The sequence below is a fragment of the Ictidomys tridecemlineatus genome, chromosome 5, assembly GCF_052094955.1.
Source record: "Ictidomys tridecemlineatus isolate mIctTri1 chromosome 5, mIctTri1.hap1, whole genome shotgun sequence".
NCBI classification, from domain to species: domain Eukaryota; kingdom Metazoa; phylum Chordata; class Mammalia; order Rodentia; family Sciuridae; genus Ictidomys; species Ictidomys tridecemlineatus.
Window position 1 is genome coordinate 138,097 of NC_135481.1, and position 72,089 is coordinate 210,185.

The following is a 72,089-nucleotide window of genomic DNA, read 5'->3' on the forward strand; positions in this document are numbered from 1 at the left end:
ACATTTTTTTTACCCAATCTTGATGACAGTGTCAGGTAATGATCAGTACACCAATCCCACTTGTCTCACCAAATTTCATTCTTTTAGGTTAAACCGTTCGTTTGCAGTAACCGTTTTAATTTTGAGGTTTCACTCTGTTTTCTCCTATATGAATACATGTAGTTGGAACTCGGAATCAAACACGGTTTGTGCTAGTTCTTTGAAAGTTGACACAATAAAGTAGTTCCAAGTTCTATCTCTATGGTTTGTTTCCCTTTGATGTAGATCTAAGCAGAGAATGACGAAAATCACTTTCATTGAGAGGGGTTGCCAAGATTTCAAAAAACAATGAGTTTCCAGAAAACTCTGCAAATATGTTTTCACCCCATCTTGATGACACTTACAGGTAACGATCAGTACACCAATCACAATTGGCTCACCAAATTTAGTTCTTCTAGGTTAAACAGTTAGTTTGCAGTAATCATTTCCATTTTGATCTTTCACTGTGTTTTCTTCTATATAAATACATGGTTTTTTTTTTAACTCTAAATCAAACAAGGTTTGTGCTAGGTCTTTCAAAAAACGATGAGTTTCCAGAAAACTCTGCAAATATGTTTTCACCTCATCTTGATGACACTTACAGGTAACGATCAGTACACAAATCCCAATTGCCTCACCAAATTTTGTTCTTCTAGGTTAAATCGTTGTTTTGCAGTAACCGTTTTCATTTTGAGGTTTCACTGTGTTTTCTCCTATATGGATACATGTATTTGGAACTCTAAATCAAACACGGTTTGTGCTAGCTCTTTGAAACTTGACACAATAAAGCAGTTCCAAGTTCTATCTCTATGGATTGTTTCCCATTGATGTAGCTCTAAGCATAGACTGGCTAAAAACTCTTTTATTGAGAGGGGTTGCCAGCTTTGAAAAAACTACGAGTTTCCAGAAATCTCTGCAAACATTTTATCACCCAATCTTGATGACACTTTCAGGTAATGATCAGTACACCACTCTCATTTGGCTCACCAAATTTCGTTTTTCTAGGTTAAACTGTTCGTTTGCAGTAACCATTTTAATTTTGAGATTTCACTCTGTTTTCTCCTATATGGATACATGTAGTTGGAACTGGAAATCAATCACGGTTTGTGGTAGCTCTTTGAAACTTGACACAACAAAATAGTTCTAAGTCCTATCACTATGGTTTGTTTCTCATTGATGTAGCCCTTAGCAGAGACTCACGAAAATCACTTTCATGTTGAGGGGTTGCCAAGTTTCCAAAAAATTACGAGTTTGCTGAAATCTCAGAAAACATTTTTTTCACCCAATCTTGGTGACACTTTCATGTAATGATCAGTACACCAATCAACTTGGCTCCCCAAACTTTGTTCTTCTAGGTTAAACTGTTCGTTTGCAGTAACCGTTTTCATTTTTAGGTTTCACTTTGTTTTCTCCTATATGGATACATGTAGTTGGAACTCTAAATCAAACACGGTTTGTGCTAGCTCTTTGAAACTTGACCCTATAATGTAGTTCCAACTTCTATCTCTCTGGTTTTTTTCCTTTTGATGTAGGCACAGCAGAGACTGGCGAAAATCACTTTCATTAAAAGGGGTTGCCAAGCTTCAAAAAAACTAGGAGTTTCCTGAAATCTCAGCAAATATTTTTTCACCCAATACTCATTATTCTTACAGGTAATCATCATTACACCAATCCCATTTCACTCATCAAATTTCGTTCTTCTACGTTAAACTTTTCGTTGGCAGTAACCGTTTTTATTTTTAGGTTTCACTCTGTTTTCGTCTATATGGAATCATGTAATTGGAACTTTAAATCAAACATGGTTTGTGCTAGCTCTTTGAAACTTGGCACAATAAAATAGTTCCAAGTTCTATCTCTATGGTTTGTTTCCTATTGATGTAGCCCTAAGCAGAGACTGGCGAAAATCACTTACATTAAAAGGTGTTGCCAAGCTTCCTAAAAACTAAGTGTTTCCTGAAATCTCAGCAAACATTTTTTCACCCAATCTAGATGATACTTTCAGGTAATGATCAGTACAGCATTCCCACTTGACTCACCAAATTTCGGTCTTCTAGGTTAAATTGTTCATTTGCAGTAACCGTTTTCATTTTTAGGTTTCACTCTGTTTACTCCTATATGGATACATGTAGTTGGAACTCTAAATCAAACAAGCTTTGTGCTAGCTCTTTGAATCTTCACCCAATAAAGGAGTTCACACTTCTATCTTTATAGTTTGTTTCCTATTGATTTAGCTCCTAGCAGATACTGACGAAAATCACTTTCATTGAAACGGGTTGACAAGCTTCCAAAATACTACGAGTTTCTTGAAATCTCAGCAAACATTTTTTCACCCAATCTTGTTGATACTTTCAAGAAAGGATCAGTAAACCAATCTCACTAGGCTAACCAAAGTTCGTTCTTCTTGGTTATTCCGTTTGTTTGCAGTAACCGTTTTCATTTTTAGGTTTCACTCTGTTTTCTCCTGTATGGATACATGTAGTTGGAACTCTAAATAAAACACTGTTTGTGCTAGCTCTTTGAAACTTGGCACAATAAAAGAGGTCCAAGTTCTATTTCTACGGATTGTTTCCTATTGATGTAGCCCTTAGCAGAGAATGGCGAAAATCACTTACATTGAAAAAGGTTGCCAAGCGTCCAAAAAACTAGGAGTTTCATGAAATCGCAGCAAACATTTTTTCACCCAATCTTGTTGATACTTTCAGGTAATGATCAGTCCCCTAATCCCACTAGTTTTATCAAATTTTGTTCTTCTAGGTTAAACCGTTCGTTTGCAGTAACCGTTTTCACTTTTAGGTTTCACTCTGTTTTCTTTTATATGGATACGTGTACTTGGAACTCTAAATCAAACACGGTTTGTGCTAGCTCTTTGAAACTTGGTACAATAAAGGAGTTTCAAATTCTATCTCTATGGTTTGTTTAATATTGATGTAGCACTAAGCAGAGACTGGCTAAAATCACTTTCATTGAAAAATGTTGCCAAGCTTCCAGAAAATTACAGGTTTCCTGATATCTCAGCAAACATTTTTTCACCCAATCTTGTTGATAAATTCAGGTAATGATGAGTACAAGAATCCCACTTGGCTCATTAAATTTCATACTTCTACTTTTATCCATTCCTTTGCAGTAACCGTTTTCATTTTTAGGTTTCACTCTGTTTTCTCCTATATAAATACATGTAGTTGGAACTCTAAATCAAACACTGTTTGTGCTAGCTCTGTGAAACTTGGCAAAATAAAAGGTTCCAAGTTCTATTTCTATTGTTTGTTTCCTATTGATGTAGCCCTAAGCAGAGAATGGCGAAAATCACTTTCATTGAAAAAGATTGCCAAGCTTCCAAAAAACTAGGAGTTTCATGAAATCTCAGCAAATATTTTTTCACCCAATCTTGATGATACTTACAGGTAATTATCACTGCACTAATCCAACTTGACTCACCAAATTTCATTCTTCTAGGTGAAACCCTTCGTTTGCAGTAATAGTTTTCATTTTTTAGGTTTCACTCTGTTTTCTCCATATAAATACATGTATTAAGAACTCTATATCAAAGACGGTTTGTGCTAGCTCTTTGAAACTTGGCACAATAAAGTAGTTCCAAGTTCTATCTTGATGGTTTGTTTCCTATTGATGTAGCCCCAAGCAGAGACTGAGGAAAATCACTTTAACTGAAAGGGGTTGCCAGTCTTCTAAAAAACTACGAGTTTTCTGAAATCTCAGCAAAAATTTTTTCAACCAATTTGATGATACTTTCAGGTAATGATCAGTATTCAAATTTCAGTTGGCTCACCAAATTACATTCTTCTAGGTTAAACCGTTCGATTGCAGTAACCGTTTTCATTTTTAGGTTTCACTCTGTTTTCTTTTATATGGATAAGTGTAGTTGGAACTCTAAATAAACACGGATTGTGCTAGCTCTTTGAAACTTGACCTAATAAAGTAGGTCAAACTTCTCTCTCTATGGTTTGTTTCCTATTGATGTAGCCCCAAGCAGAGATTGACCAAAATCACTTTCATTGAAAAGGGTTTCCAAGCTTGCCAAAAAGTACGAGTTTTCTGAAATCTCAGCAAATATTTTTTCACCCATTTTGTTGATACTTTCAGGTAATGATCAATACACCAATCCCTCTTGGCTCACCAAACTTCGTTCTTCTAGTTTCATCCGTTCATTTGCAGTAACCATTTTTATTTTTAGGTTTCACTCTGTTTTCTACTATATGTATACATGTAGTTGGAACTCTAAATCAAATATGGTTTGTGCTAGCTCTTTGAATCTTTGCACAATAAAGGAGTTCCAAGTTCTATCTCTATGGTTTGTTTCATATTGATGTAGCCCTAAGCAGAAACTGGCTAAAATCACTTTCATTGGACAAGTTTGCCAAGCTTCGAGAAAACTACCAGTCTCCTAAAATCTCAGAAAACATTTTTTCACCCAATCTTGTTGATACTTTCAGGTAATGATTAGTACACGTATCCCACTTGGCTCAATAAATTTGGTACTTGAACTTTATTTCGTTCGTTCGCAGTAACTGTTTCCATTTTTAGGTTTCACTCTGTTTTCTCCTACATGGATACATGTATTTGGAACTCTAAATCAAACACGGTTTTTGCTAGATCTTTGAAAGTTGGCAAAATAAAGTTATTCCGAAGTCTATCTTTATGGACTGTTTCCTATTGATGTAGCCCTAAGCAGAGATTGGTGAAAATCACTTTCCCTGAAAGGGGATGCCAAGTTTCCAAAAAACTATGAGTTTCCTGAAATTTCAGAAATCGTTTTTTCACCCAATCTTGTTGATAATTTCAGGTAATGATCAGTACACCAATCCCACTTGGCTCACCAAATTTCGTTCTTCTAGGTTAATTCGTTCGTTTACAGTAACCGTTTTCATTTTTAGGTTTCACTCTGTTTTCTCCTATTTGGATATATGAAATTGGAACTCTATATCCAACACGGTTTTTACTACCTCTATGAACCATGGCAAAATAAAGTAGTTCCAACTTCTATACCTATGGTTTGTTTCCTATTGATGTAGCCCTAAACACAAACTGATGAATATCACTTTCATTGAAAGGGGTTGCCAAGCTTCCAAAAAACTAAGATTTTCCTGAAATCTCAGCAAACATTTTTTCACTCAATCTTGATCATACTTTCAGGTAATGATCAGTACACCATTCCTACTTGGCTCACCAAATTTCGTTCTTCTAGGTTTAACCCATCATTTGCAGTAACTGTTTTCATTTTTAGGTTTCACTCTGTTTTCTCCTATATGGAATCATGTAATTGGAACTCTAAATGAAACGAGGTTTGTGCTAGCTCTATGAAACTTGGCACAATAAAGTAGTTCCAAGTTCTATCTCTATGTTTGTTTCCTATTGATGTAGCCCTAAGCAGAGACTGGCGAAAATCACTTACTTTAAATGGATTGACAAGTTTTCAAAAAACTATGAGTTTCCTGAAAGTTCAGCAAACATTTTTTCACCAAATCTTGATAATAATTTCAGGTAATGATCAGTACAGCAATCTCACTTGGCTCACCAAATTTCGTTCTTCTAGGTTAAACCGTCCGTTTGCAGTAACCGTTTTTAATTTTAGGTTTCACTCTGTTTTCTCCTATATGGAATCATGTAATTGGAACTCTAATGAAACAAGGTTTGTTCTAGCTCTATGAAACTTGGCACAATAAAGTAGTTCCAAGTTTTATTTCTATGTTTGTTTCCTATTGATGTAGCCCTAAACAGAGACTGGCGAAAATCACTTACTTTAAATGGATTGACAAATTTTCAAAAAACTATGAGTTTCCTGAAAGTTCAAAAAACATTTTTTCACCAAATCTTGATAATAATTTCAGGTAATGATCAGTACAGCAATCTCACTTGGCTCACCAAATTTCGTTCTTCTAGGTTAAACCGTCTGTTTGCAGTAACTGTTTTTAATTTTAGGTTTCACTCTGTTTTCTCGTATATGGATACATGTAGTTGAATTCTAAATCAAACACTGTTTTTGCTAGGTCTTTGAAACTTGGCATAATAAAGTAATTCCATGTCCTATCTCTATGGTTTCTTTCCTACTGATGTAGCCCAAAGAAGATACTGGCGAAAATCACTTTCGTTGAAAGGGGTTGCCAAGCTTCTAAAAAACTACGAGTTCTATCTTTATGGTTTGTTTCCTATTGATGTATCCCCAAGAAGAGACCTAGGAAAATCCCTTTCATTGAAAGGGGTTCCCAGGCTTCCAAAAACTACGAGTTTCCAGAAATCTCAGCAAACATTTTTTAACCCACACTTGATGACACTTTCAGGTAAGGATCAGTACACCAATCCCACTTGGCTCACCAAATTTCATTTTTCTAGGTTAAACTGTCCCTTTGCAGAAACCATTTTTATTTTTAGGTTTGACTCTGTTTTCTCCTATATGGATACATGTATTTGGAAGTCTAATTCAAACACGGTTTGTGCTAGCTCATTGAAACTTGGCAAAATAAAGTAGTTCAATGTTCTATGTCTATGGTTTGTTTACTATTGTGTAACCCCAACAGAGAATGAGAAAAATCACATTCATTAAAAGGGGTTTCCAAGATTCCAAAAAACGATGAATTTTATAAAATATTACAAACGTTATTTCACCCAATCTTGATGATAGTTTCAGGTAATGATCAGTACACCGATCCCACTTGGCTCACCAAATTTCGTTTTTCTAGGTTTAACCGTTGTTTAGCAGTAACCGTTTTTATTTTAGTTTTCACTCTATTTTTTTTTCTTATATGGATACACGTATTTGGAACTCTAAATCAAACACAGTTTTTGCTAGCTCTTTGAAATTTGGCACAATAAAGTATTTCCAAGTTCTGTCTCTATGAGTCGTATCTTATTGATGTAGCCCAAAGCAGAGAGTGAGAAAAATCACTTTCATTGAAAGGGGTTGCCAACCTTCCAAAAAACTATGATTTTCTTGAAATATCAGCAAGCATTTTTTCACCCAAACTTGATGATACTTTCAGGTAATGATTAGTACACCAATCCCACTTTGTTAACCTAATTTCGTTCTTCTAGGTTAAACCATTCATTGGAAATAACTTTTTTTATTTATAGGTTTCATACTTTTTTCTCCTATATAGATACATATATTTGGATGTCTAAATCAAACACAGTTTTTGCTAGCATTTGAAACTTGGCAAAATAAAGTAGTTTCATGTTCTATCTCTATGGTTTGTTTTCTATTGATGTAGCCCCAAGCAGAGACTAGCAAAAATCACTTTCTTTGAAAGGGGTTTCCAATATTGAAAAAAACTACGAGTTTCCTAAAAAATCAGCAAACATTTTTTCACCCAATCTTGATGATACTTTCAGGTAATGATCAGTACACCATTCTAACTTAGCTCACCAAATTTCGTTCAGTAGGTAAAACTGTTTGCAGTAACCGTTTTTATTTTTAGGTTTCACAATCTTTTCTCCTATATGGATACCTCCAGTTGGAACTCTAAATCAAACACGGTTTGTGCTAGCTCTTTGAAAACTGACACAATAAAGTAATTCCAAGTTCTATTTCTCTTGTTTGTTTCTTGTTGATGTTGCCCCAACAGAGACTGAAAAACATCACTTTCATTAAAAGGGGTTGCCAAGTTTCAAAAAAACTACGAGTTTCCTGAAATTTCAGCAAACATTTTTTTACCTAATCTTGATGACACTTTCAGGTAATGATCACTACACCAATCTCACTTGGCTCACCAAATTTCGTTCTTCACAAATAAACCATTCCTTTGCAGTAACCGTTTTCATTTTTAGGTTTCACTTTATTATCTCCGATATGGATATAGGTATTTGGAACTCTAAATCAAACATGGTTTGTGCTACCTATTTGAAACTTGGAACAATGATGTAGTTTCAAGTACTATCTCTTTGGTTTGTTTCCTATTGTTGTGGCCCTCAGCAGAGACTGGCGAAAAGACTTTATTTAAAATGGGTTTTCAAGCTTCAAAAAAAACTACGAGTTTCCTGAAATCTCAGCAAACATTTTTTCACCCAATCTTGATGATACTTTCAGGTAATGATCAGTACACCAATCCCACTTGGCTCACCAAATTTCGTTCTTCAAGTTTAAACAGTTCGTTTGCAGTAACACTTTTCATTTTTCGGTTTCCCTCTGTTTTCTCCTATATGGATACATGTAATCGGAACTCTAAATCAAACACCGTTTGTGCTACCTCTTTGAAACTTGGCACCTTAAAGTAGCTCCAAATTCTGTTTCTATGGTTTGTTTCCTATTAAGTTAGACCCAGCAGAGACTGAGAAAAATCACTTTCATTGAAAGAGATTGCCAACCTTCCCTAAAACTAGGAGTTTCCTGAGATCTCAGCTAACATTTTTCCCCCAAACTTGATGATACTTTCAGGTAATGATCAATACACGCATCCCACTTGGCTCACCAAATTTCGTTCTCCTAGGTTAATCCGTTTATTTGCAGTAACCGTTTTCATTATTAGGTTTCACTCTGTTTTCTCTTATATGGATACATATAGTTTGAATGTTAAATCAAACCCAGTTTGTGCTAGCTCTTTGAAACTTGACAGAATAAAGTAGTTACCACTTCTATCTCTATGGTTTTTTAGTATTAATGTAGCCCCAAACAGAGACTGAGGAAAATCACTTTCATTGAAAGGGGTTGCCAAGCTTCCCAACAACTACGAGTTTCCTGAAATCTCAGAAAAATTTATTCACTCATTCTTGATGATACATTCAGGTAATGATCAGAAAACCAATCCCACTTATCTCACCAAATTTCGTTCTTCTAGGTTAAACCGTTCGTTTGCAGTACTGTTTTCATTTTTAGGTTTCACTCTGTTTTCTCCTATATGGATACATATAGTGGGGACTCTAAATCTAACACGGTTTGTCCTAGCTCTTTGAAACATGTCACAATAAATTAGTTCCAAGTTCTATTTCTATGGTGGTTTCATATTGATGTAGTTCTAAGCAGAGACTGGCAAAAATTACTTTCATTTAAAGGGGTTGCCAAGCTTCCCATCAACTACGAGTTTCCTGAAATCTCAGAAAATATTTTTCACTCAATCTTAATGATACATTCAGGTAATGATCAGAACAACAATCCCACTTGGCTCCCCAAATATCTTTCTTCTAGGTTAACCTGTTCGTTTGCAGTAACCATTTTCATTCTTAGGTTTCACTCTGTTTTCTCCTATATGGATACATGTAGTTTGAACTTTAAATCAAACACGGTTTGAGCTAGCTCTTTCAAACTTGGCACAATTAAGGAGTTCCAAGTTCTCTATCTATGGTTTGTTTCCTATTGATGTAGCCCTAAGCAGAGACTGGCAAAAATTACTTACATGAAAGGAGTTACCAAGCTTTCAAAAAACTACGAGTTTCCTGAAATTTCAGCAAACCTTTTTCACCCAATCTTGATGATATTTTCAGATAATGATCAGTGCACCATTCCCACTTGGCTCACCAAATTTGTTCTTCTAGGTTAAATTGTTTTGTTTGCATTAACCGTTTTCATTTTTAGGTTTCACTCTGTTTTCTTCTATATGGATACATGTAGTGGGGTCTTTAAATCAAACACGGTTTCTGCTAGCTCTTTCTAACATGGCACAATAATGTAGTTCCAAGTTCATTCTCCATGGTTTGTTTCCTTTTGATGTTGCCCTAAGCAGGGACTGGCGAAAAATCATTTTAATTGAAAGGGGTTGCCAAGCTTCCAAACAACTATGAGTTTCCTGAAATCTCAGCAAAAATTTTTTCACTCAATCTTGATGATACATTCAGGTAATTATCAGAACACTAATCCCACTTAGCTCACCATATTTCGTTCTTTTAGGTTAAAGCGTTCGTTTCCAGTAACCATTTTAATTTTTAGGTTTCACTCTGTTTCTCCTATGTGGATAAATATAGTTTGAACTTTAAATCAAACACAGTTTGAGCTAGCTCTTTGAAACTTGGCACAATTAAGGAGTTCCAAGGTCTATCTCTATGGTTTGTTTTCCTATTGATGGAGCCCTGTTGCCACCACTCGCCAGCAAGCAAAACACAACACAGGATTCTTCTTTCAGCAGTTTATTCAGGACCCTTGAAGCATGATAAGAAAAAAGGAACAAGAGAGCGAGCGGTCAGTTTGCCCTATCTTAAGTACCCAGACCCGCCAATGAACTAGCACCACGTGGAAAAGTCTAATAGGTACAGCGCAGTGGAAGCAGGCCAGAGCCCAGCCCCTCAGTATTGCAAGGAGTTGTTTACTTCTAACAACTCTAACTGCTTAACAAAGCGGAAGCAGAGACCAGCGCCATATTCAGGGTGCGGTCGCTGGCTCCAACAGTTCCCCCTTTTTGTTTTACAAGCAACAGGTAAAAGTAGAGGTTCTATCTCCATTGTGTAAAAGTGGCTGTAAATAATGGCACACTCCTGAGGGGGCCCTCCCTAGGCGAGTCACCATTCCGACCGATGCCTTTTTCATGGAGGTGGGGCGTCGACATCAAACCCACATGCAATAGGACATGCTTTTCTTGAGACTCAAAACCTAGAGGTCCCAAGTGCAGTGCCTTGCCTCGCACCCTGTGCTGTGTCCATCACTTGAGCATGGTGAGCCATGCTTGAGGGGACTGTCCTGCCTCTAAAGAGGCAAAGGCTTGTACAAGCATAAGATTCTGCACCCTCCGCCACTTGTGCATAAGAACCAGACACCAAAGGCACAATCCCAATGGCAAGTACTAGGACCACAGCCAGCGCACCTATGCCTGCCCATTGCTTCAAAAAACTAAAAAGACTTAGACAACCATGATATTACATCATTCATGGGAGCAATATGGACTCGTGTATTATTCACTCTAACAATTTTCTTGTCTCAACAGCATAGTCAGGTTTATCAAACTCTGCTGACCAGACCCGTGTAAGCATAGCTCCCAGTTGTCTAGACAAATTAGCGGCCCTAGTCAAGTTATTGAAAGCTAAGACAGTAATGCATAGTTCATCCATGGGCAGTAAACACCCATGAGTGAGCACTTGACTCAAAATGTCCACTTGGTCTTGTAGTAGATCTACCTGCTGGTTTAGAAGCACAATGCCACGATGTAGATGTTGATTCATCATAGTCTGAGTCTCCATGGCTGTTGCAGCAGTACCCGAAAAGCTTGCTCACAGCATCTGCAGTAAGCACAGCAGTAGCAAGAGGTGCGGCGGCAGTGGCCGCCGCAACAGCAGAAGCTGCAACAACCGCCACAATGGCTGCAGTTATACCAAGGTCTCTTTTGTTTATTTGCAATAATACAGGCAAATATCATCATCAATAGACACAGGTAAAGGCAAGTAGGAGGGCACACGTACCACCACAACAAAGTTCCTCCAAAGAGGCATTCCAGCATTGTACAAGTCTACACGTCTGGTTAGAACAGTTGAGTAAAGGAGATGAATAATTGAACATCAATAACATGAATGGGGGTCATACACACACAGGTGTTGGTGCAAACCTAAATAGGTCACTGCAATTGACTTTCACTTGCTCTTCAAAACTTCCAACAGAAGTATTGTAAGTGTAGTTACATTTTGAACACTACCTCCATCAATAAATCCGAGGGCATTAAGTTGTGAGCAGGCGCTCAAACTAGTGCATAATACCCAGGAGTCAAAAGGATTCGAGAAAGCAGCTTCAGTAGGATTATTATAAGTGAAATTGAATCCTAGAAATGTAGCATTCTTGTAGGTCTTTTAAAGAAAAGGTAAAGGTTTTGTTAGAATTAATAAACTGAGGGTTCAATTAGCCCTGACATCCAGTCCAAGCTGGTGAACTTGTTTTTATGGCTTTACAATGGGGCAACAATGCCGGTTGTTGAGGAATAGAAGTATTGGCTCTCAATACCTTAGCAGGAAAAACACCATTGATTACAGTAGCATTACCATTTGAGCCCCGAGAACCGTCACTATCAAACCAGCCCAAAGATTGATTGGTTAACATAATACAAGGTATGGAATCAGAGTAATTAACATGTACAGAGAAAAACAATGTGTCAAATAATGAAACAGTAGAAAAGTTATCAATAGCTGCTACAGTATCCATAGGCAAGGTCGGCCAGTCCATGGTGGCAGAGCCATTAGTAGTGAAGAAAAATGGAAGTACACCAGCCTGAGAAGTAACGGGCAAGAGATATGGACAGGTCTTTACCACCGCCCAGAGGAGTCGTTCTGCAGTCCAGACGACCTCATGTCCGATCACCATCAGGAGAAGCATCAAGCACCTATTCTTGTTCGTCTTCATTCTTCCTTCCTGACGGAGCTTGAGAAACTTTCTGCACGAAGCGCTCTGGCACCCACAACGGTTCCGTTCGGTCCTGTGGGAAAACAAAGACAGAACTTCGTGCCCATGCCAGCATGGGATCAGACCCATACCATTTTCCAGAAAGTACATCTTTCCACTTAACGTGCCCAAAGTTGGGGGCAGAGGGCGAACAGTGCCTAGTCGCAGCAGAGCACCCTTGCATGTCCAGATTCAAAAAATTAATAGTGAATAGAGCCAGGGAGAGGCACTCTCTCGGGGTGTGGCCTAAGCCAATTCCCCCTTTTTGTTTTATTAACATCCTTTTTAGAGTCTTATGAGCGCGCTCTACAATACCCTGACCTTGTGGATTGTAGGGTAAGCCATGGACAAGCTGGATACCCATCTGGTTGCAAAAGAAAGAAAATTGTCGTCCAGTATACGCTGGACCATTGTCCGTCTTAATGGTCTGTGGTAACACCCAGGCTGCCCAGGCTTCCAAGCAATGCGTGATAACATTTCCACCCTTTACACCAGACAAAGCAGAAGCATGGATAATGCCAGAACAAGTATCTACAGACACATGGACATATTTAAGTTTGCCAAAGTCGGGAACATGAGTGACATCCATTTGCCATATAGTTAAAGGCCACAAACCCGAGGATTTATGCCCACAGAAGAGGGATGAGGTAAAATGATACAATTAGGACAATCCAATCCAATCTGCCGAGCATCAGCATGGGAGATAGTAAAGCACTTCTGAAGTGCTCGTGCATTAATATGAAATTTACTATGAAAGTTTCTAGCTTGATCTAAAGAGGAAACAGGGAACATCCAAGAAGGACGAGTACCAAGATCAGCTTGGGCATTGCCAGCAGAAAGAGCACCCAGTAAACCTGTGTGGGCTCGAATATGCAAGGGGTAAAAACAGGCGGAGCGATTCCAAATCAATGTTTGAAGATGGAGAAAAAGGGAAGACATTACTCCTGATGTGTGTATGGGGCCCACTGCTTCCAACACTTTTAAACCTTGAACTACATAAACAGAATCTGAGATTAAATTAAAGGGAAACATACATTGTTCAAATACTTTTATGACAATTTGCAGCTCCACCAATTGTGGATTGCCAGGAGCAAACTGATGTTGGATAGGAGGTTGATCATTTACCACATAGGCTCCAATACCAGTTTTAGATCCATCTGTAAAGATATTTGCAGCTCCTGGGATAGGCGTAGAAGAAGTGATTTTAGAGAAAATGATAAGATGTTCCTTAACAAATGTAATAAGAGAATGTGAAGGATAGTGATTATCTATCTCTCCTGGAAAAGGGCATCTTAATATATCCCGATTATCCAGGTTACACACAAAACTTGAATTTGTTGACACGTATAAGGGACAATCATACACGTTGGAGAAAAACAAAAAAAAATTGTATACTTTGTTGTATCCCTAACATAGCTAAAGAAGCAACTGCATCAGGATAATACTCAAGGGATTTTCCAGGGGATATACGTGGATGTATCCACAACAAAGGACCGTCTTGCCACAAAACTCCAGTAGGTTGCTGTACAGTGGTGAGCACACATAATTGAAGAGGCTTATCCTCTTGAAGCCTACAAAGGCTAGCATGTTGTATAGCCTCTTCCACTTTAAGCAACGCTGACCTGGCTTCCTCAGTAAGATGTCGAGGGGAAGTAAGATCTGAATCACCTTTAAGAATTTCATACAAAGGTTTTAATTCAACATTGGGAATATGCAAGTAGCCCCTAATCCAATTTATGTCACCCAATAATTTTTGAAAATCATTTAACGTATGTAAATTATCAGTCCTAAGAGTTACCTTTTGGGGTGTAATAGTTTCACAAGAGATACTAGCACCAAGATAATCAATAGAGTTTCCTGTCTATACTTTATCAGGTGAAATAAGCAAACCCTTTAATTGTAGTAAATGTACTAAATCAGTGTAAGCTGCCTCCAACATAGGGAGTAACAGCTGCCTTACATTCTTTAGTACATTGCTCAAAAACAAGTTGCTTAATCAAGGCATGGCTCTATCGGGATCACCAAAGATTTTTCCCGCAGCATCCATCATCCTAGCAACAAAGTCTTAGAAAGGTTCTGTAGGGCCCTGTATAATTTTAGTCAGATTGCCAGACACTTCTCCTCTATTTGGGAGTGACTTCCATGCACAGATACAAATGTTATTAATCTGTTCATATACTTCAGGAGGATATCCCGTTTGTTGATTGGCAAACCTGCCCTGCCCCAAGAGCATATCTTTATCCCAGGGGGGCGTCCCGCCGCATGATTTTGGGCAGCCTGCTCTACCGTGTCTTCTAGCATAAATGCTCTCCAGTCCAAATATTTGCCTGGGGAGACACAAGCGCGCACCAGACTAGCCTAATCTGAGGGGGTCATGCAAAATCTGGTAAGCCCCTCTACCTGAGTAAGAGTGAAGGCAGCATCTATACCATAAGTGCAAACGGATTCTGCCAAAGTTTTAATTATTTTCAAATTTAAAGGCTCATGGTATCTTCCTCTATTAGCATCCTGAAAAACCAGGTACGCTAGTCCCATGTCTGTATTAACTGTTCTCCAAACTTGTGTATGAAAAGTTCTCCCAGAGCTTTGGACTCCCCTCACATATGGGGGCGGTGCAACAGGCACTGCATCTTCTTCTAAATTCTCAACCTCCTCTTCAGAATTAGATTTATCAAAATTAGATTTATCCCCCTTCTCACGGTAGGCTTTCATGCTTTGTGTCTCCCTTTTTTTCCTTTTCATTTTTTATCTAACGTAGTTGCTGTAACAATATGTCCAGGGCCTCAGAACTCCGAGCCGCTTGTGTCCTCGGGTCTAGGTAGAGCCTTCTCCAATTTTTATTTTCAGGCTCTTTTGCCTTTTCATTACTCTTACTCTTAATACTCTCTACCATTTCAATATGTGACCCCTCAGATTTTTCCTCATGTAGTTGTTCAAGAATGACCTGACCCTCACCCACAACTTTCTGGCATTTACCATCTGTTATACATCCTCTAAACAATTTCCAAAGTGGTATAACGCCATCCTCTAAAGTACCTTGCTCATAAGCGAAATCCAGATCTCTCCCTAATTTGTCCCAGCTGGGAATCGTAAGACTCCTTGAAAAAGCGAACCAAGGAGCCGCTATATCGGCTTCTCTTAAAAACATCTGCAAAGTGCTTTGCTTTTCCTTAAGTCCAATTGAACGTAGCAGCCCATCCAGGGCCAACAAAATTGGGCTTGAAGAAGTAGCGTCCATAATGTTTTCAAAGCTATAAAGAAAGTGAAAGTACAAAAGCTCCACTCTCTCTTTATCTACAGAAGAGCGTCCCGTTCTTATTATTTTCGCCTCTCTCTCTTTATTTACAGAGGAGCGTCCTGCTATTTACTTGCAGATTCCCACTTACCTGGGAAGTTACCGGTGCACCACACTGACTGCTGAAAGTTCTAAATCCTGGGTTCGAGGAATACTATTTCCCGCTCAGGCAACCAACTGTCGCAACCCCTTGCCAGCAAGAGAAGCACGACACAGGATTCTTCTTTCAGCACTTTATTCAGGACCTTTGAAGCATGATAAGAAAACAGGAACAAGAGAGTGAGTGGTGGGTCTGCCCAAGCTTAAGTACCCAGACCCGCCAATGAACTAGCACCATGTGGAAAAGTCTAATAGGTACAGCGCAGCAGAAGCAGGCCAGAGCCCAGCCCCAAAGCCTTGCAAAAAGTTGTTTACTTCTAACAACTCTAACCGCTTAACGAAGCGGAAGCAGAGACCAGCACCATATTCAGGGTCCGGTCGCTGGCTCCCAACAGAGCCCTAAGCAGAGACTAGCGAAAATCATTTTCATTGAAAGGGTTGCCAAGCTTCCAAAAAACTACGAGTTTTCTGAAATCTCAGCAAACATTTTTCACCCAATCTTGATAATTCTTTCAGGTAATGACCAGAACCAACATTCCCACTTGGCTCACCAAATTTCGTTCTTCTAGGTTAAACTGTTTGTTTGCAGTAACCGTTTTTCTTTTTAGGTTTCCCTTTGTTTTCACCTCTATGGATACATGTAGTTTGAACGTTAAATCAAACACGGTTTGAGCTAGCTCTTTGAAACTTGGCACAATAAAAGAGTTTCAAGTTCTATCTCTATGGTTTGTTTCCTATTGATTTAGCTCCACACAGAGTATGAAAAAAATCACTTTCATTGAAAGGGGTTGCCAAGCTTCCCAACAAATACGAGTTTCCTGAAATCTCAGCAAACATTTTTTCACTCAATCTTGATGATACATTCAGGTAATGATCAGAACACCAATCCCACTTGGCTCACCAAATTTCGTTTTCCTAGGATAAACCTTTTGTTTGCAGTAACCGTTTTCATTTTTAGGTTTTCACTTTGTTTTTCTCCTATATGGATACATGTAGTGGGGACTCTAAATGAAACACGGTTTGTGCTAGCTTTTTGAAACTTGGCACAATAAAGTAGTTCCAATTCTGTCTCTATGGTTTGTTTCCTGTTGATGTAGCCAAAAGCAGATACTGGGAAAATTACTTTCATTGAAAGGGTTGCCAAGCTTCCAAAAAACTAGGAGGTTCTTGAAATCTCAGCAAACATTTTTCACCCAATCTTGATGATACTGTCAGGTAACGATCAGTACACTAATATCACTTGGCTCACCAAATTTCGTTCTTCTAGGTTAAACCGTTCGTTAGCAGTAACTGTTTGCATTTTAAGGTTTCACTATGTTTTCTCCTATATGGACACATGTAGTTTGAACACTAAATCAAACACGGTTTGTGCTACTTCTATTAAACTTGACCAAATAAAGTAGTTCCAACTTCTATCTTTATGATTTGTTTCCTATTGATGTAGCCTCAAGCAGAGACTGACGAAAAATCACTTTCATTGAAAAGGATTCCCAAGGTTCCCCAAAACTACGAGTTTCCTAAAATCTCAGCAAACATTTTTCACTCAATCTTGATGATACATTCAGGTAATGATCAGTACACCAATCTGACTTGGCTCACCAAATTTTGTTCTTCTAGGTTAAACCGTTCGTTGGCAGTAACTGTTATAATTTTTAGGTTTCACTTTCTTTTCTCCTATATGAATACATGTTTGAACTTTAAATCAAACACGGTTTGAGCTAGCTCTTTGAAACTTGGCACAGTAAAAGAGTTCCAAGTTCTATCTCTATGGATTGTTTTCTATTGATGTACCCTAAGCAGAGACTGGCAAAAATTACTAATATGAAAGGAGTTGCCATGCTTCCAAAAAATTAAAAGTTTCCTAAAATCTCAGCAAACATGTTTTCACCCAATCTTGATGATACTTTCAGGTAATGATCAGTACACCAGTCACACTTGGCTCACCAAATTTCGTTCTTCTAGGAAAGACCGTTCGTTTGCAGTAACCGTTTTCATTTTGAGGTTTCACTCTGTTTTCTCCTATATGGATACATGTAGTGGGGACTCTAAATAAAACACGGTTTGTGCTAGCTCTTTGAAACTTGGCACAAAAAAGTAGTTCCAAGTTCTATCTTTATGGTTTGTTTCCTATTGATGTAGCCCTAAGCAGAGAGTGGCAAAAATTACTTTCATTGAAAAGGATTGCCAAGCTTCCCAACAACTAAGAGTTTCCTGAAATCTCAGCAAACATTTTTTCACTCAATCTTGATGATACATTCAGATAATGATCAGAACACCAATCGCATTTGGTTCAATAAATTTTGTTCTTCTAGGTTAAACCATTCGTTTGCAGTAACAGTTTTTATTTTTAGGTTTCAATCTGTTTTCTACTATATGGATACATGTAGTTGGAACTGTAAATCAACACGGTTTGTTTCTTGCTCTTTGAAACTTAACCAAATAAAGTAGTTCCAACTTCTATCTCTATGGTTTGTTTCCTATTGATGTAGCCCTAAGCAGAGACTGGCGAAAATTACATTCATTGAAAGGGGTTGCCAAGCTTTCCAAAAACTACAAGTTTCCTATGATTTGAGCAAATATTTTTTCACCCAATCTTGTTGAATTTTTCAGGTAATGATCAGTACACCAATCGAACTTTGCTCATCTAATTTTGTTCTTCTAGGTGAAATGGCTAATTGGAAGTAACTGTTTTCATTTTTATGTTTCACACTGTTTTCTCCTATACAGATACATGTAGTTGAAACTCTAAATCAAACACGGTTTGTGCTAGCTCTTTGAAACTTGGCACAATAAAAGAGTTTCAAGTTCTATCTCTATGGTTTGTTTCCTATTGATGTAGCCCCAAGCAGAAACTGGTGAAAATCACTTCTATTGAAAGGGCTTGCGAAGCTTCTGAAAAACTACGAATTTCCTTAAATCTCAGCAAACACTTTTTTCACTCAATCTTGATGATACTTTCAGGAAATGATGAGTACACCAATCCCATTTGGTTCACCAAATTTCATTGTGCTAGGTTAAACCGTTCGTATGCAGTAACCGTTTTCATTTTTAGGTTTCACTCTGTTTTCTCCTATATGGATACATGTAGTTGGAACACTTAATCAAACACAGTTTGTGCTAGCTCTTTGAAACTTGACCCAATAAAGAAGTTCCAAGTTTTTCTCTATGATTTGTTTCCTATTAATGTAGCCCTAAGCAGAGACTGGCGAAAATTTTTTTCATTGAAAGGGGGTGTACAGCTTCCCCAAAACTACGAGTTTCCTCAAATATCAGCAAACATTTTTTCACCCAATTTGATGATACTTTCAGGTAGTGATCAGTACACCAATTCCACTTGGCTCACCAATTTTCGTTCTTCTAGCTTAAACCATTCCTTTGCAGTAACCGTTTTCCTATTTAAGTTTTACTCTGTTTTCTCCTATATGGATACATGTAGTTGGAACTCTAAATCAAACACGGTTTGTACTAGCTCTTTGAATCTTGGCACAATAAAGTAGTTGCATGTTCTATCTCTATGGTTTGTTTCCTATTGATGTAGCCCAAGCAGAGACTGGCGAAAATCACTTTCATTGAAAGGGTTGCTAAGCTTCCAAAAAACTACGTGTTTCTTGAAATATGAGCAAATATTTTTTCACCCAATCTTGATGATGATTTCAGACAATGATGAGTACACCAATCCCACTTGGCTAACCTAATTTCGTTCTTCTAGATTAAACTATTTATTGGAAGTAACCGTTTACATTTTTAGGTTTCACTCTGTTTTCTCCTATACAAATACATGTTTTGGAACTCTAAATCAAACACGGTATGTGCTAGATCTTTGAAACTTGGCACAATAGAGTAGTTCCTAGTTCTACCTCTTCTGTTTGCTTCCTATTTATGTAGCGGAAGTAGAGACTAAGGAAAATTACTTTCATTGAAGAGGTTGCCAAGCTTCCAAACAACTACGAGTTTCCTGAAATCTCAGGAAATATTTTTTTACCCAATATTGATGATACTTTCAGTAAATCATCATAAACCAATCCCACTTGGCTCACCAAATTTTCTTCTTCTAGGTTAAACCGTTCCTTTGTAGTAACCATTTTTATTTTTAGGTTTCACTATGTTTTCTCTTATATGGATGCATGTAGTTGGAAATCTAAATCAAACGAAATTTGTGCTCACTCTTTGAAACTTGGCACAATAATGTTGTTCCAAGTTATATTTTTATGATTTGTTTTTTATTGATGTAGCCCTAAGCAGAGGCTTGCGAAAATCACTTTCATTGAAAGGGGTTGCCAAGCTTCCAAAAAACTACGAGTTTTTGAAATATCAGCAAACATTTTTTCATCCAATCTTGATGATACTGTCAGGTAATGATCAGTACACCAATACAACTTGGCTCACCAAGTTTTGTTTGTTTTTGTTATCCGTTCATTTTCAGTAAACGTTTTCATTTTTAGGTTTCACTCTCTTTTCGTTTATATGGATATATGAACTTGGAACTCTAAATCAAACATGGTTTCCGTAGCTCTTTGAAACATTGCACAATAACGTAGTTCCAAAAAACTACGAGTTTCCTGAAATCTCAGCAAACATTTTAAGACCAAATCATGATGATACTTTAAGTTAATCATCAGTACACTAATTCCACTTGGCTCACCAAATTTTGTTCTTCTAGTTTAAATCATTCCTTTGCAGTAAGCATTTTCATTTTAGGTTTCACTCTGTTTACTCCTATATGGATACATGTAGTTGGAACTCTAAATCAAACACGGTGTGAGCTAGCTCATTGAAACTTGGCACAATGAAGTAGTTCCAAGTTCTATCTCTATGGTTGGTTTTCTATTGATGTACCCCTAATCAGAGCCAGGCAAAAATCTGTCATTGAAAGGGGTTGCCATGCTTCCAGAAAACTACAACATTCCTTAAATCTCAGCAAACATATTTTAACACAATCTTGATGATACTTTCAGTCCTCCATTCCCGCTTCGCTCACAAAATTTTCTTATTTTAGTTTAAACCGTTTGTTTGCAGTTACCATTTTCATTTTTAGCTTTCACTTTGTTTTCTCCTATATGGATACATGTAGTTGGAACACTAAGCGAAACACAGATTGTGCTAGCTCTTTGAAACTTGGCACAATAAAGTAGTTCCAAGTTCTATCTCTAAGGTTTGTTTCCTATTGATTTAGCCCCAAGCAAGACTGAGGAAAAGCACTTTCATTGAAAGGGGTTGCCAAGCTTTAAAAAACTATGAGTTTCCTGAAATCTCAGCAAACTTTTTTCACCCAGTTATGATGATACTTTAAGGTAATGATGAGTACACCAATACCAATTGGTTAACAATTTTCCTTCAGCTAGGTTAAACCTTTCATTTGCAGTAACCGTTTCATTTTAAGGTTTCAGTCTCTTTTCTCTTATATGAATACATTAAGTTGGAACTCTATATCAAACATGGTTTGTGCTAGTTCTTTGTAACTTGGCACAATAAAGTAGTTCCATGCTCTATCTCTATGATTTGTTTTCCATTGATGTAGCCCCAAGCAGAAACTGGCAAAAATCACTTTCATTGAAAGGTGTTTCAGAGCTTCCAAAAAACTATGAATTTCCTGAAATCTCATCAAATATTTTTTCACCCAATCTTTATGATACTTTCAGGTAATGATCAGTACACCAATCTTACTTGCCTCACCAAATTTCGTTCTTCTAGGTTAAACCGTTCGTTTTAGGTAAACGTTTTTATTTTTAGGTTTCACTCGGTTTCCTCCTATATGGATACATGTAGTTGGAACTCTAAATCAAACACGGTTTGTGCTAGCTCTTTGAAAGTTGGCACAATAAAGTAGTTCCAAGTTCTTTCTCTATGATTTCTTTCTTCTTGATGTAGCCCAAAGCTGAGACTGAAGAAAATCCCTTTAACTGAAAGGGATTGTCAAGCTTACCCAAAACTATGAGTTCTCTGAAATCGCAGCAAACATTTTTTCACCCAATCTTGATGATACTTTCAAGTAATGATCAGTACACAAGTTCCACTTGGCTCACCAAATTTCCTTCTTCTAGGTTAAACAGTTCGTTTGCAGTTACTGTTTTCATTTTTAGGTTTCACTCTGTTTTCTTCTATATGAATACATGTAGTTGGAACGCTAAATCATACACTGTTTGTGCTAACTCTTTGAACCTTGGCACAATAAAGTAGTTCCAAGTTTTATCTCTATAATTCGTGTCCTATTGATGTAGCCCCAAGCAGAGACTGAGGAAAATCACTTTCATTGAAAGGGGTTGCCAAGCATCCAAAAAACTAGGAGTATCCTGAAATCTAAGCAAATATTTTTTCACCCAAATTTGATGATATATTAAATTAATGATCAGAACCCAATCTTACTGGGGTACCAAATTTTATTCATCTAGGTTAATCATTTCAGTTCCAGTAACCGTTTTCATTTTTAGGTTTCACTCTGTATTCAACTATATGGATACATGTAGTTGGATCTCTAAATCAAACACAGTTTTTGGTAGCTCTTTGAAACTTGGAACAATAAAAGATTTCCAAGTTGTATCTCTATGGTTTGTTTCCTATTGAAGTAGCTTTAAGCAGAGACTGTCAAAAATCACTTTGATTGAAAGGATTTTCAAAGCTTTAAAAAACTTTGATTTTCCTGAAATCTCCGCAAACATTTTTTCACCCAATCTTGTTGATACTTTCGGGTAATGATCAGTACACCAATCCCATTTGGCTCACCAAATTTTGTTCTTTTAGGTTAATCCGTTCATTTGCGGTAACCCTTTACATTTTTAGGTTTCACTCTGTTTTCTCCTGTATGGATACATGTAGTGGGGACTCTAAATCAAACACGGTTTGTGCTAGCACTTTGAAATGTGACACAATAAAGTTGTTCCAAATTCTATCTTTATGGGTTTTTTTCCTATTTATGTAGCCCCAAGCAGAGACAAAGGAAAATCCCTTTCATTGAAAGGGATTGCCAAGCATCCAAAAAACTACGAGTATCCTGAAATCTAAGCAAATATTTTTTCACCCAATTTTGATGATACATTAAATTAATGATCAGAACCCAATCTTACTGTGGTAACAAATTTCGTTCATCTAGGTTAATCCGTTCATTTGCAGTAACCGTTTTCATTTTTAGGTTTCACTCTATTTTCTCCAATATGGATATATGTAGTTGGAACTCTAAATCAAACACGGTTTGTGCTAGCTCTTTGAAACCTGACACAATAAGTAGTTCCAAATTCTATCTATATGGTTTGTTTTCTATTGATGTAGCCCCAAGCATAGAGTGACGAAAATCACTTTCATTGAAAGGGGTTGCCACGCTTCCAAAAAACTACGAGTTTCCTAAAAATCCCTGCAAATATTTTTTCACCCAATCTTGTTGATACTTTCAGGTAATGATCAGTACACCACTCCCACTTGGCTCACCAAATTTCGTTCTTCTACGTTAATCCGTTCATTTGCAGTAATCCTTTTCATTTTTAGGTTTCACTCTGTTTTCTCCTATATGTGTACATGTAGTTGAAACTCTAAATCAAACACGTTTTGTGCTAGCTCTTTGAAACGTGACACAATAAAGTAGTTCAAAATTCTATCTCTATGGTTTGTTTCCTATTGATGAAGCCCCAAGTAGAGACTGACGAAAACCACTTTAATTGAAAGAGATTGCAAATCTTCCAAAAAACTACGAGTTTCCTGAAATCTCAACAAACATTTTTTCACCCAATCTTGTTGATACTTTCAGGTAATGATCAGTACACAAATCCCACTTGGCTCACCAAATTTCGTTCCTCTAGGTTATACCATTCGTTTGCAGGAACCCTTTCATTTTTAGGTTTCACTCTGTTTTCTCCTATATAGATACATGTAGTTTTAACTCTAAATCATACACGGTTTGTGCTAGCTCTTTGAAACCTGTCCTAACAAAGTAGTTCCAATTTCTCTCTCTATTTTTAGTTTCCTACTGATGTAGCCCAAAGCAGAGACTGACAAAAATCACTTTCAAAGTGTTTGCCAAGCTTTCTAACAACTACGAGTTTTGTGAAATCTCAGCAAACATTTTTTCTCCCCATCTTGATGATACTTTCAGGTAATGATTAGTAAACCAGTCTCACTTGGCTCATCACATTTCGTTCTTCTAGGTTAAACCGTTCGTTTGCAGTAACCTTTTTCATTTTTATGTTTCACTCTGTTTTCTCCTATATGGATACATGCAGTTGGAACTCTAAATAAAACACGGTTTATGCTAGCTCTTTGAAACTTGGCACAATAAAGTAGTTCTACGTTCTATCTCTACGGATTGTTTCCTATTGATGTAGCCCCAAGCAGAGACTAAAGAAAATCACTTTCATTGAAAGGGGTTTCCAAGCTTCCAAAAAACTACGAGTTTCCTGAAATCTCAGCAAACATTTTGTCACCCAGTCTTGTTGATACTTTCAGGTAATGATCAGTCCATAAATCCTACTTGGCTCTCCAAATTTTGTTCTTGTAGGTTAATCCGTTCTTTTGCAGTAAGCGTTTTCGTTTTTAGGTTTCACTCTTTTTTTTTTCTCCTATATGGATACATGTAACTGGAACTCTAAATCAAACACGGTTTGTGCTAGCTCTTTGAAACTTGGCACTTTCTCTTGTATGTAATTTTTTATAACCCTGAGGTTCTCCTTTAATTTCCATGCAATTTTCCTTCTCTCTCCCTTTTTTTTTCCACCTCTCATCTTTTTTAATGTTGGTCTTCTTCTCATGCTCTTCTTTCCTAGTCTGTTCTTAGTTACTCTCCTTATATCAAAGAAGACATATGGCAATTGTTTATTAGGGCTTGGCTAGCTTCGCTTAGCATAATCTGCTATAATGCCATGCATTCCTCCAAATTCTATGAGTTTGTCATTTTTTAATGCAGAGTAATACTCCATTGTGTATAAATGCCACATTTTTTTTTATCCATTCGTCTATTGAATTTCATCTAGGTTGGTTCCACAGTCTTGCTGTAATAAACTACCTCAATGCGAGCCAGTGTCCCCTGGTGTAGCATGCTCTCTTTTAGGTCTCTTTAGGGAACTAAGACGGAGATTGGGAATAGTGGGGTCAAAAATGTGGTTCCATTCCCAGCTTTCCAAGAAAATCTCCATACTTTTTTTTTTTTTTCAAATTGGCTGCACCAATTTGCAGTCCCACCAACAATGCAAGTGTACCCTTTTTCCCCATATCCTCGCCAGCACTTATTGTTGTTTGACTTCATAATGGCTGCCAATCTTACTGGAGGAGATGGTATCTTAGGGTGATTTTGATTTGCATTTCTCTGACTGCTAGAGATGGTGAGCATTTCTCCATATACTTGTTGATTGATTGTATGTCCTCCTCTGAGAAGTGTTTGTTCAAGTCTATGGCCCATTTGTTGATTGGGTTATTTGTTATCTTATTGTCTAATTTTTTGAGTTCTTTATATACCTCTGAATATTAGGGCTCTTTCTGAAGTGTGAGGGGTAAAGCTTTGTTCCCCTGATGTAGGCTCCCTATTTACTTCTCTTATTGTTTCTTTTGCTGAGAAAAAACTTTTTAGTTTGAGTAATTCCCATTTGTTGATTCTAGATGTTAACTTCTTGTGCTATGAGTGTCCAATTGAGGATTTTGGAGCCCGACCCACAGTGTGTAGGTCATAGCCAACTTTTTCTTCTATCAGATGCCCTTGTCTCTGATTTGATATCATGCTCCTTGATCCATTTTGAGTTAACTTTTGTGCATGGCGAGAGAAAGGGAATCAGTTTTATTTTGTTGCATATGGATTTCCAGTTTTCCAGCACCATTTGTTGATGATGCTATCCTTCCATTGCATGCTTTTAGCCCCTTTATCAAATATAAGTTAGTTGTAGTTTTGTGGGTTGGTTTCTGTGTCCTCTATTCTGTACAATTGGTCCACCCGTCTGTTTTGGTACCAGTACCATGCTGTTTTTGTTACTATTGCTCTGTAGTATTGTTTGAAATCTGATATCACTATACTACCTGATTCCACTTCCTGCTTAGCATTGTTTTTGCTATTTCTGGGTCTTTTATTCATCCATATGAATTTCATGATTGCTTTCTCTATTTCTACAAAAAATGTCATTGGGATTTTGATTGGCATTGCATTAAACCTATAGAGAACTTTTGGTATATCGCCATTTTGATGATGTTAGTTCTTCCTATCCATGAACAGGGTATATTTTTTCATCTTCTAGATCTTCTTCAATTTTTCTATTTAGGGTTCTGTAGTTTTCATTGTATAAGACTTTCACCTCTTTTTGTTAGGTTGATTCTCAAGTATTTTATTATTTTTGAGGATAATGTGAATGGAAGAGGTTGTCCTCATTTCCATTTCATGATTTGTCGCTGATATACAAGGAATGCCTTTGATTTATGTGTGTTGATTTTATATCCTGTCACTTTGCTGAATTCATTTATTTAGCTCTAATAGTTTCTTTGTAGACCCTTTTGGGTCTGCTAGGTATAGAATCATGCATCTGCAAATAGTGATAATTTAAGTTTTTCTTTTCCTTTTTATGCCTTTAATTTCTTTCGTCTAATTGCTCTGGCCAGTGTTTCGAGAAACTATGTTGAACAGAAGTGGTGAGAGAGGGCATCCCCTGTCTTGTTCCAGATTTTAGAGGGAATGCCTTCAATTTTCTCCATTCAAAATGATGCTAGCCTGAGGCTTAACATAGATTGCTTTTACAATGTTGAGGTATGTTCCTGTTATCCCTAGTTTTTCGAGAGTTTTGAACATAAGCGATGCTGTACGTTGTTGAATGCTTTTTCCTGCATCTATTGAGATGATCATATGGGTTCTTAATTTTAAGTCTATTGATGTGGTGAATAGCATTTATTGATTTCCGTATATTGAACCAGCCTTGCATACCAGGATGAATCCTACTTGATCATGGTGCACAATTTTTTTGATATGTTTCTCTATTCGATTCGCCAGAATTTATATGAGGATTTTTGCCTCCAGGTTCATTAGAGATATTGGACTGTAGTTTTCTTTCTTTAAAGTGTCTTTGTCTGGTTTCGGAATCAGGGTGATGTTGGCCTCGTAGAATGAATTTGGAAGTTCTCCCTCTTTTTCTATTTCCTGAAATAGCTTGAAAAGTGTTGGTATTAGTTCCTCTTTAAAGGTTTTGTAAAACTCTGCTGTATACCCATCCAATCCTGGGGCTTTTCTTTAGATGGTAATCTTTTGACGGTTTCTTCTATTTCCTCAATTGATGTTGGTCTGTTTAGGTTGTCTATATCCTCCTGACTCAATCTGGGCAGCTTATGACTTAAGAAATTTATCAATGCCTTCACTATCTTCTATTTTATTGGAGTATAAGGATTCAAAATAATTTCTGATTATCTTCTGTATTTCTGAAGTGTCTGTGTGATCTTGCCTTTTCATCCCGTATGCTAGTAATTTGAGTTCTCTCTCTTCTTCTCTTCACTAGCATGGCTAAGGGTCTGTCAATCTTATTTATTTTTTCAAAGAACCAACTTTAGTTTTGTCAATTTTTTCAATTGTTTCTTTTGTTTCGATTTCATTAATTTCATCTCTGATTTTAATTATTTCTTGCCTTCTACTTCTTTTGCTGTTGTTTTGCTCTTCTTTTTCTAGGATTTTGAGATGGAGTATGAGATCATTTATTTGTTGTTTTTTTCTTTTTTTAAGGAATGAACTCCAAGCGATGAATTTTCCTGTTAGAAACTGCTTTCATTGTGTCCCATAGATTCCGATATGTTGTTGTCTGTGTTTTCATTTAACTCTAAGAATTTTTTAATTTCCACTCCTTAATGTCTTCTAAAAACCCATTGATCATTCAGTAACCTATTGTTCATTCTCCAAGTGATGGATAATTTTTCCTTCCTTCTTTAATCGTTGATTTTCAGTTTCATTCCATTATGATCAGATAAGATGCATGGTATTATCTCTACTCCCTTTATATTTTCTAAGAGTTGCCCTGTGACATAATATTTGATCTATTTTTGAGAACATCCATGTGCTGCTGAGAAAAAAGTGCAACTGCTTGATGTTGGGTGGTATATTCTATATATGCCAATTAAGTCTAGGTTGTTCATTGTGTTATTGAGTTCTATAGTTTCCTTATTTCAACTTTTTTTTGGAAGATCTGTCCAGTGGTGAGAGAGGTGTGTTGAAGTCTCCCATGATTATTGTATGGTGGTCTATTAGACTCTTGAACTTGAGAAGAGTTTGCTTGATGAACATAGCAGCATCGTTGTTTGGGGCATATATATTTATGATTGTTATGTCTTGTTGGTGTATGGTTCCCTTGAGCAGTATGTAGTGTCCCTATTTATCCCTTTTGATTAACTTTGGCATGAAATCTATTTTATGTGATATGAGTATGGACACTCCTGCTTGTTTTTGCAGTCCATATGAGTGATATGATTTTCCCAACCTTTCACCTTCAGTCTTTGTATATCTTTTCCTGTCAAATGCATCTCCTGTAGGCAGCATATTGTTGGGTCTTGTTTTGTGATCCATTCAACTAGCCTGTGTCTCTTAAATTGGTGAATTTAAGCCATTAACATTTAGGGTTTATTATTGAGATATGGTTTGTTCTTCCAGCCATATTTGTTTATTAATGCTACTAAACCTGATTTGTTTTCCTCTTTGATTATTTTTCCCCCTTTACTGTCCTACCTCCCACTGTTGGTTTTCATTGTTGTTTTCCATTTCCTCTTCCTGTAATGTTTTGCCAAGAATTTTTTGAAGAGATGGTTTTCTAGCTGCAAATTCTTTTAACTTTTGTTTATGGTGGAAGGTTTTAATTTCATCTTCCATCCTGAAGCTTAATTTTGCCGGATACACGATTCTTGGTTGGAACCCATTTTCTTTCAATGTTTGAAATATGTTATTCCAGGATCTTCTAGCTTTCAGACTTTGTGTTGAAAGATCAGCTGTTATCCTGATTGGTTTACCCCTAAATGTAATCTGCTTCCTTTTTCTTGTAGCTTTAAAATTCTCTCCTTATTCTGTATGTTGGGCATCTTCATTATAATGTGTCTAGGTGTGGATCTCTTATGGATCTCTTATGGTTTTGCACATTCAGCGTCCTGTAGGCTTCTAGGATTTGGGATTCTGTCTCATTCTTCAAGTCTGGGAAGTTTTCTCGTATTATTTCACTGAATAGATTGTTTATTCCTTTGGTTTGGAGCTCTGTGCTTTCCTGTATCCCAATGACTCTTAAGTTTGGTCTTTTAATATTATCCCATAATTCTTGGCTGTTCTGCTCATGGTTTCTTAGCAGACTTGCTTAGTTGTCTATGTCCTTTTCATGTTGAAATACTTTCCCTTCATTGTCTTATGTTGTATCTTCTAAGTGATCTACTCTGCTGGTAGTATTCTCAATTGAGTTTTTAAGTTGGTTTATTGCTTCCTAAATTTCTAGGATTTCTATTTGTTTGTTTTTTATTACCTCTATCTTCCTGTGAAATTTATCTTTTACTTCCTGGATTTGTTTATGTAGTTCCTTGTCAATGTGATCTTTCATTCTCTGATTTTGCTGTCTCATGTCTTCCTTGAGATTTCAGATCATCTGAAGCATGTATATCGTGAAATCTTTTTCTGACATTCTATCTGTTGCGGCTATTACCTCTTCTAAAGTTGAGTTGACCTGCAATGCTTGTAGTCCTTTCTTTCCTTGTCTTTTCATACTGCTCGCATTTCTTTCTGCTTGGTGAAGGTGTTGTGTTTTTGAAATTTTCCCTCTATTTATTTATATTGCTCTTGTATAGATGAAAAATCTCCCTTGTAGGGCAGGTAGTGACTGTGATCCTCCTCCAATTGGGGTGATGTGTCTAACACGCTTGCCGGCCACTAGGTCTGCTCAGCCAGTCGGTCGCAGGTCTGCCTACCATGCAGGCACGTGGAGAAGCTCTTTCACTCTGCCGGTTGTTGGGCCTGACCTGCACGTGGGTCGCAGGTCCGCCTACCTTGCAGGTGCGGGGGGAGGGGGCAGCTCCGCCCCTCAGCAGGCTGCTGGGGTTCATCTGCCGGTGGTCACAGTCCCGCCTACCTTGCAGGGACTGGGGGAGGGGGCAGGCCTGCAACTCATCAGGCCGCTGGACCTGTCCTGCTGGTGGGTCGCAGGTCTGCGTTCCCTGCAGGCGCGTGTGGCAGCTCTGTCACTCCGCAGGTTGCTGGGCCTGACCGGCCCGTGGGTCGCAAGTCCGCCTACCTTGCAGGTGCAGGGGGAGGGGCCGGCTCTGGCCCTCTGCAGGCCACTGGGCCTGATCTGGCAGTAGTCACAGTCCACCTACCTTGCAGGCACTGGGGGAAGGGGTGGGCCTGCCCCTCAGCAGGCCGCTGGACCTGTACTGCTGGTGGGTTGCAGGTTCGTGTACCCTGCAGGCTCGTGTGGCAACTCAGTCACTCTGCAGAATGTTGGGCCTGATCTGCCAGTGGTCACAGTCCTGCCTACCTTGCAGGCTCTGGGGGAGGGTGCAGGCCTGCCCCTCAGCAGGCTGCTGGGCCTGATCTGCTGATAGTCACAGTCCCGCCTACCTTGCAGGCACTGGGGGAGGGGGCGGGCCTGTCCCTCAGGAAGCCGCTGGACCTGTACTGCTAGTGGGTCGCAGGTCCGCTTACCCTGCAGGCTCGTGTGGCAGCTCAGTCACTCTGCAGGATGCTGGGCCTTACCTGCGTGGGTCCCAGGTCCACCTACCTTGCAGGTGCGGGGGGAGGGGCGGCTCCACCCCTCAGCAGGCTCCTGGGCCTGATCTGCATGTGGTCACAGTCCCGCCTACCTTGAAGGCACTAGGGGAGGGAGCGGGCCTGTTCCTCAGCAGGCCGCTGGACCTGTCCTGCTGGTGGGTCGCAGGTCTGTGTTCCCTGCAGGGGCGTGTGGCAGCTCTGTCACTCCGCAGGTTGCTGGGCCTGACCTGACTGTGGGTCGCAGGTCCACTACCTTGCAGGCACTGGGGGAGGGGGTGGGCCTGCCCCTCAGCAGGCCGCTGGACCTGTACTGCTGGTGGGTCGCAGGTCAGCGTACTCTGCAAGCTCATGTGGAAGCTCTGTCACTTCGTAGGATGCTAGGCCTGACCTGCCATGGGTCACAGGTCCGCCTATCTTGCTGGTGCAGGGGTGGAGGGAGCGGCTCCACCCCTCAGCAGGCCACTGGGCCTGATCTTCCAGTGGTCACAGTCCCGCCTACCTTGCAGGCACTGGGGGAGGGGGCCGGCCTGCCCCTCAGCAGGCCACTGGGTCTGATCTGCCAGTGGTCCCAGTCCCGCTTACCTTGCAGGCACTGGTGGAGGGGGCGGGCCTGCCCCTCAGCAGGCCGCTGGACCTGTAATGCTGGTTGGTCGCCAATCCGCGTACCTAGCAGGGGCGTGTGGCAGCTCTGTCACTCCATAGGTTGCTGGCTCTGAATAGCCCGTGAGTCGCAGGTCCGCCTACCTTGCAGGTTTGGGGGGTGGGAACAGCTCTGCCCCTCAGAATGCTGCTGGGCCTCATCTGCGGTGGTCACAGTCCCACCTATCTTGCAGGCACTGGGGGAGGGGGCGGGCCTGCCCCTCAGCAGGCCGCTGGACCTTTACTGCTGGTGGGTCACAGTCCTGACTACTTTGCAGAAACTGAGGGAGGGGGTGGGCCTGTCCGTCAGCAGGCCGCTGGACCTGTCCTGCTGGTGGGTCAGAGTTCCGAGTTCCCTGCAGGCGCGTGTGGCAGCTCTTTCACTCCACAGCTTGCTCGGGTCTGACCTGCCCTTGGGTCGCAGGTCCGCCTAACTTGCAGGTGCGGGGGGAGGGCGAGGCTTCGCCCCTCAGCAGGCCACCGGGCCTGATGTGCCGGTGGTCACAATCCCACCTACCTTAGAGGCACTGGGAGAGGAGGCGGGCCTGCCCCTAGGCAGGCCGAAGGACCTGTCTTGCTGGTGGGTCACAGGTCCAAGTTACCTGCAGGTGCATGTGGCAGCTCTGTCACTCTGCAGGTTGCTGGGCCTGACCTGCCCTGGGTCGCAGGTCTGCCTGCCTTGCAGGTGTGGGGGAAATGAGCGGCTCCGCCCCTCAACAGGCTGCTGGGCCTGACCTGCCAGTGGTCAAAGTCCCTCCTACCTTGCAGGCACTGAGAGAGGGGGTGGGCCTGCCCCTCAGCAGGCCGCTGGACCGGTCCTGCTGGTGGGTCGCAGGTTCGATTTCCATGCAGAAGCGTGTGGCAGCTCTGTCCTATGGTTTGTATCCTACTGAAGTAGCGTCAAACAGAGACTGATGAAAATCACTTTCATTGAAAGGGGATGCCAAGTTGCCAACAACTACGAGTTTCTTGAAATCTCAGCAAACATTTTTTCACCCAATCTTGATGATACTTTCAGGTAATGATCACTACACCAATCCCACTTGGCTCACCAAATTTCGTTCTCCTAGGTAAACCCCTTCTTTTGCAGTAACCGTTTTCATTTTTAGGTTTCACTCTGTTTTCTCCCATATGGATACATATACATGGAACTCTAAATCAAACATGGTTTGTGCTAGCTCTTTGAAACATGGCACAGTAAAGTAGTTCCAAGTTCTATTTCTATGTTTTGTTTCCTATTAATGTAGACCCATGCAGAGACTGACTAAAATCACTTTCCTTGAAAAGGGTTGCAAAGCTTTGAAAAAACTACGAGTTTGCTGAAACCTCAGCAAACATTTTTTCATGCAATCTTGATGATACTTTTAGGTAATGATCAGTACACCCATCTCACTTGACTCACCATATTTGGTTCTTCAAGGTTAAACCGTTCATTTGCAGTAACCGTTTACATTTTTAGGTTTCACTCTGTTTTCTCCTATATGTACACATGTATTTGGACTCTAAATCAAACACGGGTAGTGCTAGCTCTTTGAAACTTGGCACAATAAAGTAGTTCTGAGTTTTGTCTCTATGCTTTGTTTCCTATTGATGTAGCCCCAAGCAGAGACTGAGGAAAATCACTTTCATTGAAAGCTTTTGCCAAGATTCCAAAAAACTACGAGTTTCCTAAAATCTCAGCAAACATTTTTTCAGCCAATCATGAAGATACTTTCAGGTAATGATCATTACACAAATCCGACGTGGATCACCAAATTTTGTTCTTCTAGGATAAACCATTCCTTTGCAATAACCGTATCCAATTTTAGGTTTCACTCCGTTTTCTCCTACATAGATACATGTAGTTGGAACTCTAAATCAACACGATTTGTGTTAGCTCTTTGAAACTGGAACCAATAAAGTAGTTCTAAGTTCTATATCTATGGATTTTTTCCTATTTATGTAGCCCTAAGCAGAGACTGACGAAAATCACTTTTATTGAAAGGGGTTGACAAGCTTCCAAAAAACTACGAGTTTCCTGAAATCTCAGCAAACATTTTTTTAAACCAATTTTTATGATACACTCAGATAATGATAAGTACTCCAATCCCACTTGGCTGACCAAATTTCGTTCTTCCGGGTTAAACCATTCATTTGCCATAACCGTTTTAATTTTTAGGTTTAACACTGTTTTTTCCTATATGGATACATGGAGTAGGAACTCTGAATCAAACACGGTTTTGCTAGCTCATTGAAACTTCACCCAACAAAGTTGTTCCAAGTTCTGTCTCTATGGTTTGTTTCCTATTGATATAGCCCTAAGCAGAGACTGGCAAAAATTTCTTTCATTCTAAGGGGTCGCCAAGCTTCCCCAAAACTACGAGTTTCCTGAAATCTCAGCAAATATTTTTTCCCCAAATCTTGATGATACTTTCAGGTAATGCTCAGTACACCCACCCCACTTGGCTCACCAAATTTCGTTATTCTAGGCTAAACCGTTCGTTTGCAGTAACCGTTTTCTTTTCTAGGTTTCACTCTGTTTTCTCCTATATGAATACATGTAATTGGAACTCTAAATCAAACACGGATTTTGCGAGCTCTTTGAAACTTGGCACAAAAAAGTAGTTCAAAGATCTATCTCTATGGTTTGTTTCCTATTGATGTAGCCCTAAGCAGAGACTGAGGAAAGTCACTTTCATTAAAAGGGGTTGCCAAGCTTCCAAAAAACTACGAGTTTCCTGAAATCTCAGCCAACATTTTTTCACCCAATCTTGATGATACTTTCAGGTAATGTTCAATACACCAATCCCACATGACTCACCAAATTTCGTTTTTCTAGGTTAAACCGTTCCTTTGCATTAACTGTTTTCATTTTTAGGTTTCACTCTGTTTTCTCCTATATGGATACATGTAATTGGAAATCTATATCTAACACGGTTTGTTCTAGCTCTGTGGAACTTGGCACAATAAAGTAGTTCAAAGTTCTATCTCTATGGTTTGTTTCCTATTGACATAGCCCTAAGCAGAGACTGGCAAAAATCACTTTCATTGAAAGGGTTTGCCAAGCTTCCAAAAATCTACGAGTTTCCTGAAATCACTGCAAATATTTTTTCACCCAATCTTGATGATACTTCCAGGTAATTATCAGTACATGAATACCACTTGTCTCACAATACTTTGTTTTTCAAAGTAAACCCGTATATTGGAAGAAACCTTTTTCATTTTTAGGTATCACTCTGCTTTCTCAGATATGAATACATGTATTTGGAACTCTAAATAAAACACGGTTTGGGATAGCTCTTTGAAACTTGACACAATATAGTAGTTGCAAGTTCTATCTCCATGTTTTGTTTCCTATTGATGTAGCCCCAAGCAGTGACTGATAAAAATCACTTTCATTGAAAGGGGTTGCCAAGCTTCCTTAAATCTACGAGTTTCCTGAAACCTCAGCAAACATTTTTTTCACCCAATCTTGATGATACTTTCAACTAATGATCAGTACACCAATCCCACTGCCTCACCAAATTTTGTTCTTCTAGCTTAAATCGTTCCTTTGCAGTAACCATTTTCATTTTTAGGATTCACTATTTTTTCTTTTATATGGATACATGTAGTTGAACTCTAAATAAAACAAGGGTTGTGCTAGCTCTTTGATACTAGGCACAATAAAGTAGTTCCACGTTCTATCTTTATGCTTTGTTTCCTATTGATGTAGCCCCAAGCAGAGACTGAGAAAAATCACTGTCATTGAAAGGGATTGCCACGCTTCCAAAATAACATGAGTTTCCTGAAATTTCAGCAAACATTTTTCAACCAATCTTGATGATAATTTCAGGTAATTATCAGTATACCAATCCCACTTGGCTCACCAAATTCTGTTCTTCTAGGTTAAACTTTCCTTTGCAGTAACCATTTTCATTTTTAGGTTTAACTCTGTTTTCTCCTATATGGATACATGTCGTTGGAATTCTAAATCAAACACGGTTTGTGGTAGGTCTTTGAAACTTGGCACAATAAAGTAGTTCTCTGTTATATCTCTATAATTTGTTTCTTATTTATGTAGTCCTAAGCAGAGATTGGTGAAAATCACTTTCATTAAAAGGGTTTGCCAAGTGTACAAAGACATACGACTTTCCTTAAATCTCAGCAAACATTTTTTCACCCAATCTTGATGATAATTTCAGGTAATGATAAGTAAACCAATCCACTTGGCTCACCAAATTTCATTATTCTAGGTTAAACCTTCCTTTGCAGTAACCATTTTCATTTTTAGGTTTCACTCTGTTTTCTCCTCTATGGATACATGCATTTGCAACTCTAAATCAAACACGGTTTGTGCTAGCTCTTTGATACTTGGCACAATAAAGGAGTTCCAAGTTCTATGTCTATGGTTTGTTTCCTATTGATGTAGCCTCAAGCGGAGAGTAACGAAAATCACTTTCATTGAAAGGGGTTGCCAAGTTTCCAATAAACTACAAGTTTCCTGAATCTCAGCAAACATTTTTTCACCCAATCTTGATGATGCATTCAGGTAATGATCAGTACACCGATCCCACTTGGCTCACCAAATTTTGTTCTTCTAGGTCAAACCGTTCGTTTACAGTAACAGTTTTTATTTTTAGGTTTCACTCTGTTTTCTCCTATATGAATACATTAGTTAAACTGTAAATCAAACACGGGTTGTGCTAGCTCTTTGAAACTTGGCACAATAAAGTACTTCCAATTCTATCTCTACGCTTTGTTTCCTATTTATGTAGCCCATGCAGAGACTGAGGAAAATCACTTTCATTGAAAGGGATTGCCAAGCTTCCAAAATACTATGAGTTTCCTTAAATCTCAGCAAACATTTTCTTCACCCAATCTTGATGATACTTTCAGGTAATGATAAGTACACCAATCCCACTTTGATCACCAAATTTCGTTCTTCTTAGGTTAAACACTTCGTTTGCAGTAAACATTTTTATTTTCAGGTTTCACTCTGTTTTCTCCTATATGGATACATTAGTTAAACTGTAAATGAAACACAAGTTGTGCTAGCTCTTTGAAACTTGGCACAATAAAGTACTTCCAATTCTATCTCTACGCTTTGTTTCCTATTGATGTAGCCCAAGCAGAGACTGAGGAAAATCACTTTCATTGAAAGGGATTGCCAAGCGTCCAAAATATTATGAGTTTCCTTAAATCTCAGCAACATTTTTTTCACCCAATCTTGATGATACTTTCAGGTAATGATGAGTACACCAATCCCACTTTGATCACCAAATTTCATTCTTCTTAAGTTAAACACTTCATTTGCAGTAAACATTTTCATTTTCAGCTTTCACTCTGTTTTCTTCTATATGGATACATGTAGTTTCAACTCTAAATCAAACACGGGTTGTGCTAGCTCTTTAAAATTGGCACAATAAAGTAGTTTCAAGTTCTATCTCTATGCTTTGTTTCCTATTGATGTAGCCCAAAGCAGAGACTGATAATTATCACTTTCATTGAAAGGGGTTGCCAAGTTTAAAAAAAAAAAAAAAAAAACTACGAGTTTCTTGAAATCTCAGCAAACATTTTTTCACCCAATCCTGATGATACTTTCAGGTAATGATCAGAACACCAGTCACAGTTGGCTCACAAAATTTCGTTCTTCTAGGTTAAACCGTTCGTTCACAGTAACCTTTTTCATTTTTAGGTTTCACTCTGTTTTCTTTTATATGAATACATGTAATTGGAACTCTAAATCAAACACGATTTTTGCTAGCTCTTTGAAACTTGGCACAATAAAGTAGTTCCACATTCTATCTCTATGCTTTTTTCCCTATGGATGTAGCCCCAAGCAGAGACTGAGGAAAATCACTTTCATTGAAAGGGATTGCCCCAATTGCCAACTGTGGGACCCCGGAGATCCAGGCCCACTGATTCGTGCGGCCTGCCCTGCGGCTACAGAAGGCGTGGCGCCCCAGGGAAGCCATTAATTAGCAAGCAGGGAGAGGCTCCGCTGAGACCAGGTGGAATCCCACCAGCCAAGCCCGCACTGACTCCCGGGCTGAGTACGGGAGTTTAGACGGGGAAGGAAGCGGTACAGTCCCATCCCCCACAGCGGACACTCCACCAAGGGAATCAGCAGTCAGCATCTTGAACAGCTGATATATCCACCCATTCTCCGACAGATCTCAACAACAAAACAGGTGTGTGGCACTCAGCCCATCCCCCATACATCGGGAACTCGCATAAATTCTCTCCTAGGCTTGCCAGGGGAGGGAGAATCAGAGTGAGCCTGCATAAAGACTAGGGGGGAACTAGAGGCACCTGACCTGCAACCCCCCCTACCCATCTGCAGCCAAAAGGAAACCTGTCTGGCTAGAGCTGGGGGTGGGGCAAGCAGGAAAATCCAAAGGACAGAGTGCCTGGGATCCCAATTGCCAACTGTGGGACCCCGGAGATCCAGGCCCACTGATTCGTGCGGCCTGCCCTGCGGCTACAGAAGGTGTGGCGCCCCAGGGAAGCCATTAATTAGCAAGCAGGGAGAGGCTCGGCTGCGACCAGGTGGAATCCCACCAGCCATGCCCGCCCTGACTCCCGGGCTGAGTACGGGAGTTTAGACGGGGAAGGAAGCGGTACAGTCCCATCCCCCACAGCGGACACTCCACCAAGGGAATCAGCAGTCAGCATCTTGAACAGCTGATATATCCACCCATTCTCCGACAGATCTCAACAACAAAACAGGTGTGTGGCACTCAGCCCATCCCCCATACATCGGGAACTCGCATAAATTCTCTCCTAGGCTTGCCGGGGGAGGGAGAATCAGAGTGAGCCTGCATAAAGACTAGGGGGGAACTAGAGGCACCTGACCTGCAACCCCCCCTACCCATCTGCAGCCAAAAGGAAACCTGTCTGGCTAGAGCTGGGGGTGGGGCAAGCAGGAAAATCCAAAGGACAGAGTGTCTGGGATCCCAATTGCCAACTGTGGGACCCCGGAGATCCAGGCCCACTGATTCGTGCGGCCTGCCCTGCGGCTACAGAAGGCGTGACGCCCCAGGGAAGCCATTAATTAGCAAGCAGGGAGAGGCTCCGCTGCGATCAGGTGGAATCCCACCAGCCAAGCCCACACTGACCCCCGGGCTGAGTACGGGAGTTTAGACGGGGAAGGAAGTGGTACAGTCCCATCCCCCACAGCGGACACTCCACCAAGGGAATCAGCAGTCAGCATCTTGAACAGCTGATATATCCACCCATTCTCTGACAGATCTCAACAACAAAACAGGTGTGTGGCACTCAGCCCATCCCCCATACATCGGGAACTCGCATAAATTCTCTCCTAGGCTTGCCGGGGGAGGGAGAATCAGAGTGAGCCTGCATAAAGACTAGGGGGGAACTAGAGGCACCTGACCTGCAACCCCCCCTACCCATCTGCAGCCAAAAGGAAATCTGTCTAGCTAGAGCTGGGGGTGGGGCAAACAGGAAAAATCCAAAGGACAGAGTGCCTGGGATCCCAATTGCCAACTGTGGAACCCCGGAGATCCAGGCCCACTGATTCATGCGGCCTGCCCTGCGGCTACAGAAGGCTAGCAGGAGAAACCAGGAAGCTAGAGGCAAGGCCCTCAAGACTGGGCAGCTGGAAATGCAGGCCCGCCGGCGACAGTTCACCCACTGCCCGCATAGCTGGGCGGTAGGAGAACACCCGGCCGCAGGTGACCGATCACCCGCCCGCGGCCTGTGATACTGGGCGGCTAGAGACCGCCTGCCTGCCGCGACTGGGAGCTGAAATCAAACAGAGACAGTCCAGTCACACCACCTCATCAGGACACCCAGGCAAGGAACTGGGGCCGGTCATAGCAAAGTAGTGTCGTCACTGGAGCTGGGACGTCGGATCTTCCTTCACAGTGGAATCCACGTCAGCAGGCATAGTTTAACAACACTAAGGAGAGGCATCAGAGTAAAACAGAACCAAAACAAATCTATAGAAGAGAGTAGAAACACGACAATCAAATAGAGCTTGAAAGCAACGGGGACAACATGAAAAAACAAGGGAAAAAAGGAGTACAAACAATGCAAGACAACTTAATTCTACAAGAGGACATAGAAACATCAGAAGCAGGGATAGGGAAAGAACTCAAGGCATACCTAACTCAAATGGAAAGGAATATTAGAGAAGACATGAGACAGCAAGTCCAAGCAATAAAAATATATTTTGAAAATGAATTAAACAAACAAATTCAAATGGCAAAGAACGAGCTCTACCAGGAGATAGAGATCTTAAAAAAGAATCAAACTATAATCCTAGAATTGCAGGAAACTATAAACCAAATTAAAAACTCAAACGAGAATATTACAAATAGACTTGATCAAGTAGAAGTCAGAACATCAGATAATGAAGACAAGGTTTATCAACTTGAAAAGAGTATAGTCAACACAGAAAAGATGCTTAAATCCCATGAGCAATCTATTCAAGAGATATGGGATGTCATTAAAAAACCAAATTTGAGAGTCATCGGGATAGAAGAAGGCACAGAGATTCAAACCAAAGGAATGGACAGCATATTAAATGAAATAATTGTAGAAAACTTCCCAGAGATGAAAGATGGAATGGATTGCCAAATCCTGGAAGCCTACAGGACCCCAAACATTCAAAACTATAATAGACCAACTCCAAGACACATAATTATGAAGATAGCCAACATACAGGACAAGGAGAGAATATTAAAAGCTACCAGAGAAAAGAGACAGATTACATTCAGGGGTAAACCAATTAGGTCAACGACTGATTTCTCAGCACAGACTTTGAAAGCGAGAAGATCCTGGAACAATGTATTTCAAACGCTGAAAAATAATGGATTTCAACCAAGAATACTGTATCCAGCAAAACTGAGCTTCAGATTTGACAACGAAATTAAAATCTTTCACGATAAACAAAAGCTAAAAGAATTTGCAGCAAGAAAACCAGTACTGCAAAGCATTCTGAGCAATATACTACAAGAAGAGGAATTGAAAAATAGTGCCCAAAACTAACAACAAGAGGTATCTCAGTAAAGGAGGAGGAAAATAACCAAAAAAAGTAAAACTAGCCAAACTAAAATAAATAAATAAAGAAGCATGACTGGAAGTACAAATCATATCTCAATTGTAACTTTAAATGTTAATGGCCTAAACTCACCAATCAAGAGACATAGGCTAGCAACCTGGATCAAAAAAACAAATCCAACAATATGCTGCCTTCAGGAGACTCATATGATAGGAAAAGACATACACAGGCTGAAGGTAAAAGGTTGGGAAAAATCATACCACTCACATGGCCCTCGGAAGCAAGCAGGAGTGGCCATACTCATATCAAATAAAATCAACTTCAAACCTAAGTTAATTAAGAAGGATAAAGAAGGACACTATATACTGTTAAAAGGGACCATCCACCAACAAGACATAACAATTATCAATTTGTATGCACCAAACAATGGAGCTGCAATCTACATAAAACAAACGCTCCTCAAGTTCAAGAGTCAAATAGACCATAACACAATAATTATGGGTGACTTCAACACACCGCTCTCGCCATTACACAGATCCTCTAGACAAAAACTGAATAAAGAAACTATAGAACTCAACAGCACAATCAATAACCTAGACCTAACTGACATATATAGAATATACCAACCATCATCATGTGGATACACGTTCTTCTCAGCAGCACATGGATCCTACTCAAAAATAGACCATATATTATGCCATAAGGCAAATCTTAGTAAATATAAAAGTGTGGAGATAATACCATGCACCATATCTGACCATAATGGAATGAAATTGGAAATCAATGATAAAAAAAGGAAGGAGAAATCCTACACCACATGGAAAATGAACAATATGTTATTGAATGATCAATGGGTTACAGAAGACATAAAGGAAGAGATAAAAAAATTCTTAGAGTCAAATGATAATACAGACACAACATACCGGAATCTATGGGACACAATGAAAGCAGTTTTAAGAGGGAAATTCATATCCTGGAGTTCTTTCATCAAAAAAAGAAAAAACCAACAAATAAATGAACTCACACTACACCTCAAAAACCTAGAAAAGGAAGAACAAAACAACAGCAATTGTAGTAGAAGACAAGAAATAATTAAAATTAGAGCAGAAATAAACGAAATTGAAACAAAAAAAACCATTGAAAAAATTGATAAAACTAAAAGTTGGTTCTTTGAAAAAATAAATAAGATAGACAAGCCCTTAGCTATGCTAACAAAAAGAAGAAGAGAGAGAACTCAAATTACTAATATATGGGATGAAAAAGGCAATATCACAACCGACACTACAGAAATACAGAAGATAATTAGAAAGTATTTTGAAACCCTATATTCTAATAAAATAGAAGATAGCGAGGATATCGATAAATTTCTTAAGGCATATGATTTGCCCAGATTGAGACAGGAAGACACACACAATTTAAACAGACCAATAACAAAGGAAGAAATAGAAGAAGCCATCAAAAGACTACCAACCAAGAAAAGCCCTGGACCTGATGGGTATACAGTGGAGTTCTACAAAACCTTCAAAGAAGAACTAATACCAATACTTTTCAAACTATTTCAAGAAATAGAAAAAGAAGGAGCTCTTCCAAATTCATTCTATGAGGCCAACATCACCCTGATCCCAAAACCAGACAAAGACACTTCAAAGAAAGAAAACTACAGACCAATATCTCTAATGAACTTAGATGCAAAAATTCTCAATAAAATTCTGGCGAATCAAATACAAAAACATATCAGAAAACTTGTGCACCATGATCAAGTAGGATTCATCCCTGGGATGCAAGGCTGGTTCAATATACGGAAATCAATACATGCTATTCACAACATCAATAGGCTTAAAGACAAGAACCATATGATCATCTCGATAGATGCAGAAAAAGCATTTGACAAAATACAACATCCCTTTATGTTCAAAACATTAGAAAAACTAGGGATATCAGGAACTTACCTCAACATTGTAAAAGCTATATATGCTAAACCTCAGGCTAGCATCATCCTAAACGGAGAAAAACTGAAGGCATTCCCTCTAAAATCTGGAACAAGACAGGGATGTCCTCTATCACCACTTCTATTCAATTTAGTTCTCGAAGTACTAGCCAGAGCAATTAGACAGACAAAAGAAATTAAAGGCATAAAAATAGGAAAAAAAGAAATTAAATTATCGCTATTTGCAGATGACATGATAATTTACTTAACAGACCCAAAAGGATCTACAAAGAAGCTGCTAGAGTTAATAAATGAATTCAGCAAAGTGGCAGGATATAAAATCAACACGCACAAATCAAAGGCATTCCTGTATATCAGCAACAAAACCTCTGAAATGGAAATAAGGAAAACCACTCCATTCACAATATCCTCAAAGAAAATAAGATACTTGGGAATCAACCTAACAAAAGAGGTGAAAGATTTATACAATGAAAACTACAAAACCCTAAAGAGAGAGATAGAAGAAGATCTCAGAAGATGGAAAAATGTACCCTGTTCATGGATAGGCAGAACTAACATCATCAAAATGGCAATATTACCCAAAGTTCTCTACAGGTTTAATGCGATGCCAATCAGAATCCCAAAGACATTTCTTGTAGAAATAGATAAAGCAATAATGAAATTCATATGGAAAAACAAAAGACCCAGAATAGCAAAAGCAATTCTAAGCAGGAAGTGTGAATCTGGAGGTATAGCGATACCAGAGCTCAAACTGTACTACAAAGCAATAGTAACAAAAACAGCATGGTACTGGTACCAAAACAGGCAGGTGGACCTATGGTACAGAATAGAGGACACAGAGACTAATCCACAAAGTTACAACTATCTTATATTTGATAAAGGGGCTAAAAACATGCAATGGAGGAAGGATAGCATCTTCAACAAATGGTGCTGGGAAAATTGGAAATTCATATGCAACAAAATGAAATTGAATCCCTTTCTCTCGCCAGCCACAAAAGTTAACTCAAAATGGATCAAGGAGCTAGATATAAAAACAGAGACACTGCGTCTGATAGAAGGAAAAGTTGGCTACGATCTACATATTGTGGGGTCGGGCTCCAAATTCCTTAATAGAACGCCCGTAGCCCAAGAGTTAATGACAAGAATAAATAAATGGGACCTACTTAAACTAAAAAGTTTTTTCTCAGCAAGAGAAACAGTAAAAGAGGTAAATAGAGAGCCTACATCCTGGGAACAAATTTTTACCCCTCACACCTCAGATAGAGCCCTAATATCCAGAATGTACAAAGAACTCAAAAAATTAAACAATAAGATAACAAATAATCCAATCAACAAATGGGCCAAGGACCTGAACAGACACTTCTCAGAGGAGGACATACAATCAATCCACAAGCACATGGAAAAATGCTCACCATCTCTAGCAATCAGAGAAATGCAAATCAAAACCACCCTAAGATACCATTTCACTCCTGTAAGATTGGCAGCCATTATGAAGTCAAACAACAATAAGTGTTGGCGAGGATGTGGGGAAAAGGGCACACTTGTTCACTGCTGGTGTGACTGCAAACTGGTGAGGCCAATTTGGAAAGCAGTATGGAGATTCCTGGGAAAGCTGGGAATGGACCCACCATTTGACCCAGCTATTGCCCTTCTTGGACTATTCCCTGAGGACCTTAAAAGAGCACACTATACGGATACGGCCACATCAATGATTATAGCAGCACAATTCACAATAGCTAGACTGTGGAACCAACCTAGATGCCCTTCAATAGATGAGTGGATAAAAAAATTGTGGCAGCTATACACAATGGAGTATTATGCAGCACTAAGAAACGACAAAATCATAGAATTTGCAGGGAAATGGATGGCATTAGAGCAGATTATGCTAAGTGAAGCTAGCCAAGCCCTAAAAAACAAATGTCAAATGTCTTCTTTGATATAAAGAGAGCCACTAAGAATAGAAAAGGAAGGAAGAGCATGAGGAAAAGACGAACAGTAAACTAAGACGAATGGGGGGAGAGAAAGGAAGAGAGAAGGGAAAACATATGGAAATGGTAGGAGACCTTCAGTGATACACAAAATTATAAGAGGTTATGAGGGGCAAGGGGGTGGGGGGAAAAAAAGGGGGGAGAGAATTGAACAACAGCAGAGGAGGTAGAGAGGGAAGATGGGAGGGGAGGGGAGGGGAGGGGGGATAGTAGGGGATAGGAAAGGTAGCAGAATACAACAGTCACTAATATGCCATTATGTAAAAATGTGAGTATGTAACAGAAGTGAGTCTGTAGTATGTATTTGGGGAGTTCAAAACCCAATTGAGTCGAATGTATGAAAGATGATATGTCTTGAGCTCTGTAATGTTTTGAACAATCAATAAAAATAAAAAATTTAAAAAAAGAATACAAACAACAATAAGGGTTGGTGAAGATATGGGGGAAAAGGCACACTTATTTATTGCTGGTGGGACTGCAAATTGGTGCAGCCAATCTGGAAAGCAGTGTGGAGATTCCTTGGAAAACTTGGAATGGAATCACCATTTGACCCAGCTATTCTGCTCCTTGGTCTATACCTAAAGGACTTAAAAACAGCATACTACAAGGGGGCACAGCCACATCAATGTGTATAGGAGCACAATTCACAATAGCTAAATTGTGGAACCAACCCAGATGCCCTTCATTAGATAAATGGATAGGGAAACTTTGGTATATATACACAATGAAATATTACTCAGCATTAAAAGAGAATAAAATTATGGCATTTGCAGGTAAAAGGATGGAGTTGAAGAATGTAATGCTAAGTAAAGTAAGCCAATCCCAAAAAAAAAAAAAAAAGAAAGGGATTGCCAAGCTTCAAAAATAATACGAGTTTCTTAAAATCTCAGAAAACATTTTTTCACCCAATCATGATGATAATTTCAGTTAATGATCAGTATACCAATCTCACTTGGCTCACGAAATTCCGTTCTTCTAGGTTAAACCTTCCTTTGAGGTAACCATTTTTATTTTTATGTTTCACTCTGTTTACTCCTCTATGGATACATATATTTGGAACTTTAAATAAAACACGGTTTGTGCTAGATCTTTGAAACTTGGTACAACAAAGTAGTTCCATGATCTATCTCTATGGTTTGTTTCCTATTGATGTAGCCCTAAGCTGAGTGGCGAAAACCACTTTCTTTGAGAGGGGTTGCCAAGCTTCCTTAAAACTACGAGTTTCCTGAAATGTCAGCAAACATATTTTAACCCAATCTTGATGATACTTTCAGGTAATGATCAGTACACCGGTCTCACTTAGCTCATCAAATTTGGTTCTTCTAGGTAAAACCATTCGTTTGCAGTAACAGTTTAAATTTTTAGGTTTCACTTTGTTTTCTCCTATATTGATACCTGTAGTTGGAACTCTAGTCAAACACTGTTTGTGCTACCTCTTTGAAACTTGAACAAATAAAGTAATTCCAAGTTCTATCTCTATGGTTTGTTTCTTATTGATGTAGCACGTAGCATAGACTGGTGAATAACACTTTCATTTTACCCGATCTTGATGATACTTGGATGTGATGATCAGACCAACAATCACACTTGGCTCACCAATTTTCGTTCTTCTAGGTTGAGGCGTTCCTTTGAAGTAACATTTAAATTTTTAGGTTTTACTCTGTTCTCTCCTATATAGATTGATGAATATAATACTCTTAATTCAGAATGGTTTGTAGTAGCTCTTTGAAACTTGTCAAAATAAAGTAGTTTTTTGTTTTGTTTCTATGGTTTGTTTTCTCTTGAAGTACCCCTAGCAGAGATTGCTGAAAAACACTTTCAATGAAATGGTTGCCAGTCTTCCAAAAAATTACGAGTTTCCTGAAATCTCAGCACAAAATTTTTCACCCGATTTTGATGATTCTTGGTTTTAATATCACTACACCAATCTCACTTATCTCAGCAATTTTCATTCTTTTAGTTTGAAGAGTTCTTTGCAGTAACAGTTTCATTATTTAGGATTCACTCTGTTTTCTTTTATATACATAGATAAAAATGGAAGTCTAAATTCAACAGGGTTTTTAATAGCTTTTTGAAACTTGACAAGATAACGTAGTTGTCAGTTTTTTCTATATGGATTGTTTCCCGTTGTAGTACACCTAAGCAGAGAATGGCGAAAAACAGTTTCATCGAAAGAGTTGCCACGCTTCCAAAAAACAATGATTTTTCTGAAATCTCTGCTTAGGGCTACTTCAAGAGGAAACAAACCATAGAGACAAAAAGGAGAACTACTTTACTTTGTCAAGTTTCAAAGAGCTACTAGAAACCATGTTGGATTTTGAGTTCCATATTCATGTATCTATATAGGAGAAAACAGAGTGAAACTTAAAAATTCAAACTGTTACTGCAAATGAACGCTTCAACTTAGAAGAACGAAAATTGGTGAGTGAAGTGGGATTGGTGTACTGATCATTACAAAGCAGTATCATCAAGACTGGTGAAAAAGTATTTGCGGAGATGTCACAAAACTCGTAGATATTGGAAGCTTGACAACCCCTTTCGATGAAAGTGTTTTTCACCAGTCTCTGCTTAGGGCTAATTCAAGAGGAAACAAAACATAGAGACAAAACTGAGAACTACTTTATTTTGTCAAGTTTCAAAGAGCTACTACAAACCATGTTGTATTTAGAGTTCCATATTCATCTATCTATATAGGAAAAACCAGAGTGAAACCTCAAAAATTAAACTGTTACTGCAAACGAACGCTTCAACCTAGAAGAACGTAAATTTGGGAGCCAAGTGGGATTAGTGAACTGATAATTACAATTAAGTATCATCAAAATCAGGAGAAAAAATATGTGCTGAGGTTTCAGGAAACTTGTAGTTTTTTGGAAGCCTGACAAACCTTTCAATGAAAGTGTTTTTCACCAGTCTCTGCTTAAGAGTACTTCAACAGGAAACAAACCATAGAGAGAATACTGAGAACTACTATATCTTGTCAAGTTTCAAAGAGCTACTACAAGTCCTTTTGGATTTAGAGTTCCATATTCATCTATATATATATAAGGAAAAACGGAGTGAAACTTAAAATTTCAAACTGTTACTGCAAACGAATGCTTCAACCTAGAAGAACAAAAATTGGTGAGCCCAGTGGCATTAGTGTACTGATGATTACTTCCAATTATCATCAAGATCAGGTGACAAAATATGTGCTGAGATTTCAGGAAACTCATAGTTTTTTGGAAGGCTGGCAACGTTTTTCGATGAAAGAGTTTTTCCCCAGTCTCTGCTTAGGGGTAATTCAACAGAAAACAAACCATAGAGAAAAAACTGAGAACAACTTTATCTTTTCAAATTTCAAAGAGCTACTACAAACCCTGTTGTGTTTAGATTTTTATATTCATATATATATATATATATATATATATATATATATATATATATATATATATATATATATATATATATATATATAGGAGAGCACAGAGTGAATCAAAAAAATTCAAACTGTTACTGGAAACGAACAGTTCAACCTAGAAGAACAAAAAATGGTGAGCCCAGTGGGATTGGTGTACTGATCATTACAACCAAGTATCATGAAGATTGTTAAAAAGTATTTGCGGAGATTTCAGAAAACTCATAGATTTTGGGAAGCTTGGCAATCCCTTTCGATGAAAGTATTTTTCACCAGTCTCTGCTTAGGGCTACTTCAAGAGGAAACAAACCATAGAGAAAAAAATTGAACTAATTTATCCTGTCAAATTTCAAAGAGCTACTACAAACCATGTTGGATTTAGAGTTCCATATTCATCTATCTGTATAGGAGAAAACACAGTGAAACCTAAAAATTCAAACTGTTACCTCAAACAAACGCTTCAACCTAAAAGAACGAGAATTGGTGAGCCAAGTGGGATTGGTGTAATGATTATTACATTCAAATACGTTCAAGCTCAGGTGAAAAAACATTTGCTGAGATTTCAGAAAACTCGTAGTTTTTTGGAAGATTGGCAAACACTTTCAATGAAAAAGTTTTTCACCAGTCTATGCTTAGGGCTATTTCAAGAGAGAACAAACCATAGAGACAAAATGGAGAACTACTTTATTTTGTCAAGTTTCAAAAAGCTACTACAAACCATTTTGGATTTAGATTTCCATATTCATCTATCTATATATGAGAAAACAGAGTGGAACCTTAAAATTCAAACTGTTACTGCAAATGAACGCTTCAAACTAGAACAAAAATTGGTGAGGCAAGTGGGATTGGTGTACTGATCATTACAACCAAGTATCATCAAGATTGCTGAATAAGTATTTGCGGAGATTTCTGAAAACTCGTAGTTTTTTGGAAACCTGTCAAGCCTTTTCGATGAAATTGTTTTTCGACACTGTTTCTTAGGGCTACTTCAAGAAAAAAAAACATAGAGACAAAACTGAGAATTACTTTATTTTGTCAAGTTTCAAAGAGCTACTTCAAACTATGTTGGATTTAGAGTTCCATATTCATCTATCTATATAGGAGAAAACAGAGTGAAACCTAAAAATTCAAACTGTTACTGCAAACTAACGCTTAAACCTAGAAGAACGAGAATTGGTGAGCCAAGTGGGATTGGTGTAATGATTATTACATTCAAATATGTTCAAGCTCAGGTGAAAAAACATTTGCTGAGATTTCAGAAAACTCGTAGTTTTTTGGAAGCTTGGCAAACACTTTCATTGAAAGTGTTTTTCGCCAGTCTATGCTTAGGGTTACTTCCAGAGAAAACAAACCATAGAGACAAAAAAAAGAACTACTTTATTTTGCCAAGTTTCAAAAAGCTACTATAAACCATTTTGGTTTTAGATTTCCATATTCATCTATCTATATAGGAGAAAACAGAGTGGAGCCTTAATATTCAAACTGTTACTTCAAATGAACCCTTCAAACTAGAACAAAAATTGGTAAGGCAAGTAGGATTGGTGTACTGATCATTAAAACCAAGTACCATCAAGATTTGTGAAAAAGAGAGAATTTTCTTTTTAATATCTTTTTTAGTTATTTTGGCAGACAAAACATCTTTGTTTGTATGTCATACTGAGGATCCAGCCTCGAGTATACCCAGGCCTGAGGATCGAACCTGGGCCACACGCATGCCAGGCGAGCGCACTACCAATTTAGCCACATCCCCAAACAAAAAAACCTAAAAATTCAAACTGTTACTGGAAATGAACGCTTCAACATTGAAAAACAAAATTTAGGCAGCAGAGTGGGATTAGTGTACTTATAATTACCTGAAAGTATTATCAAGTTTGGGAAAAAAATATTTGCTGGGATTTCAGGAAACTAGTAATTCTTTGGAAGCTTGGCAATCAATTTCAATGGAAGTGTTTCTCTCCAGTCATTGCTTAGGGCTACATCAAGAGGAAACAAAACATAGAGATAAAACTTGAATCTACTTAATTGAGTCAAGTTTCAAGAAGCTAGCACAAACCGTGTTTGATTTAGAGTTCCAACTACATCTATCAATATAGGAGAAAAGAGAGTGAATCCTAAAAATTCAAACTGTTACTGGAAACGAATGCTTCAACATAGAAGAATGAAATTTGGGCATCCAAGTGGGCTTAGCATACTGATCAATACCTGAAAGTATCATCAAGTTTGGGAGACAAAATATTTGCTGGGATTTCAGGAAACTCTTAATTCTTTGGAAACTTGGCAACCCCTTTCAATGAAAGTGTTTCTCGCCAGTTACTGCTCGGTGTTTTTTGCCAGTCTTTGCTTAGGGCTACTTCAAAAGAGAACAAACCATGGAGACAAAACTGAGAACTACTTTATCTTGTAAAATTTCAAAGAGCTACTACAAATCGTGTTGGATTTATAGTTCCATATTCATCTATCTATATAGGATAAAACAGAGTGAAACCTAAAAATTCAAACTGTTACTGAAAACGAACGCTTCAATCTAGAAGAACGAAAATTGGTGAGACAAGTGGGATTCGTGAACTGATCATTACAACCAAGTACCATGAAGATCAGGTGAAAAAATATGTGCTGACATTTCAGGAAACTCGTCGTTTTTTGGAAACCTGGCAACCCTTTCAATGAAAGTGTTTATCACGAGTCTCTGCTTAGGGGTACTTCAACAGGAAACAAATCATAGAGACAAAACTCAGAACTAGTTTACGTTGTCAAATTTCAAGGATGTACTACAAACCATGTTGTATTTAGAGTTCCATATTCATCTATCTTTACAGGAGAAAACAGAGTGAAACGTAAAATTTCAAACTGTTACTGCAAACGAACGCGTCAACCTAGAAGAACAAAAGTTGGTGAGCCAAGTGGAGTTGGTGTACTCATAATTAAAAGCAAGTATCATTAAGATTGGTGAATAAGTATTTGTGAAGATTTCAGAAAATTCATTGTTTTTTGGAAGTTTGGCAGCCCCTTTTGATGAAAGTGATTTTCGCCAGTCTCTGCTTAGGCCTACTTTAAGACAAAACAAACCATAGAGACAAAATGGAGAACTACATTATTTCTTCAAGTTTCAAAGAGCTACTACAAACCATGTTGGATTTAGAGTTCCATATTCATCTATTTATATAGGAGAAAACAGAGAGAAACCTAAATATTCAAACTGTTACTGCAAACGAACTCTTCAACCTAGAAGAACAAAAATTGGTGAGCCAAGTGGGATTGGTGTACTGATCATTAAAAACAGGTGTCTTCAAGATTGGTGAAAAAGTATTTGTGGCAATTTCAGAAAACTTGTAGTTTTTTTGAAATATTTTAACACCTTTTGATGAAAGTCTTGCTTAGGGCTACTTCAAGAGGAGACAAACCATTAAGACAAAACTAAGAAATACTTTATCTTGTTATGTTTCAAAGAGCTACTACAAACCATGTTGCATTAGAGTTCCATATTCATCTATCTATATATGAGAGAACAGAGTGAAACCTAAAAATTCAAACTGTTACTGCAAACGAACGCTTCAAACTAGAAGAACGGAAATTGGTGGGGCAAGTGAGATTGGTGTACTTATCATTACATCCAAGTATCATCAAGATTGGTGAAAAAGTATTTGCGAAGATTTCAGAAATCTCCTTGTATTTTGGAAGACTGTGAACCCATTCGATGAAAGTGTTTTTTGTCAGTCTCTTCTTAGGGGTACTTACAAGAAACACCCTTAAAGACAAAACTATGAACTATTTTATCTTTTCAAGTTTCAAAGAGCTACTACAAACCTTGTTGAATTTAGAGTTCCATATTCATCTATCTATATACAAGAAAACAGAGTGAAAACTAAAAATTCAAACTGATGAATATGGAACTCTAAATCCAACATGGTTTGTAGTAGCTCTTTGAAACTTGACAGAATAAAGTAGTTCTCAGTTTTTTCTCTATGGTCTTTTCCTCTTGAGGTAGCCCTAAGTAGACACTGGTGAAAAACACTTTAATCAAAAGGGATTGACAAGATTCCCAAAATCTATGAGTTTTCTGAAATCTCTGCAAATACATTTTCACCAAACTTGATGATACTTGGTTGTAATGATCAGTACACAAATCCTACTTGGCTCACCAATTTCCGTTCTTCTAGGTTGAAACGTTCATTTGCAGTAACAATTTGAATTTATAGATTTCACTCTGTTTTCTCCTATATAAATAGATCAATTTGGAACTCTAAATTCAACAGGGTTTGAAACTTTAAAAAATAAAGTAGTTCTCAGTTTGTCACTATGGTTTGTTTCTTCTTGAAGTAGCCCCAAGCAGAGACTAGCGAAAAACCCTTTCATGGAAAGGGGTTGCCAAAGTTCCAGGAAACTACGAGTTTCCTCAAATCTCAGCAAATATTTTTCACCCAATCGTGATGATACTTGGTTGTAATGAAAAGTTTACCAGTCCCTCTTGGCTCACCAATTTTCATTCTTCTATGTTGAAGAGTTCGTTTGCATTAAGAGTTTGAATTTTTAGGTTTCACTCTGTTTTCTCCTATATAGATAGATGAATATGGAATTCTAAATCCAAGATGCTTTCTAGTAGCTTGTTGAGTTTTCTCAATACTCCACAAATACTTTTTCACCAATCGTGATGATACTTTGTTGTAATGATCAGTATACCAATCAAACTTGGCTCACCAATTTTCATTATTCTAGGCTGAAGCGTTCATTTGCAGTAACAGTTTGAATTTTTAGGTTTCACTCTGTTTTCTCCTATTTAATAGAGTAATATGGAACTCTAAATCTCACATGGTTTGTAGTAGCTCTTTGAAATTTGACAAAATAATTTAGTTCTCTGTTTTTCCTCTATGATTTGTTTCCCCTTGAAGTAGCCCTAAGCATAGACTGGCGAAAAACACTTTAATCGAAAGGCGTTGCCAAGCTTCCAATATCTGAGATTTTTGAAATCTCTGCCAATATTTTTTCCCTCAATCTTGATTATACTTGTTTTTAATGATCAGTACACCAATCCCACTTGGCTCACCAATTTTTTTCTTCTAGGTTGAAACGTTTGTTTGCAGTAAGAGTTTCAATTTTTAGGTTTCACTCTGTTTTCTCCTATATAGGTAGATAAATATGGAATTCTAAATCCAACATGTTTTGTAGTAGCTCTTTGAAACTAGACAAGATAAAGTAGTTTCCAATTTTGTCTCTATGGTTTGTTTCCTGTTGAAGTACCCCTAAGTGGAGACTGGCAAAAAACACTTTCATTGAAAAGTTTTCCAGGCTTCCAAAAAACTATGAGTTTCCTGAAATCTCAGCACATATTTTTTCTCCCGATCTTGATGATAGTTAATTGTAATAATCAGTACACTAATACCACTTGGCTCACAAATTTATGTTCTTCTAGGTTGAAGCGTTCGTTTACATAACCATTTTAATATTTAGGTTTCACTCTGTTTTCTCTTATATAGATAGATAAATATGGAACTCTAAATCCAACAGGGTTTGTAGTAGCTCTTTGATGGTACAAGATAAAGTAGTTATCAATTTTGTCTCTATGGTTTGTTTCCTCTTGAAATACTCCTAAGCAGAAACTGGCAAAAAAACATTTTAATTTAAAGGTGTTGCAAGTTTTCCAATAAACTATGAGTTTTCTGATATTCTCGCAAATACTTTTTAACCAAACTTGATTATACTTCGTTGAAATGATCAATACACCAATCCCACATATCTAACCAATTTTTGTTCTTCTAGGTTGAAGTGTTTGTTTGCAGTTACAGTTTGAATTTTCAGGTTTCACTTTGTTTTCTCCTGTATAAACAGATGAATATGGAACTCTAAATTTAACCTGGTTTGTTTTAGCTCTTTGAAATTTGATAATATAAAGTAGTTCTCAGTTATTTCTGTTTGGTTCATTTTCTATTGAAGTACATTTAAGTAGAGATTGGCGAAAAACACTTTCATCCAAAGGTTTGCCAGGCTTCCATAAAACTACGAGTTTCCTGAAATCTCATCACGTTTTTTCACTGGATCTTGATGATACTTGGTTGTAATGATCAGTACACTAATCCCACTTGGCACACCAATTTTCGTTCTTCTAGGTTGATGCCTTCGTTTGCTTTAACAGTTTGAATTTTTAGGTTTCACTCTGTTTACTCCTATATAGATAGATGAATATGGAACTCTATATCCAACATGGTTTGTAGTATCTCTTTGAAACTTGACAAAATAAAGTAGTTCTCCATTTTGTCACTATGGTTTGCTTCTTCTTGAAATAGCCCTAAGCACAGACTGGCAAAAAATACCTTCATCAAAAGGGGTTGGCAAGCTTCCAAAAAAACTATGAGTTTCCTAAAATCTCAGCAATATTTTTTCACTAAATTTTGATGATACTTTGATGTAACGATCAGTACAAGAATTTCACTTGGCTCACCAATTTTTGTTCTTCTAGGTTTAATCGTTCATTTGCAGTAAAAGTTTTAATTTTTTTCACTCTGTATTCTCCTATATAGAGAGGTGAATATAGAACTCTAAATCCAACATGGTTTATAGTATCTCTTTGAAACTTGACAAGATAAAATATTCTCAGTTTTATCTCTATGCTTTGTTTCCTCTAGAAGCACCAATTAGCAAAGACTGGTGAAAAACACTTCCATCAAAGGTGTAGACAGGTTTTAAAAATACTATGAGTTTTCTGAAATTCCAGCAAACACTTTTTTACCAATGTTTATGATTCTTGGTTATAATGATCAGTAAACCATTTACACTTGGCTCACCAATTTTTTTTTCTTCCTGTTTGAAGTGTTCGTTTGCAGTTACAGTTTGAATTTTTATGTTTCAGTCGGTTTTCTTCTATATAAATAGATGAATATGGAACTCTAAATCCAACATGGTTTGTAGTAGCTCTTTGAAACTTGACAACATAAAGTAGTTCTCAGTTTTGTCTCTATGGTTTGTTTTCTCTTGCAGTAGCCCTAATCTGAGACTGGCAAAAAACACATTCATCAATAGGGGTAGCCAGGTTTCCAAACAACTACGAGTTTTCTGAATCTCAGCTAATATTTTTTCACCCGATCTTGATGATACATGGATATAATGATCAGTACACCAATCTCAATTGGCTCTCCAATTTTTGTTCTTCTAGGTTGAATCACTCGTTTGCAGTAACAGTTTAAATTTTTATTTTTCACTCTGTTTGCTCCTATATAGATAGATAAATATTGAACTCTAAAGCCAACAGTTTTGGTAGTAGCTCTTTGAAACTTGACAAGATAATGTAGTTCCCCATTTTGCCTCTATGGTTTGTTTCCTGTTGAAGTACACCTAAGCAGAGACTGGCGAAAAACAATTTCATTAAAATGGTTGACAGGCTTCCAAAAACTACAAGTTTCCTGATATCTCAGCACATATTTTTTCACCCAATTTGATGATACTTGGATGTAATGATCAGTACACAAATCCCTCTTGGCTCACCAATTTTTGTTCTTCTAGATTGAAGCGTTCGTTTGCAGTAACAGTTTTAATTTTTAGGTATCACTCTGTTTTCTCCTATATAGATTGATGAATATGGAAGTCTAAACCCAACAAGGTTTGTAGTAGCTCTATGAAACATGACAAAATAATGTAATTCTCCATTATCTCACTATGGTTTGTTTCCTCTTGAAGTAGCCCTAAGCAGAGACTGGCGAAAAACACTTTCATCAAAAGGGTTGCCAAGCTTCCCAAAAACTACGAGTTTTCTGAAATCTCAGCAAATATTTTTTCACCAGATCTTGATGATACTTGGACGTAACGATCAGTACACCAATCCCACTTGGCTCACCAATTTTCGTTCTTCTAGGTAAAAGTGTTCATTTGCAGTAACAGTTTTAATTTTTAGGTTTTACTCTGTTTTTTTCCTATATAAATAGATAAATATAGAACTCTAAATCCTACATGGTTTGTAGTAGCTCTTTGAAACTTTACAACATAAAGTAGTTCTTACTTTTGTATCTATGGTTTGATTCCTCTTGAAGTAGCCCTAAGCAGAGACTGGCGAAAAACACTTTTGTCAAAACGGATTGCCAAGCTTTTGAAAAACTACAAGTTTCCTGAAATCTCAGCAAATATTTTTTGACCCAATCTTGATGATACTTGGATGTAATGATCATTACAAGAATCTCACTTGGCTCACCAATTTTTGTTCTTCTAGGTTGAAGCGTTCATTTGCAGTAACAATTTTAATTTTTAGGTTTCACTATGTTTTCTCCTATATAGATAGGTGAATAAAGAACTCTAAACCCAACATGGTTTATACTAGCTCTTTGAAACTTGACAAGATAAAGTATTCTCAGTTTTGGCTCTATGGTTTGTTTCCTCTTGAAGTACCCCTAAGCATAGACTGTCGAAAAACACTTTCATTTAAAGGGTTTCTAGGCTTCCAAAAAACTATGAGTTTCCTGAAATCTCAGCACATGTTTTTTCACAAGATCTTGATCATACTTGGTAGTAATGATCAGTACACCAGTCCCACTTGGCTCACCAATTTTCGTTCTAGGTTGAAGGATTCATTTGCAGTAACAGTTTGAATTTTTAGGTTTCACTCTGTTTTCTCCTATATAGATAGATGAATATGGAACTCTAAATCCAACATGGCTTGTAGTAGCTCTTTGAAAATTGACAAAATAAAGTAGTTCTCCGTTTTTTCATCATGGTTGATTTCCTCTTGAAGTAGTCCTAAGCAGAGACTGGCGAAAGACACATTCATCTAAAGGGGTTGCCAAGCTTCCAAAAAACTACGAGTTTCCTGAAATCTAAGCAAATATTTTTTGACCCAATCTTGTTGATACTTGGATATAATGATCAGTACAAGAATCCCACTTGGATCACCAATTTTTGTTCTTCTAGGTTGAAGCGTTCATTTGCAGTAACAGTTTTAATTTTTAGGTTTCACTCTGTTTTCTCCTATATATATAGGTAAATATAGAACTCTAAATCCAACATGGTTCATACTAGCTCTTTGAAACTTGACAAAATAAAGTAGTTTTCAGTTTTGTTTCTATGGTTTGTTTTCTGTTGAAGTACCCCTAAGCAGCAACAGGCGAAAAACACTTTAATTGAAATGATGGACAGGCTTCCAAAAAACTACGAGTTTCCTGATATCTCAGCAAATATTTTTTGACCCAATCTTGATGATACTTGCATGTAATGATCAGTACACCACTGCCACTTGAATCACCAATTTTCGTTCTTTTAGGTTGAAGCATTCATTTGAAAAAAAAAGTTTGAATTTTTAGGTTTCACTCTGTTTTCCCCTGTATAGATAGATGAATATGGAACTCTAAATCCAACATGGTTTGTATTAGCTCTTTCAAATTTCACATGATAAAGTAGTTCTCAGTTTTGTCTCTATGGTTTGTTTCCTCTTGCCGTAGCCCCAAGCAGAGACTGGCGAAAAAAACTATAATCGAAAGGGGTTGCCAAGCTTCCAAAAAACTATGAGTTTTCTGAAATCTCCGCAAATACTTTTCACCAATCTTGATGATACTTAAATGTAATGATCAGTACACCAATCTCACTTGGCTCACCAATTTTCGTTCTTGTAGGTGGAAGCTTTCGTTTGCAGTAAGAGTTGAATTTTTAGGTTTTACTCTGTTTTCTCCTATATAGATAGATGAATATGGAACTCTAAATCCAAAATGGTTTGAAGTAGCTCTGTGAAACATGACAAAATAAAGTAGTTCCCCATTTTGTTTCTATGGTTTGTTTTCTTTTGAAGTAGTCCTAAGCAGATACTACTAAAAAAAAAAAAAAAAAACACTCATCAAAAGGCATTGCCACGCTTCCAAATAACTAGGAGTTTCCTGAAATCTCAGCAAATATTTTTCCACCAGATCTTGATGATACTGGGATGTAATGATCAGTACACCAATCCCACTTAGCTCACCAATTTTCATTCTTCAAGGATGAAGCGTTCGATAGAGTAACAGTTTGAATATATAGATTTTACTCTGTTTTTTCCTATATAGATAGATGAATATGGAGCTCTAAATCTAATGGGGTTTGTAGTACCTCTTTGAATATAGACAAGATAACGTAGTTCTAAGTTTTGTCTCTATGGTTTATTTCCTCTTGAAGTACACCTAAGCAGAGACTGGCAAAAAACACTTTCATCAAAAGGGGTTGCCAGGGTTCCAAAAACTACGAGTTTCCTGAAATCTCAGCAAAAATTTTTACACCAGATCTTTATGATACTTGGAAGTAATGATCAGTACTCCAATCCCACTTGGCTCACCAATTTTCTTTCTTCTAGGTTGAAGCGTTCGTTTGCAATAACAGTTTGAATTTTTAGGTTTCACTCTGTTTTCTCCTATATAGATAGATAAATATGGAACTCTAAATCCAACTGGGTTTGTAGTAGCTCTTTGAACTTGACAAGATGAAGTAGTTCTCAGTTTTGTCTCTATTGTTTCTTTCTTTTTTTTTTTTTTTTTGAAGTAGCCCTAAGCAGCGAATGGTGAAAAACACTTTCATCAAAAGGGGTTGACAAACTTTCAAAAAAATACGAGTTTTCTAAAAACTCTGCAAATACTTTTTCACCAATCTTGATGATTCTTGGTTGTAAAGATCAGTACAGCAATCCCAGTTGGCTCACCAATTTTCGTTCTTCTAGGTTGAAGCATTCGTTTGCAATAAGAGTTTGAATTTTTAGGTTTCACTCTTTTTTCTCCTATATATATATATATATATATATATATATATATATATATATATATATATGTATGTATATATATAGATGAATGTGGAACTATAAATCCAACATGGTTTGTTTTAGCTCTTTGAAACTTGAGAATATAAAGTAGATCTCAGTTTTTTTCTGTATGGTTTGTATTCTATTGAAGTTCCTTTAAGCAGAGATTGGCGAAAAACATTTTCATCGAAAGGTTTGCCAGGCTTCCATAAAACGACGAGTTTCCTGAAATCTTCTCACATGTTTTTTCACCAGATCTTGATGATACTTGGTTTTAATGATCAGTAAATCAATCCCACTTGGCTCACCAATTTTCGTTCTTCTAGGTTGAAGCATTCGTTTGCAGTAACAGTTTGAATATTTAGGGTTCACTCTGTTTTCTCCTATATAGATAGATAAATATAAAACTCTAATTCCAACAGGGTTCGTAGTAGGTCTTTGAAACTTTACAAGATAAAGTAGTTCTCAGTTTTGTCTCTATGGTTTATTTCCTGTTGAATTACCTTTAAGCAGTGACTGGCGAAAAACTATTTCATCAAAAGTTTTGACAGTCTTTTAAAAAACTACGAGTTTCCTGAAATCTCAGCACTTATTTTTTCACCCGATTTTGATGATACTTGGACGTAGTGATCAGAACACCATTCTCACTTGGCTCACCAATGTTCGTTCTTCTAGGTTGAAGCGTTTGTTTGCAGTAACCATTTGAATATTTACGTTTCACTCTGTTTTCTCTTATATAGACAGATGAATACGGAACTCTAAATCCAACAGGGTTGAAGTAGCTCTTTGAAAGTTGACAAGATAAAGTAGTTCTCACTTTTGTCTCTATGATTTGTTTCCTGTTGAAATACCTCTAATCAGAGACTGGAGAAAAACAATTTCATCGAAAGGGTTGACAGGCTTCCAAAAAATTATGAGTTTCTTGAAATCTCAGCAAATATTTTTTCTCCCAAACTTGATGGTACTTTCAGGTAATGATCAGTACACTAAGCCCACTTGGATGGCGAAATTTCATTCTTCTAGGTTGAAGCGTTCATTTCTAGTACCAGACTAAATTTTTAGGTTTCACTCTGTTTTCTCTTATATTGATAGATTTAGTTGGAACTCTAAATCAAACACGGTTTGTGCTAGTTTTTTCAAACTTGACACAATAAAGTATATTTAAGTTCTATACCTACTTTTCATTTCCACTTGATGTAGCAGTAAGCAGTGACTGGCAAGATACACTTTCATTGAAAGGAGTTGCCAAGCTTCCAAAGAATTGCGAGTTTCCTTATCTCAGCAAATATTTTTTCTCAAAAACTTGATGATACTGTCAGGTAATGATCAGTACACTAAGGCCACTTGGCTGCTCAAATTTCATTCTTCTATGTTGAAGCGTTCGTTTCCAGTAACAGTTTGAATTTTTAGGTTTCACTCTATTTTCTCCAACATTGATAGATGTAGTTGGAACCCTAAATCTAACACGGTTTGTGCTACCTTCTTGAAACTTTACACAATAAAGTAGTTTCAAGTTCTATCTCTATGTTTTGTTTCCTCTTGAAATAGCCCTAAACAGTGACTGGCAAGAAACACTTTCATTGAAAGTTATTGCCAACCTTCCAATAATTACGAGTTTCCTGAAATCTCAGCGAACATTTTTTTCTCCCAAATTGATGATACTTTCAGGAAATGATCAGTACACTAAGACCACTTGGCTGCCCAAATTTCATTCTGCTATGTTGAAGCGTTCGTTTCCAGTAACTATTTTAATTTTTAGGTTTCACTCTGTTTTCTCCTATATTGATAGATGTAGTTGGAACTCTAAATGAAACACAGTTTGTGCTAGCTTCTTGAAACTTAAAATAATAAAATAGTTTCAAGTTCTAACTCTATGTTTTGTTTCCGCATGATGTAGTCCTAAACAGTGACTGGCGAGAAACACTTTAATTGAAATAGGTTGCAAACCTTTCAAAGAATTAAGAGTTTCCTGAAATCTCAGTAAATATTGATTTCACCCAATTGATGACACTTTTATGTAATGATGAGTACAATAAGCCTAACTTTAATGTAATGATGAGTACAATAAGCCTACTTGGCTGCCCAAATTTCGTTCTTGTATGTTGAAGCCTTCGTTTCCAGATACACTTTGAATTTTTAGGTTTTACTCTGTTTTTTCCTATATTGACAGACATATTTGAAACTCTAAATAAAAGATGGTTTATTCTACCTTCTCAAAACTTGACAAAATAAAGTAGTTTCAAGTTCAATCTTTCTGTTTTGTTTCCTCTTTATGTAGCCCTAAGCAGTGACCAGCGAGAAACACTTTCATTGAAATGGGTTGCCAAGCATTCAATGAATTACGAGTATCCTGAAATCTTAGCAAATATTTTTTCTCTCAAACTTGCTGATACTTTCAGGTAAAAAATAGTACACTAAGTGAACGTGGCTGCCCAAATTTTATTCTTTTATGTTGAAGCGTGAGTTTCCAGTAAGAGTTTAAATTTTTAGGTTTCACTCTGTTTTCTCCTATATTGATAGATGTACTTGGAATTCTGAATCTAACACGGTTTGTGCTAGCTTTTTGAAACTTGACACAATAAAGTAGATTCAAGATCTATCTCTATGTTTTGTTTCCTCTTGATTTAGCCCTAAGCAGTGACTGAAAGAAACACTTTCATTGAAATGGGTTGCAAAGCTTCCAAAGAATTAGAAGTTTCCTGAAATCTCAGCAAATATTTTGATGTAGTCCTAAGCAGTGATTTGCAAGAAACACCTTCATTGAAAGGGGTTGCCAAGCTTCCATACAATTATGAGTTTCCTGAAATATCAGCAAATATTTTTTCACTAAAACTTGATGATACTTTCAGGTAATGATCATTACACTAAGCCAACGTGGCTTCCCAACTTTCGTTCTTCTATGTTGAAGCGTTTGTTTCCAGTAACAGTTTGAATTTTTAGGTTTCACTCTGTTTTCTCCTATATTGACAGACATATTTGAAACTCTAAATAAAGGATGGTTTCTTCTACCTTCTCGAAACTTGACAAAATAAAGTAGTTTCAAGTTCTATCTCTCTGTTTTGTTTCCTCTTTATGTAGCCCTAAGCAGTGACCGGCGAGAAACACTTTCATTGAAATGGGTTGCCAAGCATTCAATGAATTATGAGTATCCTGACATCTTAGCAAATATTTTTTCTCTCAAACATGCTGATACTTTCAGGTAAAAATTAGTACACTAAGTGCACGTGGCTGCCCCAATTTCATTCTTTTATGTTGAAGTGTTCGTTTCCAGTAACAGTTTGAATTTTTAGGTTTCACTCTGTTTTCTCCTATATTGATAGATGTACTTGGAATTCTGAATCTAACACGGTTTGTGCTAGCTTTTTGAAACTTGACACAATAAAGTAGATTCAAGATCTATCTCTATGTTTTTCTTCCTCTTGATGTAGCCCTAAGCAGTGACTGAAAGAAACACTTACATTTAAATGGGTTGCAAAGCTTCCAAAGAATAAGAAGTTTCCTGAAATCTCAGCAAATATTTTTGATGTAGTCCTAAGCAGTGATTTGCGAGAAACACTTTCATTGAAAGGGGTTGCCAAGCTTCCAAAGAATTATGAGTTTCCTGAAATATCAGCAAATATTTTTTCACTAAAACTTGATGATACTTTCAGGTAATGATCAGTACACTAAGCCAACTTGGCTTCCCAACTTTCGTTCTTCTATGTTGAAGCATTTGTTTCCAGTAACAGTTTGAATTTTGAGGTTTCACTCTGTTTTCTCCTATATTGATACATGTAGTTGGAACTCTAAATCAAACATGGTTCATGCTAGCTTCTTGAAACTTGACACAATAATGTAGTTTCAAGTTCTATCTCTATGTTTTGTTTCCTCTTTATGTACCTCTAAGCAGTGACTCCCATGAAACACTTTCATTGAAATGGGTTGCTGAGCTTTCAAATAATTATGAGTTTCTAGAAATCTCAGCAAACTTTTTTTTCCCAAACTTGATGATACTTTTAGGTAATGATCAGTACACTAAGACCATTTGGCAGCCCAAATTTCTTTCTTCTATGTTGAAGCGCTTATTTCCAGTACCAGTTACAATTTTTTTAGGTTTCACTCTGTTTTCTCCAATATTGATACATGTAGTTGGAACTCTAAATCAAACAATGTTTTTGCTAGCTTTTTGAAACTTGACACAATAAAGTCGTTTCAAGTTCTATATCTGTTTTTTTTTCTCTTGATGTATCCAGAAGCAGTGACTGGTAAGAAACACTTTAATTGAAAGGGGTTGCCAAGCTTCCAAAGAATTATGAGTTTCCTGAAATCTCAGCAGATATTTTTTCACCCAAACATAATGATACTTCCAGGTAATCATCAGTACACTATGTCTACTTGGCTTCCCAAATTTAGTTCTTCTATATTGATGCGTTCGTTTCCAGTAACAGTTTGAATTTTGAAGTTTCACTGTTTTCTCCTATATTGATACATGTAGTTGGAACTCTAAATAAAATCAGGTTCGTGCTAGCTTCTAGACACTTGACTGAATAAAGTACATTCAAGTTCTGTGTCTATGTTTTTTTTTCCTCTTGATGTAGCCCTAAGCACTGAGTGGCAAGAAACACTTTCATTGATAGGGGTTGCGAAGCTTCCAACAAATTATGAGTTTCCCGAAATCTCAGCAAATATTTTTTTCTCCCAAACGTAATGATGCTTTCAGGTAATGATGAGTACACTAAGCACATTCGGATGCCTAAATTATGTTCTTCTATGTTGAAGCGTTCATTTCCAGTAACTGTTTGAATTTTGAGGTTTCACTCAATTTTCTCCTGTATTGATAGATGTATTTAGAACTCTAAATAAAACACTGTTTGAGCTAGCTTCTTGAAACTTGAAACAATAAAGTAGTTTCAAGTTCTATCTCTCTGTTTTGTTTCCTCTTCATGTACCCCTAAGCAGTGACTTGCGAGAAACACTTTATTGAAAGGGGTTGCCAAGCTTCCAATGAATTACGAGTTTCAAAAAATCTCAGCAAATATTTTTTACCCCAAACTTGATGATACTTTCAGTTAATGATCAGTACACTAAGCCAATTTGAGTGTCCAAATTTTGTTCTTCTATGTGTAAGCGTTGGTTTTCAGTAACAATTTGAATTTTTACGTTTCACTCTGTTTACCTCTATATTGATAAATGTAGTTAGAACTCTATATTAAACATGGTTTTTGCTAGCTTCTTGAAACTTGACACAATAAAGTAGGTTCACGTTCTATCTCTATGTTTTGTTCCCTATTCATGTACTCCTAAGCAGTGATGTAGTCCTAAGCAGTGAGTGGTGAGATATACTTTCATTGAAAGGGGTTGCCAAGCTTCCAAAAAAATCACATGTTTCCGAAAATCTCAGCAAATATTTTTTCACTCAAACTTGATGACACTTTCAGGTAATGATCAGTACACTAAGTTCACTTGGCTGCCCAAATTTCATTCTTCTGTGTTAAATTTTTCGTTTCCAGTAACAGTGTGAATTTTTAGGTTTCACTCTGTTTTTTCATTGATAGACGTAGTTGGAACTCAATATCAAAAATGGTGTTTGCTAGCTTCTTGATACTTGACAGAATAAAGTAGTTTCATGTTCTATCTCTATGGTTTCTTTCCTCTAGATGTAGCTCTAACCAGTGACTGGCAAGAAACACCTTTATGGAAAGGGGTTGCCAAGCATTCAATGATTTATGAGTTTCCTGAAATCTCAGCAAATATTTTTTCACCCAAATTTGATGATACTTTCAGGTAATGATCAGTACTCTAAGTCTACTTGGCTGCGCAAATTTTGTTCTTCTATGTTGAGGCGTTCGTTTCCAACAACTTTTTCAATTTTGAGGTTTGACTCTGTTTTCTCCTATATTGATAGATGTTGTTGGAACTGTAAATAACACACGGTTTGTGCTAGCTTCTTGAAACTTGACATAATAAAGAAGATTCAAGTTCTGTTTCTATGTTTTATTTCCTCTTGATGTAGCTCGAAGCAGTGACTGGCATGAAACACTTTCATTGAAAGGGGTTACCAAGCTTCCAATGAAATACGAGTTTCCTGAAATCTCAGCAAATATTTTTTTACCCAAACATAATGATACTTTCAGGTAGTTATCAGTACACTAAGCCTACTTGGCTGCCCAAATTTCGTTCTTCTATGTTGAAGCATTTGTTTTCAGTAACAGTTTGAAATTTAGGTTTCACTCTGTTTTCTCCTATATTGATAGATGTAGTTGGAACACAAAATCAAACAGAGTTCGTGCTACCTTCTTGAAACTTGACAGAATAAAGTAGATTCAAGTTCTATATCTATGTTTTTTTTTTCTTCTTCATCTACCCTACGCACTGACTGGCAAGAAACATTTGCACTGAAGGGGGTTGCCAAGGCTCCAATGAATTACGAGTTTCCTGAAATTTCAACAAACATTTTTCTCCCAAACTTGATGATATTTTCAGGTAAAAATGAGTACACTAAGCCCACTTGGATGCCCAAATTTCATTCTTTTATGTTGAAGCGTTCGTTTCCAGTAACAGTTGGAATTTTTAGGTTTCACTCTATTTTATCCTATATTTTTAGATGTAGTTGGAACTCTAAATCAAATACGGTTCATGCTAGGTTCTTGAAACTTGAAAGAATAAAGTAGTTTTAAGATCTATTTCTATGTTTTGTTTCTTCTTGGTGTTGACATAAGTAATGACTGGCGAGAAACACTTTGATTGAAAGGGGTTGCCAATCTTACAAAAAAAATACGAGTTTTCTAAAATTTCAGCAAACATTTTTTCAACCAAACTTGATGATAATTTCAGGTAATAATCAGTACACTAAGCCCACTTGGCTGCCCAAATTTAATTATTCTATGTTGAAGTGTTCGTTTCCAGTAACAGTTTGAATTTTAGGTTTCACTCTTTTTTTTTTCTATATTGATAGATATAGTTGGAACTCTATATCAAGCAAGGTTTCTGCTAGCTTCCTGAAACTTGACACAATAAAGTAGTTTCACGTTCTATATCTATGTTTTGTTCCCTCTTGATGTAAGCCTAAGCAATGACTAGCGAGAAACACTCCATGGAAAGGGGTTGCCAAGCTTCCAAAAAATTACGAGTTTTCTGAAATGCCAGCAAATATTTTTTCACCCAAACTTGATGATTCTTTCAGGTAATGATCAGTACACAAAGTCCATTTGGCTGCCCAAATTTCGTTCTTATATGTTGAAGCGTTCGTTTCCGGTAACAGTTTTAATTTTTACGTTTCACTGTGTTTTCTTCTATATTCATAGATGTAGTTGGAACTCTAAATTAAACACGGTGTGTGCTAGCTTCTTGAAACTTGACACAATAAAGTAGATTCCAGTACTTTATTTATGTTTTGTTTCCTTTTGATGTAGCCCGAAGCAGTGACTGGAAGATACACTTTCATTGAAAGGGGTTGCCAAGCTTCCAAAGAATTACGAGTTTCCTGAAATCTCAGCAAATATTTTTTTCTACCAAACTTGATGATACTTTCAGGTAATGATCAGTTTGCTAAGCCCACTTGGCTGCCAAAATTTCGTTCTTCTATGTTGAAGCGTTCATTTCCAGTAACAGTTTGAATTTTTAGGTTTCACTCTGTTTTCTAATATATTGATAGATGTTGTTGGAACTCTAAATCAAACACGGTTTGTGATACTTTCTTGAAACATTACACAATAAAGTAGTTTCCAGTTTCATCTGTATGTTTTGTTTCCTCTTGATATAGCCCTAAGCAGTGTCTTTTGAGAAACACTTTCATTGAAAGTGTGTGCCAAGCTTCCCAAGAATTACGAATTTCCTGAAATCTCAGCAAATATGTTTTCTCCCAAACTTGATGATACTTTCAGGTTATGATCAGTACCCTAAGACTACTTGGCTGCCCAAATTTCGTTATTCTATGTTGAAGCGTTTGTTTCCAGTAACATTTTGAATTTTTAGGTTTTACTCTGTTTTCTCCTATTTTCATAGATGTAGTTGAAACTCTAAATCAAAAACAGTTTGTGCTAGCTTTATGAAAATTGACACATTAAAGTAGTTTCAAGTTCTATATCTATGTTTTGTTTCCTATGGATGTAGCCCTAACCAGTGACTGGAGAGAAAGAGTTTCATTGAAAATGATTGCGAAGCTTCCAAAGAATTACAAGTTTCCTGAAATCTCAGCAAACGTTTTTTTTTTTTTTTCAAAAATTGATGATACTTTCAGGTAACGATTAGTACACTGAGTCCACTTAGCTGCCCAAATTTTGTTCTTCTGTGTTGAAGCGTTCGTTTCCAGTAACAGTTTGAATTTTTAAGTTTCACTCCATTTTCTCCTATATTGATAGATTAGTTGGAACTCTAAATAAAACAACATGGTTTGTGCTAGCTTCTCGAAACTTGACACAATAAAGTAGTGTTAAGTTCTATCTCTATATTTTGCTTCCCTTTCATGTAGCCCTAAACAGTGACTGACAAGAAAGTCTTTCATTAATAGGGGTTGTCAAGCTTCCAAGGATTTATGAGTTTCTTCAAATCTCAGCAAACATTTTTTTTTCTCCCAAACTTGATGATACTTTCACGTAATTATCAGTATACTAACTACTTGGCTGCCCAAATTTCGATCTTCTATGTTGAAGTGTTCATTTCCAGTAACATTTTGAAATTTTAGGTTTCACTCTGTTCTCTCCTATATTGATAGATGTAGTTGGAACTCTAAGTCAAACACGGTTTGTGCTAGCTTTTTGAAATTTGAAACAATAAAGTTGTTTCAAGTTCTTATCTTTGTTTTGATTCCTCTTGATGTAGCCCTAAGCATTGACTGGCAAGAAAAACTTTAATTGAAAGGCGTTGCCAAGCTTCCAAAGAATTACGAGTTTCCTGAAATTTCAGCAAATAATTTTTCACCCAAACGTGATGATACTTGCAAGTCATGATCAGTACACTAAGCCCACTTGTATGATCAAATTTCATTCTTCTATGTAGAAGCGTTCGTTTCCAGTAACAGTTTAAAATTTTAGGTTTCACTCTGTTTTTTCCTATATTGATAGATGTAGTTGGAACTCTAAATCAAACACGGTTTGTACTAGCGTCTTGAAACTTGACACAATAAAGTAGATTCAAGTTCTATATCTATGTTTTTTTTCTCTTGATAAAGACCTAAGCAATGACTGGCGAGAAACACTTTTAATGTAAGGGGTTGCCAAGCTTCTAAAGAGTTACGAGTTTCTTGAAATCTTAGCAAATATTTTTTCACCCAAACTTGATGATACTGCCAGGAAATGATCAGTACACTAAGCCACGTGGCTGCCCAAATTTTTCCTTCAATGTTGAAGCGTTCATTTACAGGAAAAGTTTGAATTTTTAGGTTTCACTCTGTTTTCTCCTATGTTGATACATGTAATTGGAACTCTAAATCAAACACGGTTTGTGCTAGCTACTTGAAATTTAGCACAATAAAGTAGATTTAAGTCCTATGTCTATGTTTTCTTTCCTCTTGATGTAACCCTAAAATGAGACTGGCAAGAAACACTTTCATTGAAAAGGGTGGCCATGTTTCAAAGGAATTACGCGTTTCTTGAAATCACAGCAAGTATTTTTTTTTTCAAACTTGATGATACTTTCAGGTAATGATCAGTACACTCTGTCCACTTGGCTGCCCAAATTTCATTCTTTTAAGTTGAAGCGTTTGTTTCCATTAACAGTTTGAATTTTTAGGTTTCACTCTGTTTTTCTCCTATATTGATAGATGTAGTTGGAACTTTAAATCAAACACGATTTGTACTAGCTTGTTAAAACTTGACACCTTACAGTAGATTCAAGTTTTATATCTATGTTTTGTTTCCTCTTGATGAAGCCCTAAGCAGTGACTGGGAAGAAACTCTTTCATTGAAAGGGGTTGCCAAGCTTCCAAAGAATTACGAGTTTCCTGAAATTTCAGCAAATATTTTTTGTCCCAAACTGGATGATACTTTAAGGTAATGATCCATACACTATGCCCACTTGGCTGCCCAAATTTGTTTCTTCAATGTTGTAGCATTCGTTTACAAGAAAAATTTGAATTTTTATTTTTCTCTCTGTTTTCTCCTATATTGATAGATGTAGTTGGAACTCTAAATCAAACATAGTTTGTGCTAGTTTCTTGAAACTTGACACAAGAAGGTAGATTCGAGTTCTATATCTATGTTTTGTTTCCTCTTGATGTAGCCCTAAGCAATTATTGGGAAGAAACCCTTTCATTGAAAAGGGTGGCCAAGCTTCCAAGGAATTACGAGATCCCTTAAATCTCAGCAAATATATATTTTTTTCAAACTTGATGATACTTTCAGGTAATGATCAGTACACTAAGCCCACTTGGCTGCCCAAATTTCGGACATCTATGTTGAAGCGTTCGTTTCCAGTAACAGTTTGAATTTTTAGGTTTCACTCTGTTTTCTCCTATATAGATAGATATTGTTGGAACTCTAAATGAAACAAGGTTTGTGCTTGCTTCGAGAAGCTTGAAAAACAAACTAGATTCAAGTTATCCCTCTATGTTTTGTTTCCTCTTGATGTAGCCCTAAGCAGTGACTTGGAAGAAACACTTTCATTCAAAGGGGTTGCCAAGATTCCAAAAAATTACGAGTTTCCTGAAATATCAGCAAATAATTTTTCACCCAAACTTGAAGATACTTTTAGGTAATGATCAGTACACTAAGCCCACATGGCTGCCCAAATTTCGTTCTTCTATGTTGAAGTGTTCTTTTCCAGTAACAGTTTGAATCTTTAGGTTTCACTCTGTTTTCTCCATTATTGATACATGTACTTAGAACTCTAAATCAAACACGGTTTGTGTTAGCTTCTTGAAACTAGACACAATAAAGTAGTTTAAATTTCTTTCTCTATGTGTTGTTTCCTCTTGATGTAGTGCTAAACAGTGACTGGCGATAAACTATTTCATTGAAAGTGAATGACAACCTCACATAGAATTACAAGTTTCCTTAAGTCTAAGCAAACATTTTTTCTCCCAAATTGATGATATTTTCAGGTAGTATCAGTACACTTATACCACTTGGCTGCCCAAATTTTGTTGTTCTATTTTGAAGCATTCGTTTCAAGTAATAGTTAAAATTTTTAGGTTTTACATTGTTTTCTCATATGTGGATAGATGTAGTTGGAACTCTAAATCAAACACGGTTTGTGTTAGCTTCTTGAAAGTTGACACAATGAAGTAGTTTCAGTGATATATCTCTGTTTTGTTTCGTCTTGACATAGCCCTTATCTGTGACTGGCGAAAAACACTTTCATTGAAAGGGGTTGCCAAGCTTCCAGGGAATTAGGAGTTTCCTGAAATCTCAGCAAATATTTTTTCATCCAAACATGGTGATACTGTCAGGTAATGATCAGTACACTAAGCCCACTTGGCTGCCGAAAGATGTTTCTTCTATGTTAAAGTGTTCGTTTCCAGTAACAGTTTGAATTTTTAGTTTTCACTCTGTTTTTTCCTATATTGATAGATGTATTTCTAACTCAAAATCAAAAACGGTTTTGCTAGCTTTTTGAAAATTGACACAATAAACTAGATTCAAGTTCTATATCTATGTTTTGTTTCCTCTTGATGTAGCCCTAAGCAGTACCTTGCAGAAACACTTTCATTGAAAATGGTTGCTAAGCTTACAAAGAATCACGAGTTTCCTGAAACCTCTGCAATTATTTTTTTTCTGAAACTTGATGATACTTTCAGGTAATGATCAGTACACTAAGAACAATTGGCTGACCAAATTTCGTTTTTCTATGTTGAGGCGTTCTTTCCCAGTAACAGTTTGAATTTTTAGGTTTCACTCTGTTTTCTCTTATATAGATACATGTAGTTGGATCTCAAAATCAAACACGGTTTGTGCTAGGTTCTTTAAACTTGACACAATAAAGTACTTTCAAGTTTTATCTCTATGTTTTGTTAGCTCTTAATGTTGCTCTAAGCAGTGACTGGCGAGAAACACTTTCATTGAGAGGGGTTGCCAAGCTACCAAAGAATTATGAGTTTCCTGAAATTTTAGCAAATATTTTCTCACCCAAACTTTATGATACTTTCAGGTAATGATCAGTACACAAAGCCCACATGGCTCCACAAATTTCGTTCTCCTATGTTTAAGCTTTCCTTTTCAGTCACAGTTTGAATTTTTAGGTTTCACTCTGTTTTTTCCTATTTTGATAGTTGTAGTTGGAACTCTAAATCAAACACGGTTTGTGCCAGCTTCGAGATTCTTGACACAAGAAACTAGATTCAAGTAGTATCTATATGTTTTGTTTCCTAATCATGTAGCCCTAATCAGTGACTTGAGAGAAACACTTCTATTGAAAGGTGTTGCCAAGCTTCCAAAAAATTACGAGTTTCCTGAAATCTCAGCAAATAACTTTTAACCCAAACTTGATGATATTTGCAGGTAATCATCAGTACACTAAGCCAACTTGGCTGCCCAAATTTCGTTCTTCTATGTTGATGCTTTCGTTTCCAGTAACAGTTTGAATTTTTAGGATTTACTCTGTTTTCTCCTATATTAATAGATGTATTTGGAACTCTAAATCAAACACGGTTTGTGAGAGCTTCTTGAAACTTGACAGAATAAAGTAGTTTCAACTTTGATATCGATGTTTTGTTTCCTCTTGATGTAGCACTAAGCAGTGACTGGCGAGAAACAATTTCATTGAAAGTGATTGCCAAGCATCCAAAGAATTACGTGTTTTCTGAAATCTCAGCAAATATTTTTTCTCCTAAAATACATGATACTTTCAGGTAATGATCAGTACAATAAGCCCAGTTGGCTGCCCAAATTTGCTTCTTCTATGTTGAAGCGTTCGTTTCCAGTAAAAGTTTCAGTTTTTAGGTTTCACTCTGTTTCCTCCTATAGTGATAGATGTAGTTGGAACTCTAAATCAAACATGATTTTATCTAGCTTCTTGAAGCTTGACATAATAAAGTAGATTCAAGTTCTATATCTATGTTTTGTTTCCTCTTGATGTAGCACTAAGCAGTGACTGGCAAGAAACAATTTCATTGAAAGTGGTTGCCAAGCTTCCAAAGAATTACAAGTTTCCTGAAATCTCAGCAAATATTTTCTCTCTCAAACTTGATGATACTTTCAGGTAATGACCAGTACACTAAGCCCATGTGGCTGCCCAAATTTCTTTCTTCTATGTTGAAGCGTTCTTTTCCATTAACAATTTGAAATTTAGTTTTCACTCTGTTTTCTCCTATATTTATAGATTTAGTTGGAACTCTAAATGTAACATGGTTTGTGCTACCTTCTTGAAACTTGACACAATAAAGTAGTTTCAAGTTCTATCTCTGTTTTTTTTTTCCTCTTGATGTATCCCTAAGCCATGAGTGGCGAGAAACTATTTCCTTGAAAGTGAATGCCAAGTTTCCATAGAATTACGAGTTTTCTGAAATCTCAGCAAATGTTTTTTCTCCCAAACATGATGATACTTTCAGGTGGTGATCAGTACACTTATACAACTTGGTGACCAAATTTCGTTCTTCTATGTTGAAGCGTTCGTTTCCTGTAACAGTTTGAATATTTAGGATTCACTCTGATTTCTCCTATAATAATAGATGCAGTTGGATCTCTACATCAAACACGATTTGTGCTAGCTTCTTGAAACGTGACACAATAAAGTACATTCAAGTTCTATATCTATGTTTTGCTTTCTCTTGATGTAGCCCTAAGCAGTGACTGGCAAGAAACACTTTAATTTAAAAGGGTTGCCAAGCTTCCAAAAAATTACGACTTTCCTGAAATCTCAGCAAATATTGTTTTTCCGAACTTGATGATACTTTAGGTAATGATCAGTAAACTAAGCCCAGTTGGATGCCCAAATTTCATTCTTCTATGTGGAAGCGTTCATTTCCAATAACAGTTTTAATTTTTAGGTTTCACTCTATGTTCTTATATATTGATAGATGTAGTTGGATCTCAAAATCAAGCACGGTTTGTGCTAGCTTCTTAAAACTTGACACAATAAAGTAGTTTCAAGTTCTATCTCTATTTTTTCTCACC